Consider the following 72089-nt stretch of genomic DNA (forward strand, 5'->3'; position numbering starts at 1 on the left):
TGCGATCGGATTGTGGTGCATCGGCACCGGCTTTCACGCAACAGAAATCGGGGGGCGTGGCCGTCGGACAACCGGTCAGATTCGGAAAAACCGCAGAATTTAAAAAAAAAAAATTGTGTTGCAAGATCAGCACTCACATGCACCAGGAAGAAAAAGGTGAACTCCGGCCGACCTCGGCACAGCAGCGACACCTGGTGGATATGGGGCGCACGACCTTAGTGAATCCCAGCAGACCCGAATCCTCATTGGACAACGCACCGCTGGATTGCGACTGGACCGGGTAAGTAAATGAACCCCACTGTGTGCATCTGTGTTGTGACATTGCAATAAGCATTGTGTCCGTCATATTACTGTGAGCTTTCATCCTGTTGTAAAGCATGGAGGCAGGTATCACCAGCATTGCAGCCATACAATTGAAGGAAATCTACCATTTATTTTTATGTATTGTGAACCACACATACCTTGAGAATGCTGCAGCAACACTGATGCAGAATCATAGCTTGTTTAATCCCTGATCTGAGTGGTTTTGGTAAAAAAAAACTATTTTAAAACTCCGGACCTTGGGAAAGCTAGGTTGCATGCAGTCTGCCGTTCATAAACAAATTATACAGAGCTTCTTGAACTGTCCAGACAGGACTAATCATCCAGAGCTGCATGACTCATACACAGCAGCTGGGGGAATTATGTAGCAATTGATTACTTCTGGCTGTCAGGGACAACACAGTGATTACATCATTCTCTGGAGCAATGCATAATTAGGTTAAGAGGAGAAGTCCTGTGCAGCCACAGGAGTGAAAGAGCCTCATTATCATAATTTTATAATTGTTTTTACAGCAAAACAACTCAATTCATGGACTATACAAGATATGTTTCTGCATCAGTGTAGCTACAGCATTCTCAAGGTATCTTAGGTTCATGATGCATAAAAGCAAAGTTTCCTTTAAACCTTTAAACTGTGATTGTAGATTTGTTCTTAAGATGAATTTGTATGTAAGTCGGAACTGTATATTTTATCATTGTAACCCCAAACAGAATTTTTATGTCTTTTTTTATTGTAGCCTAAGGAATACGTACAGTAATTTAAAAATATCCAGAGGTCCGTTTGTAACTAGGGGTCATCTGTAAGTCGGGTGTTCTTAAGTAGGTGGCCGTCTGTACTGGTTGGTTTCAAAAATCTGTTTACAAATATCCTAATGTGGATTCATACTCTATTAGTTGCCATATAAACAATAAAAAATTAAACAGAATAGAAGGAAAAGCAGCCGCTGACCCCTTTAGGTTTTCAGTGAATCAGAGACTTCCTTTATTTATCAATCTGTGTAAACAATAGATTATACTCAAGTTATTCTTACGTTTTTTGTGTGTTAATTCGTTGAACTCCCGACACTTTTAAAATCGTATAATAGTGAACTTAAACAATAAGTGAAGAGATACAATTGTAAAGATTCTACGGCTTTCCATAAATCACGCCGCCATCATGTAATGCCTCTCCCTGAGTTTTATAGCCGGAGACATGAGTTTGCGGCACATTCGCTGACTATTCCATTATATCTCTTCTCAATTATTATAGTTAAAGCCGCTTTACTCCTCGTACAATTGTCAGCGCTGTCATTTGTGGTTTGATGGAATTCCTAAAATTTATTTCGAAAATCACAGCAAAGAGCTCGGAGTATCCTCTAAGGCTTTGAATAAAGGGGAATAATTTGCTTTTAGTTGAGTGGCGCTCCCCTAATCTTTTGTTTTACTGAAAAACGGAACGACTGCACTTCCTTATAAATAACATTTAATTCACTTAGGTAAAAGTTTGGAACCTTTTAACCACCTGATTCTATTACTTGGCAGAGACCTGTAGAGCAAACAAAGAATTGCAATAACGTGCCACGGAGACTTAGGAAATTATTTATGGACCTCCTGAGATTGGAAGATGACTTTCAGAGCAGGTGGGTATTCTGGAGGGGAGCCAAACTAATCACAAGGAGGTGCAAGGTCATTTTCATCTCTGCACTTCTATAAGCATAAGTAGTGATACAATTTCACTGCTATAACTTCAAGCAATGACTTTATTTTCAGAAACAGGCGTACAATATTTATTAATAGGAAGTGACCTCCATGAATGAAATATTTCAGATTTACAAGACATTCACTTTAACAGATGGGGGGTGGGGGAGAGGAAATGAAAATGAGTATTACATGAACACACATTCTGGTGAGTGAGCAAATAGTATTTAAAGGCAAAGATGTACTAAAAAGTACTAAAAAGCCCCATTTTTTTTAAAAAATACAAACTAATGGGAAAACAAGTGTCATTTTTCACTTTATTTTTAATAAATAAATCGGTATGTAAATATATAAATTTTTTTGGGGGGGGGGGGTTTGATCTGTGACCATAACCTATTGTGAGGGGTATGATTCTGTGTTACTTACAGTATACATGTAAAATATTTTATCGTAATTCTGTCTGTGTTAAGGCAATACCTGCTAAGGTCCAGTTCAATGTTGGGTTTTTCTTTCATTAACCCCTTAAAGGAGTTTTCCCAAGAAAACAAGGTAGGCCTCATCCTCAGGGTCTAAAACATTTAACTTAAAACATTTTGTCATCAATTTTTTACATCCCCCCTCTGTAGGATGTCTGATTGTTTATACAATATGCTGCAATAATGAAGTATTGTATTATATTGTGATTGTGCTGGTTCCCTATTATACCCTGCCTCTGGCAACATGGAAAAGTGAATATTGACTGACGGGCATAGAGGTTGCTGTTTTTCATGACTAATGGCAGATCCCTGTTGACATATGTGGTGATAGAGACAAGATGGCCCATGCACCACATATGACAAGGTGGTTTGATCAGATTGTAAAAAACAGCAGACACCTGCATTGCATGGAAAAGGCTCTGCTCCTGAGCCCTCCAATTGCACCAGTACTGACAGTACGCCAGACTATTTTGGAATTTCAGTAAGGGTTTAGGAATTTATAGAATTTCACACTGAAGCTGGAGAAGTAATCATCCACAGTATTATATGTATTTTATTATTGTAATATGTCTGGTCAGGTGAAGAATCATTTCATTTCTACTCATGTTTTTAATCCTTAAAGGGGTTGTCCGAGACTGTCTAGAAAAACAATGGGGGGGGGGCCTGCTTAAAAATGTAAATACCTACTGGCATGCTTCCTTGCCATCGCTCCTGTCCGTGCACCATCTAAACAAACAGGGGCATGGAAGCCATGTTGTATTCAGCTTCCGGCTGGCTGAGGTGTCCGGTCACACTCACACTGTCCCTATTTCCAGCTCTGTATAATGTGGGCCGGGGGAGCGTGGCATGCAACTTCGACCGGCAGGAAGCTGAATGCAGCGTGGCTTCCATGCCCCTATCTGTTTACATGGGGCACGGACCAGAGCGATGGCAACAAAGGATAGTGGTAGGGCGTCTGGAGGTAAGTAAATGTTTTTTTTAAGCAGCCCCCTCCTGGCCACCATAGTTTTTATATACAGTCTCAGACAACCCCTTAAACTGCCTTCCTATTGTAGCAAGCAGCACTGTGATAATTCACTAAGGGAAAAAATGGATCATAACAAAACCACAAAACTGGTCATAATGGATTAAGGAGGATCATCTGTCAACATCCTGCAAGAGCAGAAGATTGGACTCGCAAATAAAAACTGTAAATACATCTGAAGTATCAAACATAGGAAACATTTGAGCTGTTGAAACATTTCACGCGCAAAAAAAAAAAAAAGAAAGAAAAAACAGAATTAACACTTTTCTGTATTTTTCCAACATTAGTGACAGGATGCAAATTTCTGAAAAGCAAATGAGAGATTGAGACAATGATTATCAATGCCAGGAAGCGCGTTATCATCAGCAACACCATGTGATTGTGCGATTTCATCTAAATATAAAAAGCTTTTACGATACATTTCTCAGTCTAATGAAATCAATATGCTCTCCAAATAAAACAACCAAACTCGTAATGAAAAATTTACAAGAGTGCCAGAGATTTGCATAAGAAACAAATATATCTTGAGTGTTTAAAACTGAGCAAATAAAAAAGCAATTTCATATACTGTTATGTGGAAGGCGGGGAAGGATTGGAGAAGTTGGTAAATATGCTGCAAAATTGTGAAGGGCAAATAAAAAGTTTTTTTTCTTTGTATAAATGATGTTCAGAAGTCCCAGGACTTACTTTTATTTCAGATATGAAAGTAAAAATAACATCTAAATTCTTCAGAATACTATGCTATGTCTGTGCCCACCCTGCCCCAGCCAGTTGTGATGTATCAGGTTATTTTTTTAGTAAGTCGGTTCTCCATGCTCCGTCTTACACCAATGCAGACATCAGGTGAGATGTCCTGGTCCTGTCGTGATCCCATGGTGCGTTGTCCGACGAGGATTCGGGTCTGGTGCGATTCACTAAGCTTGTGCACCCGAGTTCCTGCATCCGTCGCTTCCCCGCCGAGGTCCACCAGAGTTCACCTGCTTCTTCCCGGTGCATGTGAGTGCTGTAGTAGATAACTAATACCCTAATGCTGCCCCCCATAATGTTGCAAGTGGTGCTGCCTGAGGCAAGAGGCTCATATCCCCTCATGACTGGTGCACCACTGGTGGCAGGGCTGTCACCTTGAATACCTCCCTCCATATTGGATCAAGGATAGAGATGAGTCCAACCCGCTTCGCAGCAGCTCTGGTGAATACCGAGTGCCGCTTAGACTCCGCTCCTAGGTGTCGGCTTACGTCATCACTCACAGTGGTTCAGTGGGTCCACCACAACCAATCCTGACAAACTCCGAGTCTGCTTCTGATCACATGGGTACTCTCACAGTACCAGATACACTTACAGTACTGGATACACCCACAGTACCGAATACAGTTGCGGTACTGGATGCACTTACAGTCCCGGATACATTTACAGTACTGGGTACAACCACAGTACAGCATATAGTTATGGTGCTGGATGCACTTGTGGTACTGTTACACACATAGTACTGGGTAAAGTCACAGTATCAATATACTCACAGTACTAGATACACCCACAGTACTCAATACAGTTATGGTACTGGATGTACTTAAAGTTCTGGGGACACACACAGTACATTCACAGCATTGGATATTGTCACATTACTGGATACACCCAAAGTACTGGATACAGTTATGGTCTTAGTACCAGTTATCGGATACACTCACAGTATCGGATACACTCACAGTATGCTCGTCCTGATGCGTTATGTTCCTATTGTCCTTCATACCAAACAAGTTAAATGGCCGTAGTCTTTTGCAGCAATGTAATCAAATGCTTGTTTTTGGACAATCGTTTTATACCAAGATGTGATCAAGGAAACGGTTGACTTCAAGATATCTGTCAACGCAGCAACTTAGGTTAAAGACTCCCTAACCAGAGTTGCTCTAACAATTATTACTTTTTAGAAGTCCACTAATATCTGACATCATTAAAATCCATCAGTATAAACCAGGGACACTTACTCATAGATCCAGGCACCATGACTGTGGTAATCTTGTTATCCATGGCCTCCTTCCATCTAAAATCAACTTTTAAAATTATATTATTGGGTCTAAAGTGCTCTGGGCTTCTTAATGTTCCCTTCGTAAGAGGTTTAGATGATTGTCAGCATTTGCCATCTCCGTATTACACGTGTACCATGACAGGACATGCATGCTCAGCCTGACACTTGTACTTGTATATGATACAACCACCTCCAATATCTCACGGCATAGATTCTCATGTGTAGTTTAGAGGTTAATTACATTAAGTCTTACATCGCTACGGACGGCTACAATGTAGTGTTATAATAATATTTATCTAAAGCTACAATGTCATCTGCCACAGATGGAGGTTCAGAACATGGCACGTCAATCAGTGGCATCAACCATCTCCATCTGTAGTTGTTTACATCCAGACTCCGGCTGTGAACCCTGAAGCATCGCGGTGACTGAAAGAGCAATTAGCAGTAAGGATTAATATCTTTCGGACAGTGGGGGCCCCCGCCAGTGTGGGGGATAAAGGTTTTATCAAAAAATAAAATACAAAAATAATTGCAAGAAGATTTTTTTTTTCTTTAGGCACTCACACCAGGATGACATGTCAGTTTGCCATTACTGAAGTCGGTTGCATATATAAAATAAGTGACAGTCTATAAATCACATTTTACCGATCCTAACTTTATAGCACAGTGTGCAGACTTCTTTTTCCCTTCCGTTTGACAAGATGTTACTGATTTAGAGAAATATTGCTCATCCCAATAATGAACTGTCACTCTGAGACTGTCAACAAAAATCGATTGGAGAAATTCCTTGCCTTAAGTAGTTACTTAATGTTTTAGAAAGTGGAATATTTAATGGAACAATGTAGTTTTGCTATATTGGTACTTTGGAGCTTTTGCTGTTTGAGTCACATTTAAAAAAAAAATAACATTTTAACCCCTTATGGCCAGGCCTGGAGAGGCTTTTAATGACCAAGATGTTTTCAGCCAATATTGGTACGTATTGATTTAAAGGGAACCTGTCATCAGAAATTGACCTAATAAAAAAATACAGGCAGTCCCCAGGTTACGTACAAGATAGGTTCTATAGGTTTGTTCTTAAGTTGAATTTGTATGTAAGTCGGAACTGTATACTTTATAATTGTAACCCCCAGCCAAATTTTTTTTGGTCTCTGTGACAATTGGATTTTAAAAATGTTGGATTGTCATAAGAACCAGGATTAACAATAAAGCTTCATTACAGACACCTGTGATAACTGTTACAGTAAATTACCAACATCCAGAGGTCCGTTTGTAACTAGGACCATAATAACAATGAAGGGGGTACTCTAGGGCAGGGAGAGCTTAACCTCAGTGTTAAACTCTCTGCCTCCTTGACTTCATAAAACCAATTTACAATTTACAACTGTTTTTATAAAACTTTTGGCATTAGTGGTTAAAACAATAACTTAAAATAAAGTTTACCTGGCTCCCTGCCATCTCGTGCCCTGTGTCCTTGGAGAGTATTTAACAAAGAGCAGAGCCCCCCGCCCCACCTCCCTCGCTTCTCTGGAAAATGCTCATTTTTGAGTTTAAAAAAAAAATCCTGCTCCTTCCAGTCACTCCGTGACCCACCTCTGTTTCCACCTTTTGCATATACAGTAAAGATGAGCTGGCATGAGGTGACTGGGAGGAGGTTTTTTTTTTCAAACTCACAGATGAGTATTTTGTAAAGAGGTAGGGGAAGCTCTTTGTTGAACACTCCCCAGGGACACAGGACATGAGCTGGCAGGGAGCCAGGTAAACGTTAATATAAGTTATTGTTTTAACCACTAATTCCAGAATTTAAAAAAAAAAAAGTTTGGGGATAGGCCATTTGTTGTCTGTGGGGACATGGAGGAGGCTCAAAAAGGGTGCCTGGTGACAAGTTCTGTTTAAACTTACAATCCACCAATACCCCCAAGTCTTTTACTATTTAGAACATATTTATACTTTTTGTTTCCATTACCCAAGTGCATAACTTAAAGTTTATCTACATTAAACTTCATTAACCATTTCTCTGCCCAATCATCCAGCTTCCACAAATCCTTTTGTAGAATTATATTATCTGCCTCTGTATGAGTTACTTTACAGAGCTCAGTATGCTCAGTATCAGCTGCAAATACTGAAATTTACTGGGGCAAATTTACAAAGGATCTTGCGGCAGTTTTCTGTCAGACTTTGCACGTTCTTTCGTGCGCAAACTGCTTGCAAAGGTATTTAAGAAGTGTCTGAGACACATATGTGTCGCACGCAACCCTTTTGTGCCACGGCTGCACTATACTTTATACGACACAAATTTCGTAATTGACATGGGTGTTCTGGTGCTCAGTCGGAACCTGCACCAGATTTAACATTAAGGGGCAGATTTACTTACAGGGTCCATTTATTATCCAGCGGCGGGTCCTCCGTTGAGGATTCGGGTCTTCTGGCGATCCACTAAGGTAGTGCGCCCGATGTCCACCAGGTGTCGCTGCTGCGCTGAAGGCTGTCGGAGTTCACTGGAGTTCACCATCCGTTGCTGGGTGCAGGTAAGCGCGTCATGTCAAGCGACACTTTTTTTTTTTAATTCCGCGGTTTTTCCGAATCCGTCGGGTTTTCCGATTTCCGTTGCGTGCATGCCGGCGCCGACACAATCCGATCGTGTGCACCAAAAGCCCGGGCAATTCGGCGCAAAACGGTAATTTCGGGAAACCCCCTTAGCCCTTAGTAAATGACCCCCAAAATGTCTGACACATGTGACACATGCCATCTGTTAAAGGGGCACCAGATTCATGAAGAACGGGCGCCACAATTTGTGAATCTGGCGCCCTATGCAAAGTACACAGACAAACTGCACGTTCTTAGTAAATGTGCTACACTGTGTATACCCTCTATGAGGTCATTAATAAAGTATTAAAAAGAAGGGGTCCAATACTGGTACTGGCACTCCACTGGTAACTTCAACCCAATCTGAGCAAGTACGATTAAGACAATTTCTAACCCAAATACACAGATTAGTTTCAGTTTCATTTTACTGTATGTACCAACCTTTTACACAGCATCAAAATGCCTAAGAAAAGACTAGAAACACAACATCCACAGCTTCCCCCTGGTTCAGTCTAGAATTTACCACCTCATAGAAGCTGATTAGATCAGTCTGACTGGACCAATGCTTCACAAAGGCATCTTATAAGGTTATGTACAGTGAGATACTCAGGATAGCGCTGTAGATAGAGAATGAAGCACCAAGTTGAATGCCTGACATGCTGCAACATTTATTAGTGGCATTTATTAGATTATTTTTATCAGTTGGGTTCCGGCAGTTAGACACCATCCAATCATCTGGTAGATAGGGCATAATGTTGCCAAATTGCGGACTTATTATTCATAGTTTATATGGTTGAAAAAAGACACTTGTCCATCAAGTTAAACCAAGGAAGGGAAGGGATTGCATGAGGAAGGGATTTAGATGAAACAATTCTATATAACACTATATAACATAACCATCAATGTTATTTAGGTGTAAAAAGGCATCTGGACCCTTCTTGAAGCTCTCTGCTGTCCCTGCTGTGACCAGCGCCTGAGGCAGACTATTCCACAGATTGACAGTTCTCATAGTAAAGAAGTCCATAGACAAAACTTTATTGAAGGATCAAAACTTTATATACAAATATATGACGATTTGTCAATATGTGTAAGAAAGACATAAATCTATTCTTGTTTACATTCTTGTTTACATTTTTTTTATACAATTATTGTTTATGTCAAATTTGTTATATCTATTTTATGCCAATTCATATTATTGTATAGTGTGCAATAAATATAGTATTATTTACTACAACCATGAAACTCAATCAATGCAACAGTAATAGGGTTTATAGGCTATTGGTCCTCTGGATACTTAGTTATATTGTTTTTCTTAGTTTTTGATGCTTTTAACTACCAATGAGCATAATTTTCTATATTCTCATTGGTTGGGCGGATAACGCTGAGTAGCCACAATTTTTCATTTTGTCTACTTCTGTGTTATACAATTATTATCTTACAAAATAGAGATTCAACTTTGCATCATTTCTCCAATACTTTTTATTGAACGTCCCAAAAAGGTGATCCCCAATAGTATCTAATGCAGTGGTTCTCAACCTTTCTAATGCTGTGACCCCGCAATATAGTTCCTCATGCTGTGGTGACCCCAAATCATGCAACTTGCAGTAAAAACACAGTAAAGTTGCAGCTCCGATGGCTTTAGGTGACCCCCGGTTTTGGTCGTTCGACCCCCGCTGGGGTCCCGACCCACAGGTTGAGAACCACTGATCTAATGTAACCAGCAACCAATATGACAATGGTACCCCGACTGAATGCTACTGCAGAGACACACAAATCAGCAAATAGGTTGTGATGTCTCCTTACAGGGATAATCAATGAAAAAAATCACTACTGCAAAATCAATATCAAGATTTTAGATCCATTTTCCAGGTGAATGCTGCTAACTACCGTCCTGTCATCCAGGCTAACAGTCTGGTGCATGGGATCTGGCCATTTAATGTGTGCAAAGCAAATTGAAAAAACACTGTCACCAGGTTCAAAGACCTGACCTTCGCCTGGCTTTTTCAGATAAATGATGCAAGCCAAATTGATGGGCTGCTATTACACAGGGTTGGAAAAAAAGCCCACGAAGCTTAAAATAGAAAGTTTAGCTGCCACATCTATCAAAATATTCATTCTTGCAGAAACGCGCCGCGTCCCTTTAAGAACTCATTTAGGCACCTGGTTTATGAGAATTCAGAGAAAGCACATTCCAAATGAAAAATAATGCCGACAAAGGGATTATTGATCTTTTTCTTGCAGATATCTGCTGTGTACAAGTAAAGCACCGGTCTGATAAACACGTCAGAAACTCATTTTCAACTTCATTCACCGCACTCTATGCTAAGAGCCGGTTGAGATTTGGAAGTTGTGGACGGAGTTGTGTTATGGCATCCAGATCTTCTACCAACATTATCAAAATAGTAATGATAGATAAAAAGGACATATGACCTTGAGACACATGGGTCTGAATAGCAGCTGTGTACATAAAACGGCACAATATTTTAACGGGAACATGTCGGAAAGAATAGCTAGTCCTATATGCAGACATTGGGGCAGATTTATTTACCCGGTCCATTCGCGATCCAGCGGCGCGTTCTCTGCAGTGGATTCGGGTCCGGCCGGGATTCACTAAGGTAGTTCCTCCGACGTCCACCAGGTGGCGCTAAAGTCCGCTGAAATGCACTCAAGTACATCGGCCTATTCTTGGTGAAGGTAAGTGCAACACTTTTTGTTTTTTAAATGCGGCGGTTTTTCCGAATTTTCGTTCGGCCACACCCCACAATCCAATCGCGTGGCCAAAATCCCGGGGCAATACAGGGAAAATTGGCGCAAATATTCGGGTAACACGTCAGGAAAACGCGAATCGGGTCCTTAGTAAATGACCCCCATTATGCTAAGGACTGAAATATATGGTGCAGGAGAATCTGAAATAGATAAATGATAACTAATTATTTTCTCTTTTTTTTTACCTTCAAGGAAAAATGTCAGCAGAAATTCCCCTGAAAAACACTACCAGTACCTTCTCGTGCTGATTAAAACCTTCTAGTTCCTGCTCCTATTTTTTATGGCCCAGTTTGTGACATCATCCAGAAAATCAACCATGAATTGATATGCAAATTAGTTATATAAGATCATTGAGGTGCTGAAGTCAAGCTCTCTCCAGCTATGAACCCACCCTATGTTGTGATTTGCTTTTACTAGTCCTTAAGGAGGGTCCAACTATAAGGGGTAATAATTATATCAGAAGGGGCGTTCTAAGGCAGAGAGAGGTTAAAGAAAAAGCAAATCCAGCTCACCTCCAGCCTCTCGTTAAACAGAAACAGCACGGAACCCACCTCGTTTGTTGAGGCAAAAATTACAAAAAAAAAAGATCCAACGATCCGGCCAAATTGCAATCCAACTTCAATCTTTATTGATTGAGATTGAAGTCAAGCAGTCTCCAGCTCTGAACCCGTCCTCTGTTGTGATTGGCTTTCAATATAAGGGGTAATAATTATATCAGAGGGGACGTTCTAAGGCAGAGAGAGGTTGACTTGATTCCTCCTCCATGACGTTATAAAACTAATTTGCATATATACGTTCAAAGTTGCTATTCTGGAAAGTCACAACGTGAAAAAAATGTAAATGTCTGCAGTAAAATACTATGTGAGTCGGCAGTTATAACTGACCATTCTAGGCAAATACCTTAATACACCAGCCCAAAGGAGGACAATTGTGCGAGGTATCAACAATAATAACAATAATAATAATATATCATTTTTTATATAGGGCAATCATATTCCACAGTGCTTAACTCTAGACTTCTAGATGTGATACAGCAAATACGTCATATAGTCTATAATAAAAGTTATCTAGGATAATGACTCCCATTTAATGGGACAGTATGGGCCACATTTATCAGGGCTCATTTGCCTGAAATGAAGCGTACAAGCCCTTAAATAGGCACCATTTCTTGTGCACGGTCAGAGATTGTGTCTATTTCTCCCATATACAATCACCTCACCAAGTTGGTTTGAAGGGGTGTGAAGAGAGGTGCAACCAGGGGAACAGTGGTGGGCACTTGGTGTTCCTTCTCTGCACCTTTGTGTTGCCTAAAGAGTGCACCCGTTCAGACATAAGGTTGGGCACAATTCTGATGTAGTAGTGCCCCGCTGGCTACCCACCCTGTATATCACATGCTCCTAGTTTATTGCTAGTTGTATTTCCATTGTATTATGTATGCACCATTGTACTAGTAAGCAAAGGAAAATTCTGGTGGCTAATACATAATAAAACTCCCAGGCAGATCTAGTATCACCATTCCCTTCCTACACCCCCAACATTCCAAGCTCGATTTGTTTCCAGACACCATGAAAAACATGAGGTGAGACTGGGACGGGCTATCTTTTCAACAACGTATTGGCTGAGCAGCCTCCTGTAGTGTTTCCTGTTATGTCAGAAGACACACAGGAAGTGGATTGTGGAGAGCACTGAGAATGGTACTATCACATCTTTAGGAAACAGTGGGTACAATTATATTAAATTAATGGTAATGATGAGCGGACACATCAGTAGTGGACCTGGATACATACTCTAGTATAAGTTGACTCGAGTATAAGCCTTATATTCAAAACATATTGTCTTGAATATAAGCCTAGGGTGGAAAATGCATTGGTTACAGCCTGCCTGAGTAATGAAATGCCATGCAGCATAGCCCCTAGTAATAAAATGCCCTGCAGCAGAGCCCCTAGTAATGAAATGCCTTGCTGCTTGCCCCTTCATTGAGGAAATTTCCTTCAGCTATCCCCCTCCACCTGTGAAATGCCCTGCAGCGAGTCCCCCCTCCTCCGATGAAATGCCCTGCAGCCCACCGTCACCCCTATTGATGAAAGGTCTGGCAGCCCCTGGGTGTAGAAAAAAAATAAACTACTATACTCTCCTTCTGGCACTTCCAGCAGCTCCTCTTCCTTCAGCTCTTCATCTGTAACAAAGCAGGCAGAGACGGGTCCAAAGGTCAGCAGTGCTTTGTTACAGATTAAAAGCTGAAGGAAGAGGAGGCGCGGGGAGCAATGGGGAGGTGAGTATGGAAGTTTATTTTTTGAATACACTCATGTATAAGACTGATCTGGCAAGCTCTGTGTGCTCTATATAAATAAAGGAATTATTATTATTATTAAGCTGAGGGGGTACATTTCAACATTTGTGATTGGTGGGTGTTAACCCTTTAAATGGTTACATTTAATCTGCTCACCCACCGTTAACACCAGCAATCAGTTCTGCCAAAGGTATAATCCTGGTGTTACCGATGGGGAGGGGGGTGAACCAAACCTGGGCATCTGACGGATGTCCAGATTCTTGTTCTGCGGGCCCAAACCCGCAATGTTCTGAGGGGACCCTAAGCAGGTTGATTTTCCGCATTAGTTTAGAAAAAAAAACCTTTAAAAGTCTGCTCGTAATCAGAATTCTAAATATGATGAACGACACGTCTGATGTTTAACCTTTGTAAATCTTAGAAGCTCCTACTGTGCTTTCTCCTTCATATCTGAAGTAGTTGTTCTCTTCTTGTTCGACTTCTGCCTTTCCCAGCAACATTTTGAAACATTTATGTCAGCCTCCGCCTGTGCTCGCCGGATATCTGACACTTCCGTTAATTAAAAGGAATATTAGCAGAGAAACAGATTGAGCATTACAGTTTATGTAACAACATTACCTCATGTACTGTACCCTGCTGACACTACACTACAATGTCACAGGGAGCAGATGTCGCCCAGGCAAGAGGTCTAGACCGGTTGGCTTCCGAAGTCACAATAGTTCACTGACAAACCAGGAGGGGGTGGGGGGAGGTGCAAATTAAGACAAACAATGTCTTACATGCCAAATGCTGTGCTGTGAACATATTAATCATAACCAAATGGGTATGCTGTAGCAGTCTCAATGAAAATAGCTGATTTCTAATAAAAATAAAAAATATTGTCATATTACACTACCATGGGATTAACGTATTACAGTGTACTGCAACAGCTATTTAAGGAAACCTGTCACCACAAATTTCACAAATACAGCTGGTGGCAGGTTCCCATAGAGCCCAAGTAACTAACATAACATACACCCCTCTTTTAGCTAAAAATGGTTCCCTTCAGATTTCCATATATTCAACTTCATAATTTTACTTGATTTTAGCAAGTTGAGGTGGGTGTGGCCTCCTCAGGCTGAATCCAGTAGCTCCTCCTCTTGCTTTCTCTGCATGTAGCAGTAATATCATGTGACTATGGTGACATCATTGCAGGTACTTTAGCCTCCTAACATTAGCAAACTGCACACTAAGCATATATCTAATGAAATCACATAGTTTCATATCACATGAAATCATAGCAGTCTGCATGGAGAGGAGTAAAAGCTCATGCAGGCATGCTGTAAATTTTATGTTGTCAGATATGTGCATGAGGTACATTTTGCTAATGTTAAGAGGACCTGTATTAATGTCACCCTAGCCACATGACATTACTGCTACATGCAGAGAAAGCAAGAGGAGGAGCCCCTCGACTTGCTCTATAGATCCCTAGATACCAGGCAAGTTTATAACTCTGGACTCTTTGGAAACCTTTCATTAGCTGTATTTGTGATGACGGTGGTGACAGGTTTCCTTTAAAAGTGCTGTCTACAGTTATAGTTTCTTCGCTTCCTACTGTACCAAGAAAACTTCTGACAATAGAATTGTGATTGAAGATATTGTAGCATTTCTGGTGGGTAGTTTTACATTTTCAAAGATAAAAAAATCCATTGCTCCTTCTATACCTGGCATCCGAAAGCTCATCAGTTGCTTCTGGCTCCACTATGACACAATTCAAATATGCCCATTCACTGTAATGGGGACTAGGAAAAGGGACAAGACAGTGATACCTAATTCTGAACCCACCAATCTTGTTCTTTCTACTTATTTGAAACCACTAACTGTTCAATGATCCTTCCCTTCAACAAAGAGCAAAACACAGAGACAAAGACAAAACAGAACAAATGGATTATAGTCAGCAGAGCCAGGTCACAGAGAAGAAGGCAAACACAGTACAAAAATCGTCTGAACAATAGCCAAAGGTTGAGTCACAATCAACGTATGGAACTAACTAAGCAGAAACTTTTTATTGGCATCATAGTAAATGTGGGCAAGAAACTTTTTTAAGAGCCTAAGCCTCAATAGCGATTGGCTATTGAGTAGTGTGAGAAGCTGTCAATCACAACAGGTTATACAACGATGAACTAGAACCAAGTGCAGGATAGAGACGAGTGTGGTGCTAATCAGTTGTGTAACTAGGAAAGGAAGGGCCCCATAGCAGGCTTTTGCATAGGGCCCATCTTCCCACATGAAAAAATATACCTATTTGTATACTCACACATACAAGTTTAAATCACACATTTATACACTCATACAAACACATATAGAGCATATATACACATACAATGCCATATACAAACATTCAACATATATACACATATACACAGCAGTATATGCAGACACCAAACACCGTATATACATACAGCATCACTGGTAAAGCATATATACATCACAGAAATGTTCTATACATGTTATGCTGTACAATGTGCAGGATTATATGATGGTGCACATCTTCCACTCTTTAGTGTGTCGGTTCGGATGATGGGGTCCCCTGACCCTGGGATGGACGCTACCACTGTAGTTACGACCCTGGTGCTAATCATTCAAAACTGCATAGCACACTGCAGTTGTTCATAAAAAGGCACTAAGATACAATCAGCGCCTCCTCAACCGTATACCACCGACAGAGCATGACGCTTGGATTAATTTCACCGTTTATACCATTTTGGCCATAAAACAAACCATGTAATCGTACTTTTGCATGTGTTCTTAGCATAAGGAGTATGAAAAAATTATATTATATTGCAGGATTGTAGCTGGACTTGTAGCATTCTTTTGCACTGCTGTATGAGATCTCTTCCCTGTACCAGTTCACAGTCCCCCTCTGCTTCTGCTTGAATAGTACAACAGTTACTCAAGGGAAAGGGTCTGTTATGTGTTCAATGAAGACATTTAATACTATCTAAATCTAATAACTCCAGCTACAATCCTGGAATTTAAATGTATTTTTAAAGGCCTGCTGCTTTTAACAACACACATAAAGGTATAATTGCACATATCTCTAGGGCAAATACCCCACCCTCTGCTCTTTTAAATGATCAAAACTGATGACAGATTGCCTTTCAAGTCAATCAGTTTATAAAAGTTTTTTTTTTATTTTTAATAATTATAAAAGATACTTTTATACAAGTTGGTGGTAATGTATACGATTGCATAGACATGAGGCTACACATTAGGACTATACGTTCAGCAGACTGACTCAAATGTCACAGAACGGGATGTGCTTTAGGAAACTGACTTGTATTCTATAGAACCATATGGGTTTTTGGATGAAAATTTCATAATGTGATGTTTTTCTATGTTCTATTATTAAAACAGGTTGGATAATTATCCCGAAAAGAACATTTCGTTACGGCATCCTATTAATCTGTACCAAACATGAAATGTCTCAGCCTTGTGCGGTTTCTTTATTACTGACTCGGTGAAGATCTGTCACTTCATCTGTTCAATCTTTAGCAGATTCTGCTTTTATTTCGCAACCTTTTCTCGCATATTTATCTGAATCCCCCAAAAAGCCATCTGTGCAATATTTAACACTGGTTTTATATGCTCTATCTACGGCTGCACACGTCTACTCAGCCACATTGATGAATTATACCTGGATCCTTCACATATTCTCATCCACATTTACATCTGATTCTCGGTCGCTTGATTAATAGGTTCATTTGAGGTTTTAATGTGAAGGAGAACTGAAGTGACCACCGAAAATGTCATCATGTGAAGCAGAAAACTTTGTAGGAGGTAAAAGGTCATTGTGGAAAATGAGATTATTTCTGCCTCTCTTCTCCCTATGTCTAACATTGAGAGGTTTGTTCTCTCCGAGCTCCTATGCGCATTCCTATATTACTGCCCTGTATAATCTCTGGGTTGGTTCATATACAGTAGGCAAGAGTTTATCACTGTTCCTGCATAGATTCTGCATGAAAGATGTTGGGGCACATTTACTTACCTGTCCGACGAAGTTCACCGAAAGTTTGCCTGCCAATCATGCACTCTGCCGCAATTCACTAAGATCGTGCGCCCTATATCCTGCATGTGTCTGTTGGAGTTCACCTTCTTCTTCCTGGTGCATCTAAGTGCATTGTCTTGTGACACAATTTGAAAGTAAAATCCTGCACTCAGTCCGAATGAGTTGGATTATCCGACGGCACCGCCCCCCATTTCTGTCGCATGAAAGCCAGCACAGCCGCGCCACAATCTGATCCCATGCGGCACAATCCCAGCACAGACACTTGTAAAATACCTGTCCAAGCCGTGCAAATCCCCGAAAATGTAAAGTCTGACAAAAGTGCATGGGCGGACCCTTGGTAAATAAGCCCCGTTGTGTTTGATATTGATGACCTATTTTATTAAAATCCTAAAGGTAAAGAACCCTTCAACAAACAGTCAAGGAGTATTCTCATCTGGACAATCACATTTAATTTAATTCATATGCCATATACAAACATTTCTTCAATTGGATGTAAATAAATAAAATGTGATGATAGCTGTCCTTGGATACGACCACCACCACACTCTTCCAGCAGTGGCCAGGTATGCACTTTTGAAATGCCTGACCACCTGGATTCAGCATTTATTACTAAAGCATGGCTGTGGGACATGCAGAAAGATTCACCCCTGTGCTGAACCCATAGCTATGCCATTGGATAGGGGATAGTCCTAGTGAGTAAGGGGGGTGGGCTGCTGGGATGCAAATGAATATGAAAACAGGGGTCCTGTTACTAATTGATGCAGTAGAAGGTTGTTCATATGTACTGTGACTCCATTCAATAATAAGGGATTGCTAAGAATAGGTATCAGGTCTATGAGAGCGCCAAAAATTGTCGAACACATCAGTCAGCGAAAACACTACTAGTGATGAGCGCACCCTTTTGCGACTTGGGGTTCATTGAGTTCTGCTGAACCTTGAATAAAAGTTTAATTCGGTTAACCAAACCCAGGTGTTAACCTTTTAAATGACAATGCTGGTGGGTGTTATCAGAGGGTGCTGAACAGGGATCCTGTCACTAATTGATGCAGTAGACTGTCTTTTTTATACATCATGTGACTCCATTCAATACTATGGGATTGTCGAAGATTGCTAAGAATAGGTATCGGGTCTATGAGAGCGCCAAAAAATTGCTGAACACATCAATCAGTGAGTGGACCCTATCGGCTTGGAGTTCATTGAATTCCGCTGAACCTTAAATAAAAGTTTGGTTCGGGTACCCAAACCCAGGTGTTAACCTTTTAACCCCTTCCCGCAGCAGCCCTTTTTCGTTTTTGCGTTTTCATTTTTCACTCCCCACATTCAAAAATCTGTAACTTTTTTATTTTTCCATGTACAGAGCTGTGTGATGGCTTATTTTCTGCGTAACAAATTACACTTCAAAATGGTGTTTAATATTCCATGCCGTGTACTGGGAAGCGAGAAAAAAAATTCCAAATGCAGTGAAATTGGTAAAAAACACATTTGTGCCGTATTCTTGTGGGCTTGGATTTTACAGATTTCTCTGTGCACCCCAAATGACATGTCTACTTGTCTTTGGGTCGTTACGATTAATGGGATACCAAATTTGTATAGGTTTTATAATGTTTTCATACATTTAAAAAAAATTAAAACCTCCTGTACAAAATTTTTGGGGGGGATTTTGCCATCTTCTGGCGCTAAAAACTTTTTCATACTTTGGTGTATGGAGCTGTGGGTAGTGCCGTTTTTTGCGGATTTTGATGACGTTTACAATGTTATTATTTTTAGGACTGTACGACCTTTTGATCACTTTTTATAGAATTTTTAATTTTTTTTAAACGGCAAAAAAGCGCCATTTTCGACTTTGGGCGCGATTTGCCATTACGGGGGTTAAACGCAGTGAAAAACCGTTATCATATTTTGATAGATCGGGCATTTTCGGACGCGGCGATACCTAATGTGTTTATGAATTTTACTGTTTATTTATATTTATATCAGTTCTAGGGAAAGGGGGGTGATTTGAATTTTTAGGTTTTTTTATTATAATTTTTTTATTTTAACTTTTTTTCAATTTTTATTTTTACTATTTTTCAGACTCCCTAGGGTACTTTAACCCTAGGGTGTCTGTATGATCCTATCATATACAGGGAGTATATGGGGATTTTATTACTCATACATTACAATGTGCATTACATTGTAATGAATGGGTTAACCCGAAGTAGCTTCGGGTCTTCGTGAGACCCGAAGCTACCATGGCAACAGATCGCCGCTCCCCGATGATGTCACGGGGAGCGACGATCCACGGAAAGGTGGGCGTCGCCGTCTTTTTTAAGCCGCCGGCACCTTTGCTGGCGGCGATCAGCAGTAAAACACCCGCGATCGGTGCCGATCGCGGGTGTTACCGGTAAGCCTTTGCTGCAATATGCAGCAAAGACTTACCGGCTATGGAGAGGGCTCGGCCCGCGAGCCCTCTCCATGTACCGGGGCCCGACATGTGACGTACTATTACGTCACATGTCGGTAAGGGGTTAAATGACAAAGCTGGTGGGTGTTATCGATGGGGGTTGGGTCGGAACACAGAGCCTGAACCTGAACTTGTAGCTGTAGTCCGGACTGGGGTTTATGGACTTGATCTTGCAAGGACCTGAACATTGCGGTAATGTTTGCTCCACTTAGAACCCTCATTCTCGTGAAGACGAAGATAACATCCACAGCAGAAAATTACTATATTAGGCTACATTCACACTACAGTATGGGGGACGTATATATGGCCGACGTATATGCGGCCGATATACGTTCCCCATACACTTCTATGGGCTCACGGCGCCCTACGGGAGCGGTACGTACAGCACACGTGCGGCACCGTACCGCTCTGTAGCCCGGGAAAAGATAGGACATGTCCTATCTTTTCCCGTATTACGGCGCCGCGGCCATATATCGCTATGGAGAGGGGCGGGGGTGAGCTGCGCTCACCTCCTCCTCCTCTCCCCACGCTGCCGTATGCTACGGTGCGGCGGGCTCACGGCAGTGTAATTGTAGTCTAATATAAAGAAATATGCCCCATAGGTCACAAGTGGAGACATTTTGCTGTGTCTATATGAGATTACTAAATTTAAATTGTATTATGCAGTAGGTTTTCCAGTTCACGTGAAAACTCTGTAATCAATATATATGTATATGCTAGTTTTTTTTATAAAACGGTTTTCAGTGAATCCAAAAAAACTGTAAAGAGCCAGGGCAGAAAAAAACAAAACAAAACAAAAAATTGTACTTACCCTTTTCAGGGATTGCGCCATAGTTATGTCCCATGGTCCTAGGGCACCTGGGATTGCCTGAATCTCTTCCTGTATCCTCAAGCACTTTCAGAAAATCGTTAGAGCATGAAAACTGGGAACCAGAGCAGGGTAAAAATAAATTTGTCTTTTTTGTTCCCATTTCTATGCCAACAGGGGTCCTTAACTGGGCATCAGCTTCTCATGACTCTGAGCTTTCTCAGTCCACTAGACTCTAGACTACTGCAGCAGAATATTTCGCTATTTGAGCTGCTCACTTTGCATTCATTTAGATTTTTTTTATCGTGAAATGTTTTAATGAGACCTCATTATACAGTATATGAACCAATTTGTTTTTTAAAAAAGTTCCCTGTGCTCCCAAATTTAGCTTCAGTAGTCCATAAAAAGTCCACATATTGCATGCAATATTATTTTATGAAACACTTTCCCATATTACAGATATATACAGTACACAATATTACAACTTGAGAGATATGTTTGGTAACAATATTAGCGCTGAGTGTGCCATGATGCATATTTGTGTTTGAGGGGTAATAGCACCCATTGATATAACACAATTACAAGAACGACTCTACCAACAAACAGCAAATAATCTCAAACCCCTGTGGATTCAATTTACTAAGAATAGATTTTTTCATTTTATCCTTCCACTTCTGAATTACTGAATAAACTTTATTGACAACGGAGTGTGCCTTGTGCAGTCGCCTGCTGAGCAAATAAAATATTTGAAAAAGAGAGTGGTATTATATAATATAGTGATCGTAGTAACGCAGAAGGGAAATGGTAGTTTTTTGCTTTGGAGTGGGATTTTTTTTATTTTTTCTTATGTAATGAAGTCAATAGGTCTCGTCCGAGAGAAGAATTTTTATTGTTCAGCGCTTTGATGGAAATGGATATACACACTCACAATTTTATAAGACAGGGTTGTAGGGTATGAGGTACAATGCAAAGGTTGTATAAACCATATTGGAATGTAATAAAAAAACCTTACGTGATATGAATTGTATCTAAAGTCTCTTATACTCTGTTGAGTGATCGCCTGGATCGGTCCTGGGCATAAGACACAGCCAGGTGGAGAAGGGAGGGGGCTTGAGTCTCTCCTCTCCATCAGCCAAGCGGGTGTGGTCACTGCACTGTTAACGGGTGCCATAGACCTCCCTCGGGGCAGTGATATGGCTGTAAATTGTTCCACTATATGAAGTGCCCCCATACGGTTGTGTGCATGTAGCCTTAGAAACGGTAATAATAATACAATAATACATTATGAAATTTCATAAACTGATTTTCTAAAGACAAAAATCTAGGTAGAACCTCGTTGAAAGAGGAGTATGCCGAAACAAAATACTCTTCGAAAGAGTCTAGACTTAACTTGACTGCATTATAAAACTTTTAGTTTGGTTCCATCATTTGAAGCTCTGCCTAGCCCAAACATGTTGCTTGATGCCTAGTAACTAGGCATCGCTATGATTGGCCAGGTAGGCACTAGTTACTAATGGTGTAACATGTCCAGGTTATCCAGAGCCGAATGAAGGACACCAAACCTAAAGTTGGGTTCAAAAATCTCTATTTGAAACATATAGAGAAACAAAAAGTTTGATAAAAAGAAAAGATAAAAACGTATTAAACAAGTAACATTAGCACATAAACTGTTCATAATAGTAGAAGCAAATCCCCAATGTGTTTATAAATGTAAACCTCCCCATTTACCGGGGGTGCGCTCTTCTGTATGTCTAATGTGAAAGTTATCAGTGCTCAGTTGTCAGACGCTCGCCTGGGAGATATTGCAGTCTTTGGCTCTGTATCAAGAAGTCAGATTGTGATGTTAACTTCAAAGGACCTCCTCATCCTTTGAAAAGCAAACATTATTGATCATTCAATTCACCACTGTATGGAGAGAATCACAAAATAATGGCTTTTTGTTGCTGCATTCTCTGCAGAGTTTCGTTTCATGGTTTAGCGGCTGTGGAGTATGGGATATCTGGAGCATCTCAAGATGCACATTGATTTTGTAACATTACGGTTTTGTGAGGCGCATAATTCATTACCAATCATTTCCTGGGAAGGCAATGATCTTCACTGACATAATTACATTTAGTTAAAACGGAGGGGGATTGGGCCAGGGCGTAATGTTTTTATGTGTCGGCCAACATGCACTTACCTATGTGTAGGTATATACCTGTCAAGTATACTTCTCACTAAAAATCTGTCCACCTGATCAATTTGGTGGTTGATTTTCAATATAGAAGAAGTAACTCGGCAAAATTGAGCAAATTCGAACAATAATTTATTCCATCCAAATATATGCATTCCACTTAATTCATGACCTTCCTCAGAAAACTATGGAATGTATACAAATAGTACAGTAAGTACAAAAGTATCTACAGGATACGAAATGGTATAATACCATAGATAGTCACAGGAAAAGCCGATTATAAAATACAGTGACTGGTACAAAATGTACCCCAAAATATGATAGGACTAGGGGCCATTGTAGATGAATTCCATGTAATCACATATGCTCAGAGAAAAGTCTGCTGACAACAGATGACAAAATAATTCTAGATTCGCGATCCAGCGGCGTGTTCTCTGTGATTTCCACACTTCCACATTTCTCTGTGTGCCACTTCCACACCATGTGGGCATGAAAGGGCATGGCAGCTAGTGGAGTTGGCTGTACTTCGGGCAATATACTGGGGGGCAGGGGCTGCTGGCTATATACTGGGGGGTAGGGACTGCTGGCTATATACTGGGGCAGGGGGCTGGCTATATACTGGGGGGAGGCTGTGAGCAATGCATTTCCCACCTTAGACTTAAACTCAAGTCAATGGGGGAGATTTACTTACAAGCCCGACAGAGTTCCATGAGCAGGGAAGCGACACAAGCAGGAAATTGGGCGCTGGACTTCAACCTTTGGTTTTCTGGGAGAAATTTCCTGCGACTGTGCCACTTCCACACCATGTGGGCATGAAAGGGCATGGCAGCTAGTGGAGTTGGCTGTACCTCGGGCAATATACTGGGGGGCAGGGGCTGCTGGCTATATACTGGGGCCGGGGGCTGGCTATATACTGGGGGGAGGCTGTGAGCAATGCATTTCCCACCTTAGACTTAAACTCAAGTCAATGGGGGAGATTTACTTACATGTCCGACAGAGTTCCCTGAGCAGGGAAGCGACACAAGCAGGAAATCAGGCGCACGATCTTAGTGAATCACGCTGGAGTCTTTGATGGTCGTACAACGTACAGCAGTCATCGTGCAAGGAATGGGTAAGTAAATTTGCCCCATTATGTATAGTCACATGACAACTGCAACCAATCACTGGACTTCAACCACTGGTGTTCTGGGAGAAATTTCCTGTGACTGTGCTACTTCCACACCATGTGGGCATGAAAGGGCATGGCAGTTAGTGGAGTTGGCTGTACCCCGGGCAATATACTGGGGGGCAGGGGCTGCTGGCTATACACTGGGGGGTAGGGGCTGCTGGCTATATACTGGGGCAGGGGGCTGGCTATATACTGGGGGGAAGCTTTGAGCAATGTATTTCCCACCTTAGACTTAAACTCAAGTCAATGGGGGAGATTTACTTACAAGCCCGACAGAGTTCCCTGGGATTCACTAATATTGTGTGCCCGATATCCTGCATGTGTCGCTTCCCTGTTCGGGTCCCCCTGGAGTTCACCTTCTTTTTACTGGTGTATGTAAGTGCATTGTCTTACATACACCAGGATGGGTATGTTACATATACCAGGATCGGTATGTTGAATACATTGCATGTTTACAGTCCATTTGAGACACTAAAAGATGGGTGGTATGGTGTTTTTAGGTCTCACCGTCAATTCTTCTGATTTGTATTATAACTTTATGAAAAAAAAAAGCTTTGATAAATACAATAACTAACTGAATAGGGGATCACAAATTAGAGAGTGGCAGGATAAAAATTCAAAATAGTAGGGGATAATGACTGGTGTTAATTAGAGCCAAACTGCATAGTTTGTGTTCATATTGAACTTTCCAGATTCAGGCCCCCCTAAAACGTACCTTACAAACTTATTTACTAGTTTAGGTCCAGGTCCCGTTCTGGGCTTGGCTCAACTTTTTAAATGCCACTGGCAAGATTGCAAGCGGCATGTAAATGGCTGCGGCTGTATGCTAGTCAACGGAGTGCAGAGTGCCGCCGTTTTTGGGAGGATCGTTGTTCCCTGATGGCATCATTGGATGCAATGATTCTCCCCAAAATGGTGGCCACAGCCATTCAATTGCTGCTGGTGACTTTTCCAGTGGCATTTAACACTCGTGATTAGTACCAGAATCGATCACGGTGTTACTAGTTGAGGTCTGGATTTAGGTACCCAAGTCTTCAAGGACCCAAGTTGAGCCAATAGGAGTCCCACAGGGCATCCAAATGAAATAACATTGACTAAGATTAAACACTGAGAACTTATCCTACAGATATGGAGACCTTTCCTTGTGACAGATATGCAAAGCTATAGGACATATGAAAATTTATAATATGGAACTTAAAGCAATAAAACTTATTGAATTTTTCTCCCTTTATTTCTCTTGCTTCTATAAATATCTCGATTTATTGTTACAAGGTGAAATAATAAAGTGCTGCTTCCCACAAAAATCCTTAATGAAGTTGGATAAATGAATAATAAAGAAGCAATTGTCAGTCAAACTATTAAATCAGAAAAACGCTAATAACTCTGCCAGGAATAAAGTAGATAAAATAAGCAATGCTTTCTTATTTGACCGTTCAGGTACAATTTACTAAAGTCCAGTTACTGGAACTTGTACAGATACAGAAGCATTAAAATGTGCCAATATAATATGAAATATTCTTCCTGGTGACAGGAAATCAGTATGGAGTAAAGCAAAGTGTTCTGTATTTTCAAATACAGAAATGCCGATTCATTGCTTTACTTAAGATTATTATATTCTGTATATTGTTATTATTGTTATTGTCCAGAAGTCCTTGAGCAGTCCTCAGAGTTTTATGTAGCTTAGTTATCAGCTCTCGTAGATCTCGTCACTCACACCTTCACACACACCTGAATGTTAAACTAATATGATGGTTTTATGCTTTGCGCCTTCTACAAGAGGCTCAAATTTGGTTTTTAGGAAATTTACTACTTCTTTTAACCTCTACAAAGTACCACCGCAGCTTTGTAAAGGTTAAAAAGTAGGCTTAAAACTTTAACTTAACTTTATTCGTTATGAACATAGGCTGAAGGACTCTGGTGATCCTACGGGCTCCGTCACCATGCCCTTAGCAGCACTTCTCATCCACCCATGGCCACCTCTAACCCCTCCTCTACTGATGACTTTAGCTGGTTCTTTGCTGTACAAAGTATATCTGTGTATTTGCTGTATATGTGTATGTATGTGATGTGTATATGCTCTAAGGCGGAGTATGCGCTAGCTCCAAACCTCTCCTCATTGCACCGGATACATCAAGAGGCTTAGGCCTCTTAATGCATCTTACGGACGGCACAGGCGACAAACAAAACTACACAAGGTCGGACCTGGCATAGTCTTGTGTCAAAACTCAACGAAACGAAAGTTGGCTGGTTTTGCAAAAGAGCGTAGGCAGGGAGCATATGGTGTGCATACACTGGGGCGGAATTTAAAAAACAAAATGTGTCGCAAGATCAAGCACTTACATGCACCAGGAAGAAGCAGGTGAACTCGGGCGGACCTCGGCGCAGCAGCGACACCTACTGTATATCTGGTGCACGACCTTAGCGAATCCCGGCAGAACCCGAATACTCGTGGGAGAGAATGTGCCGCGGGATCTCGACTGGACCTTGTAGGTAAATGAGCCCCATTGTGTGTGATTGTAACTCACATGTGTATACAAATATGTATTTTTTTAAGGCGGAAGGGGGCCCCATTCAGAAGTCAGCTGCATGGGCCCTGCATCTCCTAGTTATGCCTGTGGCAGCCCTACAAAGTTAAATGGCAGAATTACCTCGATAACATCTGTACTTGTCAGAAAAAATCATATAAAGCATGACTTCTGAAGGTTGCCATATTATGATAACACCCCAGAGTCTATTTTCCTCAATTTCAGCCTCTTATTTGTGCTGTAGATAGAAATACTCCATCAAATATTGCGCTCGCCATCTGATTTGTGCCCGCGTGTGGATTTGCATGGTTGCACCTGCTCTTGTCGGCTCTCCTGAGGAGCGCTAACCATTGTGGAATAGTGAAGAAGGAATGTTAGTTCTACTACACTACACCTGTCAGTCTTGCAAGAATAATATTTCTCCCATAACTGTACTAACATATATAAAATGTCATTTTTTTTCAGACATCATCGGAGCTCAATGAGAAGGGACGACATGATTCTCTCTTGTAAGGAGAGTGTTCTTGTTCAGTCAGCATGATACGAAAATCAATGTAACTCTTGAGACTCCTTAAATCTGAGAGCTGGTTCTACGATACATTTATGACACATCCTAAGAGCAAATACTATGTCATTTTGTAAGGAAAAGTGACATAGGAAATGATGTCTAACATGGAGCCTGTGAAGTCATCACTGAATTATCACTTTACTCCTATAATAGTTTTATGTGAAATCTAAAAGAAATCTCAAGAGTGATGGGGGTCCATATCTATGGACGTGCACTTACACACTACTATTGTTTCCCCATAGTAGTGTCATCCATAATACCTTTCATATGATCTGAGTGTCCTGTCATTACTCCACTGCCTATACCTCGTCTCTGACTGCTTCCGTTAAAGGGCTATGTCAATATGTTGCTGTATATCCTACAAACTAGCCCTTGTCTCTGATGGTATTTGTTATGGGGGACCTTTTAGTAGCCAGTTGGCTAGCACCTGTCTCCGACAGTTTCTCTTAGGGGGGGTCATACAAGAAAATTAATAATGGGGGTCCAGACTACATCAAAAAGAAGCATAAAATGATATGAAAATAAAAAAAAATCTATATACTTATCATGAAGTCAGTGGAGCAACGGTCGTATAGGGAAAGTCTACCGGAAAATTCCCAAACTTCAAGTATATCCACATTTCCTTCGATCAGAGCTCAACTCCATAGGTAAAATAGTAATCAGATTCCGAGTGAATGAGTCCAATGGTTATTGAAAACTAGGGTACATCTATGATCACCCCAAGACCGCTCCTAGCAAGTATCCACAGGCAAGCCCCCGTATGTACACAGGAAACTCCATTTCCTCTATCGGACACAATAAAGTGTATATAGTGCAGATCATCTCAAATATTGAATACAAGTATTTATTAAAACATACTCACAAAAGTAGTAAAAAAGTAAACATTATGGGGTACATTTAATTAACCGTCCCGTCGCGATCCCCGCTGTGTGTTGCCCGATGAGGATTCGTGTCTGCCGCGATTTACTAAGATTGTGCATCTAATTTCCAGCATGTGTCGCTTCCTCGCTCAGGTCCGCTGGAGTTCCCCTTCTTCTTCCCGGTGCATGTAAGTGCTGATCTTGCGACACAATTTGCTTTTTAAATTCCACGGTTTGTCCGAAACAGTCGGATCATCTGACAGCCACTCCCCAGTATTTGTGTCGTCTGCAAGCTGGTGCCGATGCACCACAATCCGATCGCGTGCGCCAAAAACCTGGGGCAATTCAGTGCAAAAAGGAAAAAAAATGTGAAACCCAACGAAAATGCGCTGTTCGGACCCTTAGTAAATGTGCCACTATATCAAATAAATAAAATCCACACAAACTCTCGCCCAAGGGTTTTGCCAAGGGCTTTGGGCTTGGATTTGTGGATATACAAGGAGCAGCAATGGATGTTGTGCTCACTGGAGGAAATTAAACATATGATGGAGCTTTGTACATGTTTCGTATATAAAAAGCCCCACTACTCCAGTGCACCTGAATACCCAAATCAGGAGACTCTGTGCCCCTGGTGTATCGGGCAGCCGGCTGCATTGATATTCAATATAACTATCAATATAACCGGCAATCATTCAGGCTATAGCGAGTGCACAGATAGGAATGCCCTGCCCAAGCCCACTCCACCACCGGCTGCACTCCCTTCACGCCTTCTTTATGACGTGGACTTCACATGGAGGTGGCATAAAGGGGAAAATAATCATAGTTATAAGTTGCTGTGCTGTATTGATGTACCAAGCTTGGTTCCAGTGGTGTATGCATATAAAAAGAAAGAAAGGAAGACTTAACTTGGCTGTAGTCTTTTATTTGGGTCTGTATATATTGTAATGACTTGGGGGGGGGGGCACATTTTTCAGATTCACCTTGTTGAATAAATTACCTAGAACCTTCCCTGTGTGTATATAAGGGAACCATGCATTACTTTATTATTACTTCATTATTACTATGCTTATTATGTGTGTACAGCGTGTAGGTACATATATTTGTAGATAGCATTCCCGAGTATCTGCCTTACAGCGAAGTATAATGTCCAACCAATTCATCTCTGGAGAGCACATGTGGTATTTGCATACTGTTTGTTTGCAGAGGAATTTATTTTATCTGAAATATCATTTGTTTTTACTTAAAAAAGACTGAAGTGACAGCTTTGGAACAAGGAATACATAATACATAAGTGATTTAATGCGGAGCGTACAATAGATGAGTCTGACAAACCTTCCTACAAAGCACTTGTTTATTTATCCTGCGCCTTAAATCTATGACAGGTCCAGGACATTGTGTTTCTCGCACATTGTGACTTGTCTATTTATTAAGACTTCAATTATATTTGAAACCTGATTTATTTCACTTGTATTATTCACATCAGGTTTAGCCATAACTTACTTTTCAATTTTTTGATCTGCTTGAAAGCTGCGATTATGTGGGAGGTCAATTGCTGACAACATTTAAGTTTCTACTTTTGGGAAATATTTCTTCTCTCTAAACTTAAAGGGAACCTGTCATCAGAAATTGGTCTAGTAAACCACTACCAGTGTGTTGTCAAGCAGCTGAACAGTCTCTAGATCATGTTTCTTTCATGGCCAAGCTTGGTGGCATCATCCAGAAATTCTTTGAAGTTAGATGTAAGTTAGATGTATGAAGTCAGGTAGGCGGAGAGTTTAAGTCAACATTAACATTTAAGTCAAGTTCTCCCCACCACTGAACATCTCCTCCCATGTGATTGACAGCATGTGCCGGACTTCAGGAGATCTTATCAATGATGTCCCTTGAAGCAGGACCTTCTATTACAGCGAGGGGGGCATTTTAAAGCAAGGAAGAGCTTGACTTTAGTGTTAAAGTCACTGCCTTCTTGACTTCATGAAACAAATTTACGTCTCACTTAAAAGTTGATTTTCTGGGCCATGAGAGAAACATCATCTAGAAGCTGCTCAGCTGCTTGGTTTATTAGGCACATTTCTAATGACAGGTTCCCTTTAATCATAACAAAAATAATTGATCAGTGCTTTTACAGCATGATCCATAAAAATCTTCATAAAACTCCTATAGCGAAATTACCACCGTTATTTCTGGTACCATCCTGCAAGTGCTACAGAGGCGGCCTGCATGCTGAAGTTCTACAGGTTTCGTCCTGTAGCCCCACCCCTTTGCTCTGATTGATGGCTGTAGTGTTCAACCAGGAGACTTCTAAAGACAAAAGTAGAGAATCTTTTCCTGAACAGTCAACTTCAGTGGGTCCTCTTGGCCACTTGATCCTCTATTTCCTGCGAGAGCAGACTTCTTACCTCCCAGAAAATATACATATTTGTACACTCACACATTTATACACTCATGCACGTACATGTTATTGCACTGATATATACATTTAGACATAGATATGTCCCAGTAGCTGCTGACCGCATGGTGGAAGTAGACAGCAGGAATTAGAGATCAGAGTTCCCTAGTTCCTGTCGTTCTGCTGCCCCCACCCTCTAGCCTGACATTTCATGCTTTGTACCGTGAAAGATGTGCACTGTTATATAAATATTGTGCTGTACAATGTATTATGGTGCACATCTTCCATTCTCAGGTCAGATGCTCAGGCCCCCTGACACTGTGGGCCCCATAGCTGCTGCACATTCCAGCAAATAATTAATATTGTTTGTGTAACGAAATGTTATTACATTTTCCAATATACTTTCTGTATCATTTCTTCATGATATTCTTGATCTCTGCTTAATGTCAATCAACAGAAAGCTTCAGTGTTTACTTTCTGCAAATAAACAACGGCCCATGGTCATGTGATGTCACAAAAATCTGTGGCTCGTTAGTATCACACCCCATTGACTATACTGGGGCAGATTAACTTACCCGGACCTGTCGCGAAGCTGCAGTGCGTTGTCCGACGAGGATTCGGGTCTGCCGCGATTCACTAAGATCATGCGCCCGAGTTCCTGCATCCAGCGCTTCCGCGCTGAGGTTTGCCGGAGTTCACCTTCTTCTTCCCGGTGCTTGTACGTGCGTGTTTTGCAACACAATTCTAAATGTTAAATCTTGCGCGTTATCCGAATCCGTCGGTTTGTCCTGCGGCCACGCCCCCCGATTTCTGTTGCGTGCAAGCCAGCGCCAAAATCTGATCGCATGTGTCAAAATTATGGGGCAATTCAGCGCGAAATGTAAATCGCCGGGAAACCAGACGAAAATGCGTTCTGCGGACCCTTAGTAAATGAGCGCCACTGTGTATTATAACGTGCCGTTTACCTGTGTGACATCACATGATCTACCGGAAGTAAAAAGTGAAGCTTCCCAATGTGTGACAGCAAGAAGACAGCAAGCAGAGATCCAGAAGACCTTGAAGAATTGACATAGGAAGTATATTCAAAAAATGTGTCATTTTTTTCATACAAACAATATTAATTATTTGCTAGGATGTGCTTTAAGTACACAACCCCTTTAAGTCTTTATTAATTCCCTCCACTGAACCTAATAGAGTTGAGTTTTAAAACCAAACGCAACTTAGAAAGACGTGGTGCTGGTTTATAAGATCCATATTGTTTTTTCTCTTTAAACTCTTTGTTTGATCTAATTTTGGGAAAGAATGTTTTACAACAAGGTTCCTGGAGTTACTGGAAAATGACTGCATCAATATTCAGGGAAAAATACGATTTCATGGATCTACACCATTATACATTTCTGATTTTTATATAAAACAGGTCAGGAGATGAGTTTGGCTGGATTCCCCTTCAAGCTCTATGTTACATAATATACAATATTGTAGTCTCTGTGGTGCTTTTCCGAGGCCTTAATCTCGATTGGCAAATACATTGTATTATAAAAAAAAAAAACATATTATGGTTTTCTACTGAACTACGAGCATGAACATGCAACTTTACAGCCATCCATGGAGCTATAATGCATAAAAATAAATACTGAGATACATATCTCTGATTAAATATGAAACGATATCCAGTAAAAAAAAGAAACAAAGTGTAATTAGAATCACCGGAGTAATGGAGCTAGAGGGATATACAATTATACCGAGAGGCAATAGCGTAAAACGGAACCCTTCATCCAAACATCTCACAACATCAGGAATCTGGCACCGTCACTCGAATTATGTCACGCTCATAATCCCCAAAATGTGGCTGCCAAAGAACCTGGCACAGGGTGCAAATTCAATGCCACTAGTCCTAATTCTTTCTACTTATGAAATGAAAAAAATATTGTCTGTGACAAGTCGAAACGTATATGAAATTCACTGTCTACCTTGTTCATGCAGATGGAGCAAAACTAGAATTTGCCAAAGCAGTAAATTGTGAATTTTTGGCAGCGGTACCTGTAGCACTGTGTGTTATTTGTGGTTGCTATTAGACTTTTGGTAAAACTTTTGCAGTTAGTGGCCTACGGGGAACTTAAAATAGGGGTAATTCAATAACTGGGGTGTTACCTGTTCTCAGTGGAACATGGACATTGTTGTTCCTAGCAGGGTGGTGCCAGTACTGAGCATACTTGGGCAAGTGCCAGGGCACAGAGCTGCTCGGGGCCCACATAAGGCTATACCTTAGGCCTTCATGAGGATGTGGGGCTGTATCTAATGAATCCATGGGGGGGGGGGTGAGTGGGGGGCTTTATATAAAATAACCTTGAGGGGGCTGTATATAAAATAACAATGCAGGGGCTTTTGGGATGATATAGGGAATATTTTAGGTAACAGGAGACTGTTTTAGCTTTTTAAATTTTAATGCCACCATGTAAGTTCACTGCAAAGGGGCCCACTGAGGCTCTGTCGCCCAGTAGCCTACTAAAATCTGGAGTCAACCCTGGTTCTTAGTCTCATGACAGCTGGGCCACAGCGAGAACAAGGAGCTGGGGAGCCACAAATAAGGATCTATAATGTGCAAAGAAAATTTTTACATTTTATTTTACCTCCTGCTCTGATTCCTTATGGAGTTTTTCAAGGATACCCCAGGCCCCATGGGATCTTTCACTCGTCTGATCATGTGAGGACTATTAACAGACAGATCAGGGGACACACTGCCAGAACCAAAGCTAGAGTAGGGTGAGAACCGATAATTCCTCCTGCTCCGGCCTCCCAAGGCTTTAAGATGAGCTCATTAACAACCAGTTTCCTGTGAAAGCACTTGTAATATACATTATCTGGGTGATGGACCTGAAATAGAAGCATATACCAGCTATCAATAGTGAATTGTAATATGGCATTTTCAGCGGCAGTCCATGGCCCAAGTGTACTAGGGGCCCATGGCCTTCCAAAAAAGAACACCAGTTTGACACTGTCCTATAGATCTAATAAGGAGAGGGATCTCCAGCCCTGAAAGCCCTAAGTCCTCATACATGTGTGTCGACTCTTGACACACATTTACTATATACAAGATCTCTTCCTGGACCTTTAAAGGTCTTCAAAAGATCCTTAAACTGAAATATTGAAAGTGGACAGAAAGGAACTTCTGTTACCAAAAAGATATGTAACTTATGAAGGGAGGAAAGAAAGAACCAAGGGCCACATTTATCACTTTTGTGCGCCTAAGTGTAGTAGGTGCGCCTAAATTCTGGCGCACTGTTTTCCAGAATTATCACAAGCTACAACCATCTGTGATAAGTATATTTTCTGCCTCTTATTAATCACTTTACTTTAACACAGTTTAGGCGCAATTTTGGCGCAGTTTAGGCGCAATGTTAGATTCGGGCACTTACATGTCATCCTGCTACAAGCTCCTCTCTGCTTCTCCCACAGCCCAGAATGAGAATAACACTCACAGCAGCACCCAGGTGTGTGACACCCTGCACCCAGTGACCTCCTCAGCAGGGGCTTCTCCTGGAGGGGATCCCCCAGTGCTGGTCTCCTGCTGCACCTCTGTAATTCTGCACAATATCCCCCTCAGACACACTGGTGATACTGTGCAGAATTACATGGGGGACACTTGTTTGTAGTATCTGCAACATTCTGCAAACTTGTGCAAACTTCTCTTGCTCTTGCTGTGAGCTCAGCGTTTTGCAGAATATTTAGTAAATAGAAGGTGATGAACTGTAAATAGAGTCTGCAGCTCCTGTCTGCAGTGTATCTAATGTATCTATTATATGTTCTAGTGTCTGACTGAGCTCTGCTGCCAGAAATGAGCTCTTCTGCAAAGGGGTGAATATCACTAGGCGCAGCAAAAACGGTGCGCCTGAATGAAAAGGCGCAAAAACAACAGAAAAAACGAGTGATACATGTGGCCCCAAGTTTATTTGTTTGGGGGTACACAATTTTAATACACCCTCACCAATTATGTGAATTTTGGGGTTGATATAGGTTGAGATTCATTATTCTTAATATAAAGCTTAGTACTTTAGCTATTCTTATTAAAGCTTCTAATTATATTCTCTGTATCTGGGATATGGGGGTCATGGGGTCATGGATATGGGGGTCATTTATCTTCTCCTTCCGTTGGAATTTTGGACCTTTTTGCTGCGTAATAGCTGTTATGCACCTATTTTTGACCATGCTTAGCAAACGCAATGGTATGATTTGTCCAAATCGGGTGCAAAAATAAACTCACAAAAGGGGCAAAAAGAGCTCAGAGAAGAGGTAAATAAGATAAATGACCCCCTATGTCTCTATAGTGCTGCTTGTTACTTTTTGATTTTAAAGAAAAATACTTTTTTTGTGCTCATTTTCTTTTACCAAATGTTACAGATTTTAACACATTTTATTCCATCTATGCTAAATACCAATTAATTATAGTACCAGTATTATTAAAGAAGCCCTGTCACTTCTCCTGATGCGTTTTTACAAGGTACTTCACAACATTATTGTGGGAGGTCTTTGAAGTCTTAGATGTTTTGTCATTCCTCTTAGACATATGTAAGTAAAGTAGCACCCATGTTACCATTTCCATTATCAATGGGAGATATTTCTACATAGTTTGACAATTTTAATGTCAATTTATAAAATGTGTATATAAATACATTAACTCAGTAATATGTTATGTTTCTGTCGTCATCCATCGGTAGGGATGCGGTGATGCTCTTAAAATGACATTGTGGAGATTTCAATTAAAATTTATCATTAACACAGTTCACCCACCAGAATATAGCGATACACGTAACAGCAGAGATTACGCCTCAGGTGTGGGGAAGTCAAGTGAGACTAGAAGGGTTGGTGAAGCAGAACAAGAGAATGTAATGGTGTTAGTACGTGAAGATGAGCACAGTATATTTGCAGAGATCACATTTTGTAGGACCTGGGGAATCACTGGGGTGTAAGCAATTATCATCCAGTTACAAGTGGTAGATGGCTATATAGATAGAAAACAGATAAACATAAGATGAATGGCTTTTTAAAAAAAAAATACTCAGGTTAACAAAATAACACATTCTCTAATTCAATGTTATTAACAAAAATGCAGCATTTCAAAGATATACGTCCAACCTGTCAAACAGTCCTGCTGTACACAATTTTGGTTGCCCCTGGACCTGACCCTGTATCTTCTGAGTTTAGGGTCGGTAGACATATTGGGGGTCATTTACTAAGGGCCCGAATCGCACATTGCAATTCGGTTACCCGAATTTATCAGTTTTGCTCCGAATTGCCCCGGGTTTTTGGCACATGCGATCGGATTGTGGAGCATTGGCACCGGTATGCATGCAACAGAAATCGTGGGGGGTGGCCGTCGGAAAACCCGACGGATTCGGAAAAGCCGCCGTATTTTTTTTAAAAAAATGTGTCGCTCGACACACACTTACCTGCACCCAGCATACCTTGGTGAACTCCAGTGAACTCCGACGGACTTCAGCGCAGCAGTGACACCTGGTGGACATCGGGTGCACTACCTTAGTGAATCGCCGGAAGACCTGAATCAGTGCCGGAGAACCCGCCGCTGGATCGCGAATGGACCGGGTAAGTAAATGTGCCCCATTGTTCTCCTGTCTTACACTGTGCCAAGCTTTTCTCTGTTTCTAGTGTCTGTTTTTTTTTAGCTCACACAGACACTAAAAGAAGAGAAGATTCTGCTAGAGGGGACACACCCCAGTATGTCAGTGTGCTTGGTTTACATCCTTCATCCCTTTAACCAGTCAAGGGAATAGATAGTAGATCAGCTAGTCATGACACCAGTGTGCTTAATGACCCCCTGAAAGGTCTGACATCAATCTAATGACCCCACAGACTGCAGGGTAAATCCCACATTATGTAGTGCATTGACAGCATGTGTAAATGAAGCTGCCCCCCTCCCCCATGACCAGTTAAGGTATATTTGCAGAAAATTATCTTAGCTATCAAATAATGTTACTGCATTGCCTGGGTTGTTTTTCTGAAGACATAAGAGGCCAGGCCTGTGATGGTCTATCAGTGAAGGTATTTGTTAAAATATTAAGGTCACGTGTAGTGTTGACCAAACCTAAAATGCAAAGTTCATTAGAAGTTGGGTCTGGAGAAGGATCTGGCTCAACTCCCCCCCCCCACCCCCCGCGCGGTTAATGCCAGAAACATCACCAGCTGCATGTAATTGGTTGCATGGGCAGTAACCTGGCAGCAGCTCTTGGCACCACCATTTTGAGGTGGATCATCGCTCCCTGATGTTGTCATCAACAACAACGACCCTCCCCAAAATGGCGATATGCGGTGCTGTCGGCAGGCTTGTGCTATTGTGCATGCATCCACAGTAGTTTAAATGCAGCTGGTTGCTTTCAGTAGCATTTAAACAGTTAACACCTGCAATCGGTGCTTGGTTGGGGACTTTGTTTGGTACCTGTTCTTGACCCAAAGAGGATTTTAAAATTTGAACCCAAATTTCAATGGGTTTGGCTCTAAATATCTCTATATACTGGTTATTTGGCATGGGTGTGGATAGGAGTACCCCTTTAATACACACTGCCAGAGTCGGACTGGCCCACCGGAGGACCGGAGAATCCTCCGGTGGGCCCCCGATACCTTCACTACGGCAGGGGCCTCCGTCCCCACAGTGGACCCCGGGATGGAGGCCCCTGCCACTGAGTGATAGCTCTGGTACTCGATGTGGCCGTACGCGGCCACACGAGTACCAGTAATATACGGCTGTTGCTGTGAATGTGCGACGCGGCCATTTTTTTGCCGGCACGCGTCGCACTGTGACCCCTGATGTGCGGCAGCGTGATGATGCACTCACGCTGCCGCGCTGCTCTGTTGTGCCTTGTTCCCGGTCGCCAGGAGAAGAAACGCTGAGGACGCGGAGGACGCAGGAGCGCTGCGACAGGTAAGTGAAATTTATTATTTTTTTCTTCTAAACTAAATATATCATAGGGGGTCACAGTGGTAAGGGAAAACACATAATAAGGGACTCCAGTGGGGCACTAGAAAACTATATACAATAATGGGACTGGTTACAGGAATATAAAAGGCCAATATATAGGGGAAATATATAGTATAGTAAGGGGGCACAATATGTAATAGAGGGTGGGGGGTGGGGTATTGCACATATACATATACAGGATAGGAGTAGTAGTACTGTGCTGTGCCCATATATACAGGATAGGAGTAGTAGTACTGTGCTGTGTCTATATATACAGGATAGGAGTAGTAGTACTGTGCTGTGCCCATATATACAGGATAGGAGTAGTAGTACTGTGCTGTGCCCATATATACAGGATAGGAGTAGTAGTATTGTGCTGTGCCCATATATACAGGATAGGAGTAGTAGTACTGTGCTGTGCCCATATATACAGGATAGGAGTAGTAGTACTGTGCTGTGCCCATATATACAGGATAGGAGTAGTAGTACTGTGCTGTGCCCATACATACAGGATAGTAGAAGTAGTACTGTGCTGTGCCCATATATACAGGATAGGAGTAGTAGTACTGTGCTGTGCCCATATATACAGGATAGGAGTAGTAGTACTGTGCTGTGCCCATATATACAGGATAGGAGTAGTAGTACTGTGCTGTGTCTATATATACAGGATAGGAGTAGTAGTACTGTGCTGTGCCCATATATACAGGATAGGAGTAGTAGTACTGTGCTGTGTCTATATATACAGGATAGGAGTAGTAGTACTGTGCTGTGCCCATATATACAGGATAGGAGTATTTATTAGGACTTTTATATAAAATATTTGATAAGAGGAGCACTAAACAGTAGAAGAATAACTAAGGAGAGCATTAAATAAAACATAAATAAGTAGGAGCACTGTAAGACTGTATAGATGAAATGATTAATTGGAAATGATATATTATGTAATTAAAGGGAATTATGTCCAATTTAATTTATTAGGTGTATTGTAATATACTGAGGAGTCGCAATGCAATATTTGATTTATGGAGAGGGGGCAGTATGGTTTTTGATATGGGGGTATATTTGATATTTGTGTGGAGCACAGTGGGGTCAGTTGTGTCGTGAGTGGTAGATATTATTTAGGAGCACAGAGTAGGACATTGTTATACAAGTGACAATATGCTGTAGTGACGGTGATATTTTTAGTTGCACAGTGTGGAGATGTGCCTCACAGAGATGAAGATATCTGGTGGAAAATTCTTCATTGTTCAGAAAAAAAGGGAGAAATCGTCCTGCAGTTCAGTACTCAAAGGAGAAGACGTGTGACATGTGAGGAACTGAATCCCACTTCTGAGTCTGGTAACTGTAATTGCTAACTATCTAGACTATTTCTATAATGTCAGTACCTTGTTCTTATGTGGTGCAGAGAACATACGGAGGAGGTGAAGGGTTATAGTTCGTTATTCTTATTGGTAAGGTAGTGCTAAGCACAATGCAGCGGTAGCGGTGTGGTGGGCCCCTAGAATCAATTCCTCTGGTGGGCCCCAGGCACCCCAGTCCGACCCTGCACACTGCTGCCCTTAAAGTGTAAGTGGATACAGTGTTCCTTTAAAATATTATTCTGGATATTCTTTGCTCTTGTATGTTTCTTTTTTAAGAAGCTCAAGAAAAGAGCCAATTCAATCCCCAGCATAGAGAATCTCTAAAGATCGGAGGATTTACAGTGTGCTTTTTTCTGTCACCCTCTTAATCCTACAAGCAACTATTAAAAACATGAACAATTAACCTAATTAATCCAGACTGGAAAGTGTACACCCGGTAGCAAGTGGTGCACTTGTTCTCTGCTGCACCGCATCCATTTAACCTTATTATGTCATTCTTTGAGAAACGAGAGATAAACAGATCCCATGCGAAAGCTGATAAAATACTTCTTTTGTAATGTTAATACTACTGTCTAAGTAAATCCCTCATTTTATCCATAGTATAAGCTTTTCTTTTGCCTTTGATTTATGAGTAAGTTGACCTCGGACTAACCCCGTCTAGTTTATTTCACATACACTTGCGTGGATTATGGGGTTCTGCTATAGTGGAAATTAAATTTAAAAAAAGAAAGCTGAATAGTGAGTGTGTCATGAGAGCTCCTACTTGATATAGATAACGTAAGCCGCCACACAAAAAAAAAAAGTTTTGTTTGAGGAACATTTTGTAAAATGTAGATTTTCTTTAAAGGAACAATTTACACTTACAAAATTTTTTTTGTATAAAAAGAAAGAAATTGACTGCATAAAGAGTCTGTTGAAATTTTGATTACCGCTCCTGTGCAGATCAATGTGTACAGACAGTATCTATGGTAACAGACTACAAATAAACCCTGTGTAGTCTAAACCTGTACCGATGCTCCACTAGAACTTCACTACATCTTAGGCTTCCTGCAAAAAGAACGTTGTCGAAAAGGATGTAAACAAAGGTCCCATGGATCCTGTGTGAGCGCTGCTCATGCACCAACTGTAGCCAATGGATGAAAAAGAGAATCAGACTATATAGAGCACACTTGTTGTCTGTTACCATAGCAACTCATAACTCGGCTTCAGAATACAATACCATTTTTAGCCTTGTGAATCAAGAAAATGCTAAATTTGGATATAAAGGTGAAGACAAAATTGTATATGGTATGTTCTGCTTATGACCATGCAAAGAGTTATGAAAAAATTATAAAATGGGTGTACATAGCTTTTTGCATAGTTATGATCTATACCCCAAGCATGCATAAGCATTGGGTCGGCAAATGTCTAATGTCTGGTACGAAGCACGACATTCAATGTAAAAATTGTCTTCTATGTATATTATTTGAAATTGATTAGATATGACCAAAATTTTTGAAAAACTTTTTTAGAAATTTTTGAAAAACAGATTTCAGATAGATTATTTTATCATGTATGTAGGCATAACAAAATAATTGCTGTACTGATGTAACACTGTACAATGTCTGTCATTTACCTTAATCAAATATATTTATCTGGTCCTTTCTTACTTGCCCAAAAAAAAATGAATAAATGTAGAAATGGAAGAGATACAATGTGCCTACATTTCATGGTGTGGTGGTCGTAACACTTCAGTGGATGCCGTACCGGTGCAGCTTGGAGACATATGCTAAGTTTCAATATTTAATGAGTTTCTTTCAATTATTTATGTATTTGTTTTTTTTCTATCCTAAGGGATTTCCAAGACAAATGACAGCATGTGACAAGCATACAGGAACAGATCATCTCCACGTTCAGTATGGCCTTCTGTGGACCATGAAAAAGTTCACTTAACAATCCGTAGTTCTGTCTTCTTCACGTCACCTGTTGGTAAGATTTACAGACATGATGCAACTTACTTTAAATTTACATACCCATCAGTTACATATTGTGATCATGAAGTATAGAGATGGATGGAGTCAATAGCTAGAAGCTAGTGTTTTAGTATGATACAGCACCCCCACAGGGGAAATGTAGAATTACATGGGTTCTATGCTGGTATGTGTTGGTCAATTTAAAAAATAGGTATTGTTGATGCCAGAGCTTTGAAAATAATCTAAAATACATTTTAAAAAATCCACAACACTGTGAGGCCAATATATTAAGTACTGCATGCCATAATATTGGATGTGAAAAAATAGCAACATTGGGGCAGACTTACTTACCCGGTCCCGTCGCGAACCCACGGTGTGTTGTCCAATCTGGATTCGGGTCTGGCGTGATTCACTAAGATCGTGCGTCCAAGTTCCTTCCTGTGTTGCTGCTGCGCTGAGGTCCGTTGTAGTTCACCTGCTTCTTCCTGGTGCATGTGAGTGCTTGATCTTGTGACACAAATCCTTTTTTAAATTCCACGGTTTGTCTGAATCCGTCGGGTTGTCTGACAGCCACGCCCCCAGATTTCTGCCGTGTGCAAAGCCGGCGCCGATGCATCACAATCCGATCGCGTGAGCCAAAAACCCGGGGCAATTCGGCACAAAACTGAAATATTTGGGAAACCCAACGAGAGTGCGTCCGACGGACCCTTAGTAAATGAGCCCCATTGTGTTTCTGTGACTTTTTGGGCCTTAATGCGACAGAAATCGGGGGACGATCCAACTAATTCGGACTCGCCGCGGGATTCAAGAATCAAATTGTGTCGCAAGTCATGCACCAGGAAGAAGAAAGTGAACTCCGGCGGACCTAAGTGGGGAAGCGACAGATGCGCACGATCTTCATGAATCATGGCAGAGTGCTTTCTGGTCGGACAATGCACTTTCGGGGATCGTGTCAGGACAGGTAAGTAAGTGCAGGTATGTTGCCCCTCTCCCCAACTATTCTGTAATTTGGGAGCAACTAGCTTATTATCATAATTATCATAATTACCTCCCCTAATTTGTTTTTCCAAAAAAATAATTAGAACACAAACGATATATACGTGCAAATAATAGTAATGATGTAACAAGAGTATAATACAGCTGAAATACCGGACCAACCATAATCGATAGCACCATAACTACCCGGAGTACAACGCTGTAAGTTTGGATAATATGTTTGTATTGTGCTCCTGTGAAAGTAGACAAAAGCTGAATTAACACAGAGGCTCTAACAGTAGTGCCCATTATTTGCATTTTTATATGTTTGTTTTGCAAATTTCTGTATTGTTTTTGTTGCCCATGCCAATTTCACCATATTTGCTTAAATTTTCCGGGTGCACAAAGCTAATGATCCAAGTTACCAGGATCCAGGTATATGCAGAATAGAAAAAAACCCAGCAGCACTCCTTAAAGAAGACCTTTTACCAGAATGTTACTCCTCACACCAGTAACACCTGGTTCTCAAGAGCTAAAAGTCTTCCCCATATCACCTAAAATTATCTGGCGCTGTACCTTAATTGCAGCCATTTTTGATATGCAAATGAATATAGAAGAGTCAATTTCTGAATGGAAGAGTCATATTTTCCTGGGGCAGCTAGTAAACTCCACTTAATTCTTTTGATTGATAGCTCAGTGTTTCTTCAAATCTCAGTCTGAGCAGGAAGTGCTTTCCCTGTCCACTTCCTGTCCTTACCAGAATGCTGTCCCTCTCACTTAGCAAGTAATCGCTGTGTGGAAAACTGCAGATCTTCTCACCATTTCACATACCCCACAGTGTGCATGGCCAATGGGTGATGGGCAGAGTCAACATAGACAAAGGCAGAAAAAGTTTGAGGAATGATTTTACTTTGTTGGAGAAGGCAGATATAAGCTGTTTTCTCCTCTTGATAACAGGTTCCCTTTAACCTTCCAGTAAATCAGAGACTTTTTTTATTCACCAAACATCCTTATAATTAGGTGTTATATGAATATTTCAAAGTAATTAACTTTCTAATGCATCCATTGAAAAATCCACTACAGATCTGTAGAGCAACTTTCCAAAGAACTGACACTTGCATAACGTATCTCACATTAGATTGATTTACTAACTTTAAAATGTTGAAAGGAGCTCTGTGAAGCGTGTATATAGCGAGGATGAGTTATGGAGCTCTCGGCTGAAGGGCTATTACCTGTAACTGAGCATTTAGAAAAGCTCTGTGGATGTGATAGGGGAACTTGCATCCATATTCTCATATTTAAAGCTGAAAACAGAGTCATTTGAGTGGAGGAGGATATTCCCGACATCAGGGGTTTTTATGTTCATGTCCAATTATATGGATGAAAGGGCAACACTTTTGGTTATTGAATTAAGAATCAATATGTAACCAAGTCCATCTATAGTATTTACCAGGGGTGTAGCCGGAAACTCCTGGGTGAAATGCAAATGTGCCATTTAGTGCATGCGTGGAGAATGACCAGGTGAGTCCAATGAGAACCTCAGAATTAAAGGGGTATTCTCGTCTGGGCACTCACATTCAGTTTCATTAATCTGCCACATGTAAACATTTCTTCAATTAGATGTCATTAAAAAAAAATGTTCCTGTGTGAAGATAATTTCTCATATGTAGTCATGTTGTCCCTTAGAAACGAGATGGCTTCCTCGGATACGGCCACCTCTGCTGGAGGGATTGCACAAAGAAACAAAAGGTTATTGTATATGAAATGTCCGGATGTTGCTACATGTCGCACAGCCACCCTGTGGTAATGATTGCTGAATCCTGGTGGTCCAGCTGGACTCTTTAGCGCAAGTTTGGCCACCGCTGCCAGAGTGTGACATGGTCGTATCCGAGGAAGCTATCTTGTTTCTAAGGAACAACATGACTTTATTTATGGGAAATTATCTTCATACAGGAACATTTTTTTAATTAACATCCAATTGAAGAAATGTTTACATATGGCAAATGAATTTAATTAAATGCAAATGCCCTGATGGGAATACCCCTTTAACTCTACATAACTACTTTATTGAAGTAGGCATAGGCAGAAGTGGGATACTAAACAAATGTGCATAAATGTATTAGGTGTCCCCAATACTTTTACAGGTTTCCTTCAATGTTATGTGTGTATTTCCAAAAGCTGAATTGCAACAGCCTAAGACAAGGCGCAAAAACTTTAACATTTTCCAAAATTTTATAGGACATTTTTACATAATAAATGTGCTCCTCTTTACAACAGTAAAATCTTTTTAACATATTTGTTAAATTGTTTAATTGTTCTGTATTCAATAAAAACTGCAAAAGTAGACGTAGCCCCTCAAGATCATCTCCAAAATCTACTCATTTGTATGGGAATCGATGCTTAAAAATGTAGGAATTTTCATCGGGTAAATTAATACTAAAAGCAACACATACTCCAGCCGCTAACAGTGACAATATGTGACATTTTTCCTGCTTAGCTAATACAATTTACTCTTGAAGAGAGAAGCGTAGCTATCCACAATGATATTTCTACAGTATATCCATTGCTAAACAAGATTAGATCAACTTAGAAAGAAGTGGAAATGTTTTGGCAAGCTCAGTATCAACTGCAGGTGGTAAAACTGAACTGTCCTGTAGAGCAATTTATCATCATCGCAAAGTTATTACCCATCAAGGAGATCGCATGTTTACTCCCTAGATTTTGTTATAAAGAGTAACTTGTGAAAAGGATGGATTTTCTTCATTGTATTCCATCTCCACAAAAAGATATTGTTTGTGCCTAGGATAGAGATAACAATAATAAATCATACACACAATATAATACACACACAACCTTGAAGCGTAATTAAACTTCCACCAAATGATAAAAATAAATTCTGCAGATGATAGTAATAAACTTTGTAATATACTTTAGTAAATAAATCTCTTCCCGTGGCCTTCTTTTCCCCTGCCTTTCTTCCTTCTTCCTGAAAAGACTCTAGTGACCGGGCAATTTTAGCAAATTTTTATTTTTGTAAGCGGCGTTTTAAGGGCCATAACTTTTTATTTTGGTGTGCTACCTTAAACATTTTTGCGGTGTTTTATTCGGGACACAAAGAGCTAGTTAAACATTTTTTTCTTTTATTTATTTTTCTCCATTTTTATTTGGGTTAAAAATGGAAAAAAGGCACTTTTTTTGTAATTTATAGGACTTTTTTTATTTAGTCTTCACATTAACTGAAAATAAACATTATTAATGAATTTCCTATTTTGTTTTGGTCGTTTTGATATATAATATGTATTGTCTCGGGCAAAAGGGGCGACTATGGTGATGCTTTCTGTAGTGTAGCAGGGGATTTTTTTATTATATGGGAAAATGTCATTTTATTTATTAATAATTTTTTGTGTGTATTTTTACTTTATATATCCCCCATGAGGTCATAAAAGACCCCTGGGGGACATTTTCCCTTTTTTTTAATTTGACATTTTTTCTATTTTTTTTCTTTTACAAGTTTTTCCCTGTAACTGAGGCATCTGTAAGAGCCCCAGGGGAAATGACCACCTGTCTCTGGGGATTCTGATCAGAGCTGGACTGGGTCTAATTAGAATCATGTGGAGCTCATTCAGCACGAAGTGTGAGAAGCAGAGAAGGGAGAAGATCCTACTCCTGCGTCTAGTGCGGGAGCAGTAGAAAACTGCAGCAACGTCTAAAGACTTCGCTGCAGACTCCGGATATGTGCCGCTGACGCTTAAAGTCACCGGCCCGAGCAGAGTGGAGTTAAGCAGTTTGTGTAAATTATCATTCTGTCCTCTATCCATTGACAGCTTTGAGATAAATGAACCTCGTAAAGTGTCTCACTACTTAAAGAGAACCCGTCAGGCAAATTAACCCCAATAAACTAAAAATATTTTAATAAACTGCCATTAGAAAGCATTGCCTCTATCCCTTCATTGTCCCTCTATATGCCTGTAATCCTAAGCAATGAGGTCCTAAAGCTGTATGCAAATGACCTGTGAGATGTCCAATGAGTCATTATCATATTGAAGCTGTCCAGCTTATTCATTAGTGGGAGGTACAGCCGCACCCCCAGTGCTTGACTGACAGCCTGTATAATGATGTGATGTATAATGGTGTAATGGCTCCTCCATGTGCTTCCTGGTGCTGGCGGTTCCAGCAGCCTGTGTGTATGAGATACTCCTATACATATGACTGACATCCTGTATAATGATGTGAGGTATAATGGTGTAATGGCTCCTCCATGTGCTTCCTGGTGCTGGTGCCCCCTGCAGCCTGTGTGTGTATAGGAGAGATTCAACAGCTCCAGGCAGCCATGTTATAGCAGATACTAGCAATGCTTTACTATACATTATAAACATACATGAGCAGGGGTAGGAGGGGGAGGGGGAACAGGGTAGACATCACTGCCTCTGACCATGTGACCAGCCTCATTTACATAATAAAGAAAAGATGAGTTTATAATGATTAATGTATGAATTGACTTGATAAAGGCTGGGATGGGTCCTTGTGAGTGTAATAAAGTTATTTTTTACTGCAATATAAATGTGTGCAACGTTTCGCCCTACTTGAGGCCTTTGTCAAGCACTGACTGCCACTGACAAGGGAAAAAACAGCAAGAGAGTGTGAAGAGCGTGGGTCAATAGCACAAATATGCTCAGAAATAATACACAATAACCACACAGGGAAAGCCAAAGCTGTCAAACAAGGGTTTGAGAGGCCCCAGTTTGCAGGAGAGAATGCTGCAAGACAGTTGTTGGTCACAGAGGGTGAGAAAATGATTGGTAGTGTACGACAAAAGCTTGGTGATATCTCTGAAAGTCAGGTAGGCCAGTACCAACTCCCCGCCCCCTGCCATGTGCTTGGGGAGGCAAACATTGGGTACGGAAAGTATTCATACCACAAATTTTTCAATCTTTGTCCCATACGAGCCAATTGATACGATCAAAAAGTTATTTTTTTTTTAATTAATGTATATTCTGCATCCATCTTGACAGAAAAAAATGAAATGTAGATTTTTGCCAATTTATTAAACAAGAAAACTTAAAATATCACATGGTCATGAGTATTCAGACCATTTGCTGTGACACTCACTTGCTGTCCATTTTCTTCTGACCCTCCTTGAGATGGTTCTACTCCTTCATTGGAGTCCAGCTGTGTTTAATTTAACTAATGGGACTTGATTACGAAAGGCACACACCTCCTCATGCTATAAAATGCATCAGCCACGTAAGTTTGGGCAGTCTACCATCACAAATTCTGTTGGTAGATGTCTTTTAACTAAGAAACAGATGGTATCCTGGTTATTTATTACACAAATACTTACCGGTATTCATTTCTGGCAACGTCCACCGGTGATCTGTTTAACTTCCATAAATTTGTTGAAATCCCTACTAAAATCCCTACTTCATGTTTACATCATGCTAACTTTAGAATGGAGCTGGAAAAAGAAAAAAAATGGCAACAAATACATCAATGGCAGTGTTGACAGGTAAAATAAACATACCTTTTACTTGTGAAAGAGATAGACACCTCTGCGCCATTACCCGTAGGAGCATCACACAACAATCTTGCAGTTTATTATACACCAGCTCAGCTGTGAAACATATTCATTTTCTCAGTAAACAACCATTAGGACTTCATAATGTAACAAATAATCTAGAGTTGAGAGACAAGAAAAGAAAAACCGATGTAGAGAATAAACATATTTATACCTACGTGTGGAGTTCTGTATTACTATACAGTGGATTATTACAAGTGTTATAATATACAGTTCTACCAGTATCTATAGCTTAACTATAAATTGTAGCTGTACCTAGCTATACCTTTCTACAGAATCATATTTAAATCTAAACATGTGGTAAATCAGATGAAGATCCCTTTAAAGGAAATCTACCATTTGCTTTCATGCATCATGAAGCAAACATACCTTGAGACTGCTGTAGCTACACTGATGCAGAAACATATCTTGTTTAATCCCTGAGCTGAGTGGTTTTGCTGAAAAAAACAATTATAAAATTATGATAATGAGGCTCTGTCATTCCTGTGGCTGCCCCAGCACTTCTCCGCTTACCCTAATTATGCACTGCTTCAGAGAATGATGTAATCACTGTGTTGTTCCTGACAAGCAAAAGTAATCAATCGCTGCACCATCCCCCAGCTGCTGCGTATGAGTGATCCACCTCAGGTCGATTAGTCCTGTCTGGACAGTTCAGGAAGCTCTGTGTAATGTGTTAATGAACTGCAAGAAGCATGACATTCAGCTTTCCCAATGTCCTGAATTTTATAATTGTGTTTTGAGCAAAACTACTCAGATCAGGGATTAAGCAAATTATGTTTATGCATCAGTGTAGCTACAGCATTTTAAAGGTATGTTTGGTTCACAATACATGAAAACAAATGGTAGATTTTACTTTGATAACAAAGCACAAGTCAAATTTTTGAAAGTAGAGGTTGCAAACATGTATTTCAGATTTAGTTCTTTGAATATTATTTTTCTAACTTTCTCTATTCGCATATGCCGTCTCTTGATAGCAGGAGCACATCGGTAGGAAAGAGGACTAACAGAAAGTTTTGGTCAAGGATAATCCCATAAAATAGAAAATGTAAAAATCACCTTGTTGTAAAGATTATATAAAGAAAAACAAAGCTGAGAAGGCCACACATACAGTATAGCACATACAGAGTGTACAGTACATGCAAAAAATGCAGAGACAATGGTGTCTCCTTGGTGAAGCTCCGTCAGAACATCGCCAAGGAGAGACTTTGCTCACAACTTTTAACAGTGAAAAATCTGAAAACGAAACAAACTGCAAATCTGTATGTAATACCCACTCCCTTACATATTGAATTACAAACATTTTAACACTGGTCATGCAAACTGCCCCCAATGTATTTGATCAATAATACAAATGTATTGATTGTTCTGCATAACTGGGGAAGATGAGATTTTATTAACAAGGATTAGAATTAAAATGTAAGTAAAAAACCCCATTACCAATTTTTTTATGTGATAGGATTGAATGACTTAGCTTGATGGGACGGAGAGCATGATGGAAAAGGGTGACCGAGGTCGTGGACACCCCATCCCTGCCATATTTTCTACTTCGGAAATCTCAACCAAGAGTAACCTGGCATAGATTTCATTCACACCTCCAGATATGCTAAGAGGTCAGAGCCCATCAGGTGTGCTGTACGTAGGTACAGGGTGGGTGGGGCTTAAGGGGTTGGTCACTTTACCTTATGTAATTATTGCAATGTGTGTGTAAGCATGGAGAACATTCAATTAGGTAATTTACCAATATACATCTATTACTAGTTCTGCTCCGCTTTCTTGATATGTAAAGTGGAGCCTCCTGTCTTTTACCTCATCAGCCAGAGATTCCTGTCCATAAAATGACCGCAGATGGAGGGTCATGTGATCTCTAACTGTCCATGAACAATCACCCTGTCAGGACCTTGATCTTATATTCATAATCACTGTCATACGGTCCTGGCAGGGTGATTGCTCTTGGACAGATGTCACATTTGACTTTAACTGCAGATATGATAACACCCACTTGTCAATTTATTTATATATTTCAAAAATAAATAACAGTGGAATGGAAAATACAGAACTCAAAAAACGGTTTACCAAATTTTGACCACCTCCTTTACAGTGTTAAAAATAAAGGTGAAAAACTCAATCCTGAAATTCAGAGTTGTTGACATCTAGAGGCTTTCACACACACAAAGGAGTATTTCTATTCCGCGGCCCATCTCTCCTTCCAGAGACTAGACTACATTCTAATTTCCAAACACTTAGTACAAATTGCTCTGTCTTCAGAGACCGAACCAATGACCCAGTAAGATCACTTTTCTGTCTTCCGCAGATTAGAAATGGAGAATCTTCCTTGCAAACAATGGCCAAGGGAACACAGTTAAACAATGAAATACATTTCAGATACTTGACAGAAAAACTCAGAACCATTTTACTTAAATCAGTCTCTGGATGTCACCTCTCCCACATCTTCTCCTAGTCCTAGTTTCTTCTTTATCACATCTTTCTTTTTATCAGATATTCAGATGGTGATAGTCTGCTAGTCGCATGTGTTATAAGCTCAAGACATATACAGCCCATACACATATGGCTTTTAGCTGCTGTCAGTCATGTCAACATCATCATTTCATCAGCACGAACGTATGAAAATGGGCGTATATTCGGGTAGCATTCCACCCTATTCCTTTAAATTGGAAATAAGGCTAACCATGCTGCTCACCCCTCCTGATAGAAAATAATGCCTCACATCTATTCTTATGGCCCACATTGGAGCATGCTATATCTTTTGTGTCGCAACGGCATGGTACAGTGAGCACTCATTTTGCTAAGCGTACCGAGCTCAGCCACCATAGCCGAATATATATTTGCAGCCTAATATATGTCCCTCATACGTTCGTGTGAATGCATCTTCACTAGAGATGAGCGAACATACTCGTCCGAGCTTGATGCTCATTCGAGCATTAGCATACTCGAAACTGCTCGTTGCTCGGACGAGTATTTCGCAAGCTGGAGAAAATGGCAGCTCCCGCCGTTTTGCTTTTTGGCGGCCAGAAACAGAGCCAATCACAAGCCAGGAGACTCTGCACTCCACCCAGCATGACGTGGTACCCTTACACGTCGATAGCAGTGGTTGGCTGGCCAGATCAGGTGACCCTGGGATAGACTAGCCGCTGCCCGCGCTGCTCGGATCATTCTGTGTCTGGATGCCGCTAGGGAGAGAGCTGCTGCTGGTCAGGGAAAGTGTTAGGCTGTTCTATTAGAAAAGTGTTAGGCAGGAGTGATTCAACAAGAACCCAACAGCCCTTCTTAGGGCTACAATAAAGTTTTATTTTCCTTTTTTTTGGTTTGCTTGTGGCTGGGCTTGCTGCTATCAGTAGTGCAGATAGTACCATATTGTGAGTAATTTGCAGGGAGACCTGCGACCGTTGTGTTTAGCTCTTACTGACACACATATCCACCTCAAACACCGAAGTGGGACAATTTATTAGGGGTTTGATTTGAATTACGCCGAGTCTGCTGATTTATTTTTTTTTACGTTTATTTCTTTTTAGAACTCACAGTAATCTGCCAAAGCAGTGTGCTTTGAGTGTGGGCTAGAAAATAGCCATAGGAGAACCCCAACGGCTTGCTTTGGCCTACAATAGCGTTATCTTTTCTTTTTTTTTGTTTGCTTGTGGCTGGGCTTGCTGGCATTAGTAGTGCAGCTAGTACCATATTGTGAGGAATTTGCAGGGGGACTTGCGACCGTTGTGTTTAGCTCTTAGTGACACACATATCCACCTCAAACACCGAAGTGGGACAATTTATTAGGGGTTTGATTTGAATTAGGCAGAGTCTGCTGATTTATTTATTTTTACGTTTATTTCTTTTTATAACTTAAAGTTATCTGGCAAAGCAGTGTGCTTTGAGTGTAGGCTAGAAAATAGCCATAGGAGAACCCCAACGGCTTACTTAGGCCTAAAAAAGCGTTATATTTTGCTTTTTTTTGTTTGCTTGTTGCTGGGCTTGCTGGCATTAGTAGTGCAGCTAGTACCATATTGTGAGGAATTTGCTGGGAGACTTGCGACCGTTGTGTTTAGCTCTTAGTGACACACATATCCACCTCAAACACCGAAGTGGGACAATTTATTAGGGGTTTGATTTGAATTAGGCACAGTCTGCTGATTTATTTATTTTTCATCTGGCAAAGCACAAAATCCAGTTGTGTGCTGTCAGTGTAGGTTAGAAACTAGCCATAGCAATAGGATAGCATCGTTTTGTTTAAAAAAAACACAAAAAACACCAAAAAAAAATATTTGAAGCTTACACTTTAATTTTGAAAATGTTTAACCCAAGGGCTAGGGGTAGAGGACGAGGGCGTGGACGTGGGCGTCCAACTACTGCAGGGGTCAGAGGCCGCGGTCCTGGGCGGGGTGAGACACCACCTGCTGATGAGGGAGCAGGGGAACGCCGCAGAGCTACACTCCCTAGGTTCATCATGTCTCAAGTTACTGGGACTCGTGGTAGAGCACTGTTGAGGCCAGAACAGTGCGAAGAGGTGATGTCGTGGATTGCGGACAATGCTTCTAGCCATTTGTCCACCAGTCAGTCTTCCACGCAGTCCACCCATGTCACCGAAATCAGCACTCCTCCAGCTCCTCCACCTCAGCCTCCTTCCCCCCAGTCTGCCCCCTCCCAGCAAAATTTGGCATTTGAACCGGCATACTCTGAGGAACTGTTTTCTGGACCCTTTCCACAGTCACAAACCACTTGTCCGGTTGCTGCTAAGCTATTTTCCGATGCCCAGGTTTTCCACCGGTCGCAGTCTGTGGGTGATGAGGACATTATTGACGTAGTGGAAGAAGTGTGTAAAGAGGTGTCGGACGATGAGGAGACACGGTTGTCAGACAGTGGTGAAGTTGTTGTCAGGGCAGGAAGTCCGAGGGGGGAGCAGACTGAGGGATCGGAGGATGATGAGGTGACAGACCCAAGCTGGGTTGATAGGCCGGGTGAACACAGTGCTTCTGAGACGGAGGCGAGTCCTATAGCAGAACAGGTTGGAAGAGGCAGTGGTGGGGCCAGACGGAGAGGCAGGGCCAGAGCTTGTGTATCAGCGCCAAATGTTGCCCGTAGTCAAGCTCCCGTGGCGAGGGCTAGATTTTCAGAAGTCTGGAGGTTCTTTAAAGAAACACCGGATGACCGACGGACTGTGGTGTGCAACCTTTGCCAAACCAGGATCAGCAGGGGTTCCACCACTACTAGCTTAACTACCACCGGTATGCGCAGGCATATGAATGCTAAACACCCCACTCAATGGCACCAAGCCCGTTCACCTCCGGCCGGGCACACCACTGCTCCTTCCCCTGTGTCATCTGCTAGTCAGCCCCCTGCCCAGGACCACGGCCCGAACACCTCCCGTGCGAAAACCCCATCTTCGCCTCCACGATCCTCCACAGCATCCACCAGCGTTCAGCTCTCCATAACCCAGACGCTGGAGCGCAAAAGGAAGTATAGCGCAACCCACCCAAACGCCCAAGCCCTCAACGTCCACATCTCCAAGTTGCTTATCCTGGAGATGCTGCCCTATAGGCTGGTAGAGACCGAGGCCTTTCGAAACCTCATGGCGGCGGCCGCCCCTCGGTATTCGGTCCCAGCCGCCACTACTTTTCCCGATGTGCCGTCCCAGCCCTGCACAAGCACGTGTCAGAAAACATCATCCGTGCCCTGACCAACGCCGTTTCTGACAAGGTCCACCTGACCAAGGACACGTGGACGAGTGCTGCTGGGCAGGGCCACTATATATCGCTGACGGCACATTGGGTTAACTTGGTGGAGGCTGGGACCGAGTCTGACCCTGGGGCTGGTCATATACTGCCGACGCCGAGGATTGCGGGGCCTACCTCGGTCCAGGTCTCAAAGGCCTACTATGCCTCCTCCCACCCCTCCTCCACCTCCTCCTCCGAATTACCATCCGTGGGCATGGCGCCATCAGTCGGTAGCTCTAGGCGCAGCAGCAGTGCCGTCGCTAAGCGACAGCAGGCGGTGCTCAAACTGCTGAGCCTAGGCGATAAAAGGCACACCGCCCAAGAGCTATTACAGGGCATCACGGCGCAGACTGATCTGTGGCTGGCACCGCTGAACCTGAAGCCAGGCATGGCTGTGTGTGACAACGGCCGTAACCTGGTGGCAGCTCTGCAACTCGGCAGACTGACACATGTGCCATGCCTGGCCCATGTGTTAAATCTCATAGTTCAGCGTTTCCTCAAGACATGCCCCAATCTGTCTGATTTGCACACGAAGGTGCGCCGAATCTGTGTGCATTTCAGGAAGTCCAGCACAGATGCTGCCACTCTCAGGGCAGCGCAGCGACGCCTCCAACTGCCTGCTCACCGACTGTTGTGCGACGTGCCCACGAGGTGGAATTCAACATTAACCATGTTATCCAGAGTTTACCAGCAGCGCAGAGCGATTGTAGACTGCCAGATGTCAACTTCCACCAGAACTGGTAGTCAGGTCAGTCAGCTTCCTCAAGTCTACAATGAGGAGTGGACATGGATGTCTGATATCTGTCAGGTGCTGAGTAACTTTGAGGAGTCAACACAGATGGTCAGTGGCAATGCCGCCATCATCAGCCTCACCATCCCGCTGCTTGGTCTGTTGAAAAACTCTCTGGTCAGCATGAAGTCGGAAGCTTTGCGCTCGTCACAAGATACGGGGGAAGAAGATTCCCTTGTTGATAGCCAAAGCACCTTCAGGTCTGTTTCTCAGCGCATATCGGAGGAGGTGGAGGAGGATGAGGAGGAAGAGGAGGAGAATGTTGGCGAGACAGAAGAGGGGAGCATTGTTCAGTCCTTCACTGTTCAGCATGTATGGGCAGAAGAAGAGGAGTTGGAGGAGTTGGAGGAGGAGGAAATGGACAGTCAGGCCAGTGAGGGGAGTGAATTCTTGCGCGTTGGTACTCTGGCGCATATGGCAGATTTCATGTTAGGCCGCCTATCCCGTGACCCTCGCGTTCAAAGAATTTATTCCAGCACCGATTACTGGGTATTCACTCTCCTGGACCCACGGTACAAGCAAAATCTTTCCACTCTCATCCCTGGAGAGGAAAGGAGTGTGAGAATGCATGAATACCAGTAGGCCCTGGTGCACAAGCTGAAACACTATTTCCCTTCTGACAGCGCTAGCAGCAGAGGGCGTACTTTTGCGGGACAAGTAGCGAGGGAGAGTAGGCGAGCAGGCAGCTTGTCCAGCACTGGCAGGGGTACGCTTTACAAGGCCTTTGCCAGTTTTATGTCACCCCAGCAAGACACTGTCACCTGTCCCCAGTCTCGGCAGAGTAGGGCTGATCTTTACAGAAAGATGGTGAGGGAGTACGTAGCTGACCATACCATCGTCCTAAATTATCACACAGCTCCCTACAACTACTGGGTTTCAAAGCTGGAAATGTGGCACGAACTGGCGCTTTACGCCTTGGAGGTTCTTGCCTGCCCTGCCGCTAGCGTGTTGTCCTAACGGGTTTTCAGTGCAGCTGGTGGCATCATCACAGATAAGCGTACACGCTTGTCGACTGACAGCGCTGACAGGCTGACGCTTATCAAGATGAATAAAGCCTGGATTTCTGCGGATTTTCATTCTCCACCAGGTGAAAGAAGCTCAACCTGAATAATGTATGCACTCCTCCTCCTCATTGTCCTCCTTCTCCTCCTCTTTGTACACTAAAGCAGAGGAAACTGGCTATTTTTTGCCAGGGCCAACTGGCTCTAGCTATAGCACTGTGTATTTAATTTTTCTGGAGGGCCACCTACCCGGTCCTCTGTTTTAAGCAATTTTTGGGAGTGCCACATACAGGCACTCAATCTATTTAATTTTTCTGGAGGACCACCTACCTGCTCCTCTGGTTTGAAAACTTTTTTGGACTGCCACATACAGGCACTCAATCTATTTAATTTTTCTGGAGGACCACCTACCTGCTCCTCTGGTTTGAAAACTTTTTTGGACTGCCACATACAGGCACTCAATCTATTTAATTTTTCTGGAGGACCACCTACCTGCTCCTCTGGTTTGAAAACTTTTTTGGACTGCCACATACAGGTACTCAATTTATTTAATTTTTCTGGAGGACCACCTACCTGCTCCTCTGGTTTGAAAACTTTTTTGGACTGCCACATACAGGCACTATCCAAATTAAATTGTCTCCATAGCAGCCTCCACATGTCGTCTTTTTAGCTGGCTCCACACGTTGTCTCCATTGCTACCTTCACACGTCATCGCCATAGCTGCCTCCAAAAGTCGTCCATATAGCTGCCTCCATACATGGTCTCCTTATCAAACGAACTGTGTCAGGCAGAATTTTGGGTTGTTTTCATGGCTTCCACATCAAACTTGTTAACTTTGTCGCCACCCTGCTGTGTAATCCACAAAATATACTGGCAAACTTTGATCATTTACCGATAGTATTTCAGCGCTTCTTGCGCATCTGTTTACATTCCCCTCACCTGCCACAACCCAAACTTATAAGAACGCTACTACACTGGATCTTATACAAAAGGTTCTTAGAATTGCTGTTTGGGTAGTAGCCTAGAGACAGGGGCTTGGATTTGCGAAAGCTCGCCTGGCAGCGGAGCCAGCACCTTTAATCTACTACTAGTTCACTGCCTCCATACATGGTCCCCTTATCAAACGAGCTGTGTCAGGCAGAATTTTCAGGTGTTTCACCAGATACATAGTGGAACTCGGCCCATCTGTCGCCGCCATGCTGGCGACCTGAAGTTGCAATCATAGCAGCGCAATATGGATGCCCCATACTGTCGCTCTTAATCATGGAACCATTTCCGAAAAACAATTAAAAATAGAACCACTATGCTATTCCATTATTCCTAGGTGAAATATTCAAATGACCCCGCCTGCTTTGAAAATTATAATTTTTTCAAAGTAAACGCTTCTGGCCCCCAGGCCCATTTTGGGTGGGGAGGAGCCGAGAGACAGGGGCTTGGACAGGCGAAAGCTCGCCTGACAGTGGACCGCCAGCTCCATCCCATGATTAGGCAGCCTCAGAGGCATCCATGCATGCTGCCCCTGCTGTTTCCTGTCCATTTCGCCTCCACGATCCTCCACAGTGTCCACCAATGTCTCCATGTGCAACTTTCAACTGTCTATACCCCAGACGCAGGAGCACGAGAGGATATGCAGCACATCATCCCCTTATCAAACGAGCTGTGTCAGGCAGAATTTTCAGGTGTTTCACCAGATACATAGTGGAACTCGGCCCATCTGTCACCATGCTGGAGACCTGAAGTTTTAATCATAGATACAATATGGATGCCCCAGTAGTCACTCTTAATCATGGAAGTCGTCTCCATGGCTGCCTCCCCATGTCGTCCCTTTATCAAACGAGCTGTGTCAGGCTCATTTTTCGGGTGTTTCACCAGATACGTTATTGAACTTGGTCACTATGTCGCCACCATGCTGTGTTATCGACTAAATATACCGTCAACCTTTTGTTCACATAGGAAATCATTTCAGCGCTTCTTGCTCACCTCCTTTGGTGAAACCTGAGTCCATTTAGGGTATGTCGCCATGACACTCTCTAGCCTGCCGCTGCTGCTGCTGCCTCTGCATGCCGTCCCCTATAGTGTCAGGGTCAATTATTGGATGTTTTAGATGCTATCTAGCCTCATTCTGACACTCTGTCATGGCCATGCTGTTGCCCATAATTTTGGCATAATGGTGCGATTAAGCAGCCTCAGAGGCATCCATGCATGCTGCCCCTGCTGTTTCCTGTCCATTTCCGTGGTGTTTCCATCCTTTTCTGAGGTTTTCAGGTGTTTGGCCAAGCTTCCCTGTGCAGAGCCAGAAAAATGCTCGCGTCTCCCATTGACTTCAATGCGGTTCGTTATTCGAGACGAGCACTCGAGCATCGGGAAAAGTTTGTCTCGAATAACGAGTACCCGAGCATTTTAGTGCTTGCTCATCTCTAATCTTCACACTGTCAAATGACAGACTGATCTGATCTCCTGAAGCCCTCCCCGGCATGGGCTGGCACCTCGACCGGGAGGCTCTGAAAAAGGACCCAACATCCCTGACTTGGCATTTGGGGGACCAGTCCCTCTCGGAGACTTCCAGGAAGGACACCGCCTGGTGACTCCATGGCAACTCCACCTTGTTTTCACCGCTGGGAGGATCCTCTCTGCAGGCTGAGTTAAGGCTTCAGGAAGGTGGCTTATTTTTTAACTCACGTCCTTGGCAGGAGTTCTGCTGTGATCGTAAAACAAAAAATTATTATTTTAGCCGGGAAATCATTGAGAGCCTTAAAGTACTCCCTCATACAAAACTATTAAAGCCCAGCCTGATAGCATCCCAATATTATATTAACCAATTTACAGTAAGAGCAGTACTTTTTTTTGGGGGGGGGGGGACATAAAATCAGTGGAATCCTAAAAATTAACCTGCCCAGCCTACTGTCAAAATTAAGTAAGATTTTTTTTATACCTGCATCGGCGTATTTCTGTTAAAGGATCATACACATTAGATTAATGGCAGATATCCATATCTAATGTTGATAACCAATGCAATGGGTTTACTGACTGTATCCTGAAGACAGATATTATGGAAAAAGAAGAATTGGGCAGTCAGATTTCAGCATGCCTTATCATGCTGTATTAAAGACAAAAGTGTCTGCCAACTTTTATTTCTACTCGTATTACATAAAAAAAAATTATTTAAGCTTTACTGAGCTTGTAGATCTTCAAGGAGTAAGACGCAATAGCTCTCAGTATTCTGTCAACAGGTATCTGGAGTGAATTCTCAGCTGAAGATTCAAACGAACCTGGCAGTAGGAATGTCACTTTTAGCTTGTAACAAAAGCCTATCCTATGCTGATGTTAAAAATGCCTTTGTCAACATCTTGAATCATTTCAGTAGTTTATATAAGTTTATTTCACATTACGTGGCTCCCTGCCAGCAGTATGTGGTGAGTCCCAGGAGTACATTCTTCTTCTTCTCCACACCATACTCCTCCCCTGCCTGCGATAAATTGGGGAGGGGAGGGAAGTTGGATGAGTGTGGCTGAAGAGGAGACTGAAACAGGCACACATAGGCTGCAGCTGCCCCTCCCCGGGGCTCACCACATGCTGCTAGCCAGGGAATGTAAAATAAACTATTAAAAACTGGTTCACAAAAGGGTATGTTTAAAAACAGCATAGTATAGCCTATTGGAACCTGTCGCCAGCTAATAATGACATTTCTGGTGACAGGTTCACTTTATGCTCAGGGTAATTTTTGCCTTTAGGACCACACACAAGTTATCCACTTTTTGAAAATGTTTTTCATTGTTGGTCTGGATATTTACTTTTAAACCAAATTTTATACTGAAAAAAATATATTATTATGTTTACGCTATTTTTGTCTGATTGCAATATAGTGTTACACTACAATAGAAATTTTAATAATGTTTGGCACTTTAAGCAGCAAATTTCCATGTATCACAGTTCAGTTTTATTTTTTATTTATTTTTTTTTAGTTTTAAATTTCTGCCCCTCAAAGGTCAGAATAGACCTTTGCTAACTTTATATTTTTCCATTGTAAGTGGAGACAGTGGGGGGGAGACAGACAGACCTCTCCAACAGTATCCTCTCGATACTGGCATGTGATAATCCATACTCATCATGTGATCCCTGGTCTGAACAGAGCACAACTGAGAGCTGTGTATGAGAAAAGGAGAAGACAGAAGCAATGCATACAGCTTCTGTCTGCTCTTCGGGGGTCCTCTGCATCTTCATGTAGCTGGGGACACGACCCCCCAGCTGTCCAACGGCTTGGCGCTGTTGTAAAACCTACGTCCTTATTACACAATGACATATGCTTTAGGGATCTGGACCTCCTGCCTTATAGAAGACCTGTCAGCATAATTTAAGGTATAAAAGTCCTCCCCATAACACCTAGAATGATCTGCCACTGAGGCTCTTTATCATAATTACAGCTGATTTTCTAATGAGCAAATGAGTAACGATGAGTAAACTTCTAAAGAGGAGAGTCACGTTGTCTCCAGGCTGTGAGTGAATACCACCTCCTTCTTTTGATTGATAGCACAGTGTCTTCTTCAAATCTTTGCCTGAGCCGACAGGAAGTCCTCTCCCTGTCCACTTCCTGTCCCCACCAGAATGCTGTCCCTCTCACTGCATGGTGTATTTAGCAGTTGGCATTGTGAGTAAAACTGCATATCTTGTCACCATTCCAGGAACACTGTGAAGGGGAAGGGCCACACATTTTTAGGCGGGCAAGACACCAATGGGCAGAGCCAACATAGACAAAGGCAGAAAAAGTTTGGGGAACGACTTTACCGTTAGGAGGAGGCAGATTTAAGCTTGGACGCCAGCACTGCACTTTTAAAGAAAGGCACAATTGGGGGGCGTAAGGTTTATTGTGCCTGATTTTGATGACGGGTTCTCTTTAAAATAAAGTGGAAAACCAGGAATCAGAAAATAACCACAAAATACTTCAATTTATGTAAGGGTAATTTTCTCACTTTTGGAAATCTGAGAATAAACCAATGTCGGGTGTTAGATCTCAAGTCAGTTAAATGCAGGTTTCAATGATGGTTGTACAATGAGGGTTGTGGGCATACAACAACTAGACTGGCACAGATTAGAAGTGCCTTCAGCAGAAAAAGGCAGGCACAATGAGACATTATAGGGACAAGTATCGAGTGAAACAAGTCAAGAAGACATTTGAAAGGCAAAGTAATACTGTTCAGTGGGAAATTGTCATGTAGAGCCGAGAGAAGGTGACTGCAACCCTATTAACAGAACAAAACACATCTATCTGGGTCTGCTGAAGAGAACAAAGGAGCCAAGCACTATTTCTACTGAGAAGGCCAAATATTTGTGTAGATGGGGTTATATAAAGTTTCCGGAACCTTCCAAACTCCATATTCTTTTACAAAGCTGATACAATATTGCCAACTACTGTGATATTCTAGCAGATATATTTCACAGATACAGATATTTAGTAATTATAACCTACAAACTTTATATAAACAATGCAATATATCTTCATATAGAAGATGAAAGTGTTTCTTTCTCTGATTTCTGATTTTTTCTTAGAAATGTCTCCTGATTTCTAGCTAGCGAGACATACATGAGAACACTAAGGTTTCAGATTAAATGGAAACTCTATTCCAGGGGAGGGGGTGAGTCACAGCAGCAAGCCACATATTATAGATATAGGGGGATGTATCCTTGTAGTTTTTTGTCATGGAAATGTCTCAAAATTGTTGCAGCTGCTGTCCAATTGAGTTCCTCCAGAAAAATAAAAATAATTTTATGCTCCATGGGTCAAGTGCATGGGCTACTGAGGTGCAATTTTTAAATTAGGACCTTGTTCATTATTCTTTCGTTTCATTTGAGAAGCAATGTCTGCACACCAACCAGTATATGCTCTCATACACAAATTATCAAAAGGATTTGTCTATTTGCCTACTGTGGGGCACTGTGTTTATTGGATCCAAGGGATTTCTTTGTGACTATATTCTACTGCATGGGCACCCTGGCTGTGGGTTACTGTGGGGGACACTGTAATATATTGGCTACTGGGGGAGACACTCTGGATATGGGCAACTGGTGAAACTCTGACAAAGAGCTACTCTGGTGGCTAACTATGGACTATAGTTGGAGACACTATGACTATTGGCTACTAAGGGCATTGTGAAAATGTTGACTATTGTAGGGGCATTGTGGCTACTGGGGGCACTGTGTCCATGGGCTACTAGGCAAACTGTGACTATGGGCAACTGGGTTCCAAAGAACTATTGGGTACTAATGTGGGGGCACTGTGACTATTGGCTACCATTGGAAACTGTGACAATGGGCTACTGTGGAGGAATTTAAACTATGCATATTTTGAGACACTTTTACTAGATTGGGTAATGTGGCTGAACTCTGACTGTTGGTTACTGTGGGGGCAATGTGACTGTTGGTTACTGTGGGGGCAATGTGACTGTTGACTACAGTGATTTTTGGCCACTGTAGTGGCACTGATAATATTTCCTACTGTGGGGGAACTGTTACCATGGGATACTGTAGTGGTACTGTTTCTATATTGGCTTCTGTGGGGACACACTGACTATATTGTGACTATACTGGAGGAGAAGATGATGAAGTAGGTATCCTAAAATATATGTGTTGATAAATCTGCAGAGATTGTGGCTGGAAGAAGCTGACGTGATGGCCTGGTAGAGGAATTCTTTCAAATAAAGATTATAGTAAATACTTGTATTTCCTATGAGCCCAAGATTCTCACAAATCTCCTGTGTGCTGTGACTCTTTATCTTCTCCTATTAGAGCTATGCACATGGAAACAGTCTTATACTATGTCAGATTAAACATCAAGCATCAGACACTGTGATCAATCTAGTGTAGTATAAGGATGTATCTCTCACTCTTCATCTTTCTGACCCCTTACCTATTTAGTGAGCCTGGTAATGGTTCTGTATATATGTAGAAAACTTAGTTGTGGTCCTGTATCTACGTAGTAAGCATGGCTAGAGTATTGTTTCTATATAATTATCTTGGTTCCGCTAACATATCTTATATAGTAGGTTTGGTCCGGGAAACATATCTATGTAGTAATCTTTGTTCTGTTAATGTATGTGGGAAGTAGGTTTGGTTCTAGTAATACATTTCTGTATAAATCTGAATAGTTCTGGTGCTGTATTTAGTAAGCTTGGTTATTATGCTGTCTCCATGTAATACAGGCAGTCCCCGGGTTACGTACAGGATAGGTTCTGTAGGTTTGTTTTTAAGTTGAATTTGTATGTAAGTCAGAACTGTATATTTCATAATATATTTATTATTATATTTTGTAACCCCAGCCAGAATTTGTGGTCTTTGTGACAATTGGATTTTAAAAATGTTGGGTTGTCATAAGAACCAGGATTAATAATAAAGCTTCATTACAGACACCTGTGATAACTGTTACAGCTGATTATTGTAGCCTAAGGCTAAAGTACAGTAAATTACCAACATCCAGAGGTACGTTTGTAACTTGGGGTCGTATGTATGTCGAGTGTTCTTAAGTAGGGGACCGCCTGTATTTGGAAGGAGTGGTGTAGTAGTAAAAGACTAGAAACTAATGTGTGCATTATGTTCATGAAATTTGCCATTCAGGGTCCCTAGTGGCGGCCAAGCAGATAAAAGTTCAGAGTACCCTACGTTGTTGGCCATAGTCTTATTTATATAAAAAGTGAGTTTTTCTCACTTTGACTTTTGCTAAGTGAGGCCGGAAGAGTCACAACAATGGGGTAGATTTATTTACCCGGTCCAGTTGTGATCCAGCGCCGGGTTCTCCGATGCTGATTCAGGTCCGGCCGGGATTCACTAAGGTCCGTGCGCCGATATCCACTAGGTGTTGCTGCTGCGCCGAGGTCTGCTGGAGTGCACCGCAGCTCACCCCTTCTATTTCTTGGTGCATTTTTTTAAATACCATGGTTTTTCCGAATCCACGCCCCCTGATTTCCGTCGCATGCAACCCATCGCCGAAATCCGATTGCATGCACCAAAATCCCGGCGGAATTCGGCGCAAATCGGAAATTTTCCGGAATCGCGTGACTCGGACACTTAGTAAATGAGCCCCTATGTGTGAAAGATTTTGTGCTTTTGGAAGAAGTTACATTATCTTTTTTTTCGGTCTTTTTCTACAAGGAGTCTACAAACTGATGTTAGCAAATACATCTCTCTGTAGACTAGGAGTCATCCAGTCTGCAAGATTTTCTGCAGCCTCAACACTTTTTTTTGTTCTTTAAAACTTTGTGTTATTTTCCATTATACTTCCCACTAAAATCTCATCTTACAGGGTTTTTTTTTTAAGTTTTCAAAGTTTTCCTAGCACAAGATCGAGCAAAGTTATTTACTCGAGGATGATCCCAGTATAAATCTTTGTAAAGATGAGCGCACAAGATGAAGTTATTGATTTTGAGGAAAGGTTTTTAAATGTTTTGCAACCAAAATACATACTTGTACAGTATTAAGATATATTATAGCCTCTCTGGGGAAGACAGGTTTAAGCTGAATTTCAGAATGCAGCAATCTTTAGGATTTTAAATATCTCAGCTAAATTGTGTAATTCACTCTTACCCTCAGCAGCTTGGCAGGAGACGTAGAGTCATTATGCTAATGGTGGGTGATGGAGTGCAGGTGGTTTTCTATGACTTAACAGTCCTTGGGGGAAGGGTATTGATGCATTTATTCGTAGGTACTTATGTGAAGATGTATAATTGGTTAGGTATTGCTACGGTTTTTGTGGTCAATGAAGAACTATTGAGAAGTATCACTAGGCACTTAAAATAAAAGGACGTGACCATCAACACTGCAGCTATGGCTTGACCTTGAGTCCATTATGATGACCTTGTTTGACATATAATGGAGCAGTGACAAAAACAAGAACTTTTAAAGTTTAGTGTAATAGCAGAGATTATCTGTGTAAAAAAAAATTGTAGCATGTAACAAAATTTTAAGCATTTCATTTATTTTTAAAAATAAATAAAGTTTTTCAAAAATTCAGAGAAAAAAGGCTGTAGTAATACAGCAGCCACCATGACATCCAATTACAAGGTTGATGACATATGTCAGTGTTTTCCACAATTTTTTAGTGTTTAAAGGTATCTGTCAGCAGAAGAAAGCTCCAGATAATGTTTTGTAACAGCCCTGGGGAGCTTTGTAGTCATACCTTTGTGTCTGTTGTGTGACAGAACTGTGCAAAGTAATGGTATAATGCAGTTCTGCATTTCTGGAAGTGCTCTGGGGGGTCGTCCAGTCTGGTTTTTGTGGTCAATGAAGAACTATTGAGAAGTATCACCAGCGAATATTTGTGGCAGAGGGGAGGGGCTGTGGAACAGTTCATTGCAAAGAACATAAATTTCATCAGGCTTAAGGACACACCCAGAGCCCTTGCAGGAGCTCCAAACCTGGATAAAAACTTGACTTTTCCCAGACATTACCGACATTTGGCGTAATACTACTGCATGGCGGGAGGTGCATTCTTACGTCACGCTTCTGGCACCAGCTCCAGAATGGCACCTGTTACAGCTGTCACCCATCTCTAGCACCTGCAATCGGAGGAAACACATGACCGCATCATGCAAGGGGCTTCTACACTACACAGACAAAAAATGCTCTAAAAAGTCATCAAAAAAAGTTATGTGTGCCAAAACAGTACGACTGAAAAGGACAACTCAACATGTGAAAAATAAACCCTAAACCAGCACAGTCAACTAAAAAATATTAAAGATATGTCTCTGAAAAGATGGAAATACGAAAATAAATGATATTTTCTTTATATTAGTATTTCTTAAGTAAAATTGTAAAAATGTATACAAAACTATATAAATGAGGTGTCACCGTAATCATAGTGATCTATAGAATAAAGATAAAGGGGCATGTTTACTAATGGTCCGCGGAATGCACTTTTGTCGGATATTCCGATGTTTTCGGGTTTGGTACGGCTGGGACAGGTATTTAAGAGGGGATTGTGCCAGACGCGATCAGATTTTGGCACAGGGGTGACAGCTTTTATGTGACAGAAATTGAAGAAGAAGCCTTGGGGGCGAAACACGTGTCGGGGTCCGTGCACATCACCGTGGTCTGTATATTTTATACTAGTGGTTTATCTATTGACATCATTATTTTACCCCTGTTAGTTCCTCAGACAACTGGGGCATTAAGGGTATAGGATGTTGTATACTCCATTATGAGGTTTGGTGCTGTGATGCAATATCTCTGACTGACTAAGGTCCCTGTTTACAGCATAGATTAATTTTCAGAGATAATACCATTGAGAATCATGCTTTACATCCGGGTTTTTGAGCATTGTATATTAGTCTGTTGTTGTCGTTGTGTTATCCATTTCATCCCTACGGGAAGCTTTCAGTTATTTAATAAAGTTTAATGAATTTAGTTACCTTTTAAATTGTGTCGCAAGACAATGCACTTACATACACTGGGAATAAGAAGGTGAACTCCGTCGGACCTGAGCGAGGAAGCAACATATGCAGGAAATTGGGTGCATGATCTAAGGGAGTTCATTATCGTCGGACATTCCAGATCGTGGATCGCGCCAGGGATGGGTAAGTAAATCTGCCCCATTATATTATTTTTGTAGTACAGTGTATGGCCCCAAAAGTATACAAAAAGAAAGGAAACCGGAATGTAAGATTTTTTTTTCCTCCATACAATAAGCTAATGACCCACTAAAATGAAGTATTTGTAAAGTGCATCTAATCTCGCAGAAAATAAGCCCTTGTATGTCCAAATTGCCAAAAAAATAACTATTGTATAGCCAATAAAAAGTGACAACAAAATCTTCTATGAAAGGCGCGTGGGCCGTGTCAGGAAGGTGAAAAGCGGCTTTGGCGGCAAGGGGTTAAACAACTCTCTAGGGCAGTGATGGGCAATCTTTTGAGCTTGGTGTGTCAAAATTCGCCAAAAAACCGAGCATAACTCGGGTGGTGTGTCACCTTGAGAAAAAAAAACATAATTTTGTGATATTTACAGTTTAAATAACAAATATGTATGTAATATGTATATTTATTTAACTTCTAGGGTACTTTAACCCTAGGTTGTCTAAGTGATCCTACCATGTACCAGTATGGCAGTATATGGGGATTTTCCACATCATCTATTTATTACAATGTGCAAATCGCACATTGTAATAGATCGTTTCAATCAGACACCTGTGAAAAGCTTAGTAACCTGCAAACTTTGTCATGACAGTTCACAGGTTATAGCTGTAACGATGTCTGGTATGTATGATGAGAGTGGTTGTCCTCCCTCATCCCTGCTGTGGTGATGGTCAGAGTAGAGGTGACCTATCACAACAACTCCCCCCAGCACAACTATCAGGAGCTGCAGAGGAGTTTCTGGAGTTGATGGTCGGGTCACCTCTCCTGGATGACACCTGTGCTGACTGGAGACAGGAGGCACAGCTCACACAGGGGGAGGGGCCGGCCCAGTGGAGGAAGAGGAGGAGGAAGTGCTGTGAGCTCAGTGCATGGCAATCTCTCAGCCTCCCGGCTACTTCACCTGGCCTTGTAGGAGCCGAGGATGAAACTTAACTCTCCGGCAGCCACGTGTCACTGAAAATGGCTGGGTGTGTCAGCACTGACACACGTGTCATAGGTTAGCCATCACTGCTCTAGGGCCTATACCTAGCAATGTCTGCAGTTTATTTTGGCCAAAACTGATAAAATAATCCCTTTAAAGGGAGTCTACAACCTCCCTGACCGATATATAGAGCAACTAGCTAACTGTAATTTTGGGGGGATAATTCCATTAATGTAAGTTGCCATCATTTTTCTTTTTTCTCGTTTGACACGTATGAAATCAGGCAATCCAGCATCATAGCTCAAGTGCGGCTTCCAGTCACTTTTTTGACCTCTGTAATCAATCAGTGACAAATCACCCTGCAGCCAATGATTTGCATATGGCACATGAAAAAAAATCTATTATTTTAGACTACTAGTATTGAAATATCTTGGCCAAAAGTTTAACCTCATTCCCAAACTTGGCTGGTCCTTCGTGTATTTTTCCATTGTTGTAAATCATGCGCCTTTGGAGAAATGGATGACAATGGTTTAGTACTATTTTGACCAGATGACAGGTTATACATAGTGTCCTCCCTAGCTGATACAACAATGCCCTTGAAACCTTGTACCCATCAGTACATACTGAGCATATTTTTGCTCCCAATATAAATTAAGGAGCCGCTGGAACTCATATAAAGTGGTGAATAAAGTGTTATAATATACTACATGTTGAAATACTTTTCCGTAATAGGTGTTTTCCCATTAGCAGTAAGGTTTATGGGATTCTGCACAGGTAAATCTGTCATGTTCAAAAAGGTTTTCATTAATATCCACTCCGCAGAATGTTTTTCATCACGTTTATGGTTGGCAGGCAACTAGTGAGTTTTCCTAAATCTCTTTGAGTGTGAAGTTTAACTATACAAATATAGGCTGACCATTTCTTTGTCTTATGCACCTATTCAACCCCACATCTCTAAGAACAAAGCAAGAAATTTACAAAGTTTTCATAACTTATCTGCAACACACAGAATATTAAACAAATTGACTCTTGTTTTGGGTTTTTGGAGTATTTGAAAGGCGCTCCTGTGAGAAATCAAAAAGAAAACTAGGGATACTTTTTAATTATTCACACATTTAAAATAAAACACTTTACAGGGCACATCATAACAGATCATCATCAAATCTACCATAAACCGCAATACTCTAGTATCGCAGTAAATGGTAGAAGTGATCAGACCCCCTAGGGTTAAAGTACCCTAGGGGGTCTATAAATAAAGTGAAAAAAAAAGGAAAAACATTTTAGGCATTGCTGCATTTAAAAAGTTAGGTATTACCCGACTCAAAAATCAAAATAATAATAATAACAATTCCTTTATTTATATACAGGGAGTCCCCGGGTTACATACAAGGTCTGTAGGTTTGTTCTTAAGTTGAATTTGTATGTAAGTCGGAACTGTATACTTTATCATTGTAACCCCAGCCAGAACTTTTTTGGTCTCTGTGACAATTGGATTTTAAAAATGTTGGATTGTCAAAAGAATCAGGATTAACAATAAAGCTTCATTACAGACACCTGTGATAACTGTTATAGCTCTTTATTGTAGCCTAAGGCTTATATACAGAAAATTGCCAACAACCAGAGGTCCGTTTGTAACTAGGGGTCGTATGTAAGTCAGGTGTTCTTAAGTAGGGGACCGCCTGTAGTGCACACAGATTACGCAGCAGTGCACAAAGCTTGCCAGATCAGTCTTTGTCCCCATGGGGCTCACAATCAACTTACCAGTATGATATGCAGTGTGGGAGGAAACTGGAGGACCCAGAGAAGAGAAACCCACACAAACACTTAGAGAATATACAACCTTTTGCAGATGTTGACCTGGATAAGATTTGAACCAAGGGCCCCAGCGCTGGAAGGCTGTAAGTGCTAACCACAGAGCCACAGTGCTTCCCAAAAAGTCATGCAGTTCAAAAAATAGTAGGAATGAAAATGTCATCATGTTCTATAAAAAATGACACCTCCACAGCTACACAGCTCTGTAAACCAAAGTATGAAAAAGTTATTATCATCAGAATATGGCAAAGGATTTTTTTTTTCATACAAAAGGTTTTAATTTTTAAAAATCTATTAAGACCTAATAGATCCTATGTACTCAGAGAATAAAGTATAAAAGTTTCATTTGGAGCACAGAATATAAGCCATAAAAACAGAAACTGGCGCAAATTAGTTTTTTTTGTCAATTTCACACACATTTGGAATTTTTGTTTCACCTCCCCGTACAAGGCATGGATTATTAAATACTGCCATTACAAAGTTACATTTCAGAAAACAAGTCCCCATAATGTCCCCTACATGGAAAAATTATAAAATTTGGGGGTTTTTAAAGAAGGGGAGCAAGAAATGCAAGCGCAAAAATAAAAATGGGTGACAACATGAAAGGGTTAATGACCAAATTTGAAACCTCCTCCATCACCAAAAAAGCTCATTCACACTAAGGAATTGACTAAAAACAATTATGAGCAAAAGAAAAGTTGGAAAAGATAATGTAGTAATATCTGTGATATTCTATGTCTGGGATTTTTGCTGTGAGAGGGGAGAGGGAGAGAACAAGTAAAGTTCCATACTAGAAAGTAACCACTTACTTCAATGGATCAAGACGAAAGGAAGTACAACCATGCAGGTTACATATATTAGTGCTTGTGCTAATCTAATTTACAGCTGTCTCAGGGGTGATCGTAATGTACTTTCAATGCTGAGTGAACTTAGGGTCTATTTTGTTGACTTTGTCTCTACATTAAACCTAAAAGACTAAAATGATCTACCTGTCAACATTTTTTTTTTATGTAAAGCTTTTGTCCTCCCGGCGTTGCTTAATTAGATTGTGATGATTATCATCTCTCCATACTAAGTTGATAATTAAACCTGATAGATGTGAATGGTAATCTCAGCCCCTTAGATATGAGTGATATGTTATTATGTTTCTCAAGTTGAAAAAAAACGGTAAACGTCGTTAACATCAAGCCAAGAGTTTTAAATGACTTCTGATCTTGACTCTGAAATCCTACTTTATTCTCAAATACCTGATACCCTAATAGGTATTCATCAAGCCACTAAGCCATCAATCTATAATAGGAGCCAAAGCTGCATTTACTTTCTCTTCTTTAATCTCCCCGCTCTTAATTGCCATATTGACAAAAAAAGAAACAGTTGTTTACCCTCTAAAGTCTCCGGAGTGGCTGCCAAATTAATCCTTTTGAGCAGTGATTCTTCAGCTCCAGAAACAAGTAGCATGCAAAACAGTTAGAGACTTCCTTAAGAGGCAACAAACAACCTAAAGTGTTCTTAAAAATTAACCTTCACCATGAAAGCCAATGTAATGGAAAATTACAACAACCGGCCTGTTGCTTTAAGTGGAATTACAATCTGTAACACCCATAATCAAATGTATTGAATGAAGATGGAAACCCTTTGTCAATGAGGTAAAGGAACGCAATAGCTATCTCATATTACGGTGGAGAATGATCAGTGGACGATATCTTCTAGTTGTCCATTCTGTAAAGGGATTCTTTATGCATCATAATTTCCAAGAAGTTATATAATATATGGTGCTTTTATAATCTAGCTTTTTTTTCTGATGGAATTTAAAAACATTGGTGGGAAATTATTCTGGCACATTGCGGGGGATTGAACAATGTGTCTCAGGCTCCGCCAGTTTCTAGCTGGAAAACACTCGTCTTTAGCTGCGCCAGATTTATCAATGTGTAAAGTAGCAAATCAATGAAAAGTAACTTTATTGAAGTTTGGACACAAGACAAACAAAAACAGGACAAGAGTATCATAAAATCATTTAAAAAGGGATGCACCCTAGTGCACCCATATATACAAAATCCTCTGGAGCCCGACACCTGATAATGTCGGGTTTAACCAGACCTGGGCCTCACATAAGCCATCCCACTATAGAATAATAAATGTGTAAACCAAGCATGCGTCTGTGGGAGAAAGGTGTTGGCAGAATAGCTGTCAGACAGTCCAGCCCGAGGATATGTAGGAATAAGAGCACAAAAGTGCATGTGAATCCTCTGCGCTGGAGTAGCTGAAAGTGGATAGCATGCCCACTAGACACCCATCTAGCCTGCAATATTTACCAGGTATGTGAGGTGGAGATGTGGACCCAGGACAAGTCGCCCCACGCGTTCCGCCGCGTATCGCGGCTTCCTCAGGGGTGCCCTGCTAGCGGAGTACCCGAGTATATATACCTGTGCCAGATGCTGTTAGTGTGCGGCCGGTGTGTGTCGGAACTGCGCCCGGAGCAGCGTCACCGGAAACGGGGAGGAGCCCGCCGCGGGGCGGCGTCACTTCCGCTGACGCGGCTCGCCAACCGCGCACGCGCACCCCCCGTATCCAGGCAACGCCAAGGACGCGGATAGAGAGATTATGGTAAGTACGAACATGTTAATCAAAGTGTAGGGAGTCTATCAGTCTATCAATGAGTGAACATGATGCGTGGAAGTGTGTACATAAGCTGAAATGCAATGCAAATGCTGTTATGCGTGTCCAGAGCAATGATGAAATATTATAGACATGGTGAACAATATCAAATCATAAATTATAAATTATGGACAACATTATGACAATATCATAAATAATTATATATAGGTAACAATGATTCTGATAAAAACAATAATAATGATTGTAAAAGTGCAAAAGTGCATATGTGATTCATACAGAGTGCAACATACACATGAACAGAGCACCAAATTTATCTCAAATACATAATCGTCAGTTGTTATAGACACACTCAGACCAACATGTGTACCTGCATGGGCCCATGCGCATTCACCCATTCGCCCGACACTCATACCGGAACATGCAATCAGCCATGATGGTCGCATCACAAGAATGTTACATCATGGTAGCATCAAAAAGGCTAAAAGTGGTATGATATATGCACAAAGGTGCAAAATAGGAGGATACTTGGTTTGTCAAAAACCCAAACATATCCTGAGCGCAGGATTGTATACGGTGAAAATACACGGGAGGGTAGGACCTAAGGCGTGGGAGGCAGACGTCGATCTCTGCGAGGAGAGCGTGGATTTGGCAAACAGCACATAGATCTTGGAGAAGAAGGCATGGAGGGATGGAGTCAAGGAACCTGGAGGTAATACAGCAGTGCAAGGTTATATTGGGCCCAACCACAATGGGCCGGGCGGTAAAGTTGCAAGCAGCTGCCGAACAGGGGAAAACAAGGAAACAGGAGATCAAGAAACTGAAGCCGACCCCTGGCAGGGGCCCGTGCCCAGCTGCACACACGATCCCCCTTGCGGCTTTTCCTTCCCTCGTTTTTCTTTCTTTCCCCCCCCCCCTCTTTTTCTCCCCTCTTTTTCTTTTTTTCCCCCTTTTTCTTTTTCTTTTTCTTTTTTCTTCCTCCATCCTATGGGGCATGCGCTTGTCGCCTATGGATGCATCTGGTCCCAGTTCCGGTTCGGATCGTATGTGCAGCTGGGCACGGGCCCCTGCGCAGGGGTCGGCTTCAGTTTCTTGATCTCCTGGTTTCCTTGTTTTCCCCTGTTCGGCAGCTGCTTGCAACTTTACCGCCCGGCCCATTGTGGTTGGGCCCAATATAACCTTGCACTGCTGTATTACCTCCAGGTTCCTTGACTCCATCCCTCCATGCCTTCTTCTCCAAGATCTATGTGCTGTTTGCCAAATCCACGCTCTCCTCGCAGAGATCGACGTCTGCCTCCCACGCCTTAGGTCCTACCCTCCCGTGTATTTTCACCGTATACAATCCTGCGCTCAGGATATGTTTGGGTTTTTGACAAACCAAGTATCCTCCTATTTTGCACCTTTGTGCATATATCATACCACTTTTAGCCTTTTTGATGCTACCATGATGTAACATTCTTGTGATGCGACCATCATGGCTGATTGCATGTTCCGGTATGAGTGTCGGGCGAATGGGTGAATGCGCATGGGCCCATGCAGGTACACATGTTGGTCTGAGTGTGTCTATAACAACTGACGATTATGTATTTGAGATAAATTTGGTGCTCTGTTCATGTGTATGTTGCACTCTGTATGAATCACAT

Source organism: Engystomops pustulosus, chromosome 2 (genome assembly GCF_040894005.1).
Source record: "Engystomops pustulosus chromosome 2, aEngPut4.maternal, whole genome shotgun sequence".
Taxonomy (NCBI): Eukaryota; Metazoa; Chordata; class Amphibia; order Anura; family Leptodactylidae; genus Engystomops; species Engystomops pustulosus.